Source organism: Culex pipiens, chromosome 1 (genome assembly GCF_016801865.2).
Source record: "Culex pipiens pallens isolate TS chromosome 1, TS_CPP_V2, whole genome shotgun sequence".
NCBI lineage: Eukaryota > Metazoa > Arthropoda > Insecta > Diptera > Culicidae > Culex > Culex pipiens.
The window spans coordinates 127411624-127472571 of record NC_068937.1 but is presented as its reverse complement, the minus strand read 5'-3'; the positions used below and the strand labels follow the sequence as shown (position 1 = coordinate 127472571).

At 39.1% G+C, this 60948-nt stretch overlaps 6 protein-coding genes and 1 long non-coding RNA gene across 11 annotated transcripts in view; 3 read left to right on the top strand and 4 right to left on the bottom strand.

The window, feature by feature from the left end:
* Window positions 1-2338: 2338 nt before the first annotated feature.
* LOC120423360 (uncharacterized) lies at window positions 2339-11521 on the top strand. 4 transcript variants are annotated; one of them, XR_005606228.2, is made up of 5 exons: window positions 2341-2534; window positions 2803-2860; window positions 3959-4013; window positions 9237-11169; window positions 11235-11521. XR_005606228.2 is itself a non-coding variant. In XM_039587137.2 (3 exons), the coding sequence occupies exon 3, from the start codon at window positions 3072-3074 to the stop codon at window positions 3699-3701; it is 630 nt and encodes a 209-aa protein (XP_039443071.1). In that variant the 5' UTR covers window positions 2350-2534; window positions 2803-2860; window positions 3033-3071; the 3' UTR covers window positions 3702-3937. The 4 variants fall into 4 exon arrangements, 1 of the variants encoding a protein (XP_039443071.1); XR_008211782.1 differs by having other exon boundaries at window positions 3959-4026; XR_008211783.1 differs by lacking the exon at window positions 3959-4013 and having other exon boundaries at window positions 2339-2534.
* Window positions 11522-12262: 741 nt separating this feature from the next.
* On the top strand, window positions 12263-13947 carry LOC120423348 (uncharacterized). The gene is made up of 4 exons (XR_005606226.2): window positions 12263-12967; window positions 13020-13088; window positions 13155-13268; window positions 13359-13947. It is a non-coding gene; the product is annotated as an uncharacterized LOC120423348 (long non-coding RNA).
* A 5704-nt stretch (window positions 13948-19651) lies between these two features.
* On the bottom strand, window positions 19652-26331 carry LOC120423358 (uridine diphosphate glucose pyrophosphatase NUDT14-like). Its single transcript, XM_039587135.1, has 3 exons — window positions 26299-26331; window positions 20237-20606; window positions 19652-20171 (listed from the first exon to the last, which is right to left on the bottom strand). The coding sequence occupies exons 1-3, from the start codon at window positions 26329-26331 to the stop codon at window positions 19720-19722; spliced, it is 855 nt and encodes a 284-aa protein (XP_039443069.1). The 3' UTR covers window positions 19652-19719.
* An 8369-nt stretch (window positions 26332-34700) lies between these two features.
* LOC120423336 (uncharacterized) lies at window positions 34701-38101 on the bottom strand. 2 transcript variants are annotated; one of them, XM_039587107.2, is made up of 3 exons: window positions 37791-38101; window positions 37589-37714; window positions 34701-35296 (listed from the first exon to the last, which is right to left on the bottom strand). In XM_039587107.2, the coding sequence occupies exons 2-3, from the start codon at window positions 37670-37672 to the stop codon at window positions 35003-35005; spliced, it is 378 nt and encodes a 125-aa protein (XP_039443041.1). In that variant the 5' UTR covers window positions 37673-37714; window positions 37791-38101; the 3' UTR covers window positions 34701-35002. The 2 variants fall into 2 exon arrangements, with proteins under 2 accessions (XP_039443041.1, XP_039443040.1); XM_039587106.2 differs by having other exon boundaries at window positions 34702-35296; window positions 37589-37699.
* A 2576-nt stretch (window positions 38102-40677) lies between these two features.
* LOC120423334 (synaptic vesicle glycoprotein 2B-like) lies at window positions 40678-42631 on the bottom strand. Its single transcript, XM_039587104.2, has 4 exons — window positions 42232-42631; window positions 41881-42165; window positions 41409-41817; window positions 40678-41351 (listed from the first exon to the last, which is right to left on the bottom strand). The coding sequence occupies exons 1-4, from the start codon at window positions 42476-42478 to the stop codon at window positions 40781-40783; spliced, it is 1512 nt and encodes a 503-aa protein (XP_039443038.1). The 5' UTR covers window positions 42479-42631; the 3' UTR covers window positions 40678-40780.
* Window positions 42632-42839: 208 nt separating this feature from the next.
* On the top strand, window positions 42840-46178 carry LOC120423335 (uncharacterized). The gene is made up of 2 exons (XM_039587105.2): window positions 42840-45757; window positions 45899-46178. Exons 1-2 carry the CDS (start codon window positions 44696-44698, stop codon window positions 46133-46135), a joined length of 1299 nt encoding a protein of 432 aa, XP_039443039.1. The 5' UTR covers window positions 42840-44695; the 3' UTR covers window positions 46136-46178.
* A 13573-nt stretch (window positions 46179-59751) lies between these two features.
* The window catches only part of LOC120423337 (protein serrate), a gene marked incomplete at its 5' end in the record, with an annotated part of 36063 nt that continues 34866 nt past the window's right edge, over window positions 59752-60948 (bottom strand). Inside the window, one exon of the mRNA XM_039587108.2 lies at window positions 59752-60948. This exon is cut by the window's right edge and continues 941 nt beyond it.

Genomic DNA, 60948 nt, shown 5'->3' with positions numbered 1-60948 from the left:
CAAATTAGAAAATTGACGTATGGTTTGAAAAACGGTACGTTGACGGTTCCATTTCAAGGGTAACCAAACAACTGCATGGCAACGTATATCAGCCCAGCAAGATTCTTAAGTTAATTGGGTTTTTTGTTGAATATAATCAACGCCGATTTTGCGTTGAAACAAACCTTGATTTTCTCAAGTCCACAAAAGTCTTTTGTTGTTTCGAAAAAACTGCTTTGACGTTTAGCGTTGATTTAACAAAAATAATGATTTTTAAGAGCGAGTCCACGAACAGGGCATACCCCTTTGTATGGGACGTCGTTTGGACCTCACCAATCTGCCTGAAATTTTAAGGGGTTGTTTGTACATTTAAAACTAGCATCTGTCCAAAATATGAGCACTCTAGGTCAACGGGAAGTGGGGCAAATCGGGACACAATGTTTGAAGGTTCAAAAACGTCAAAAATCTTAAAAAGGCTATAACTTAGGCAAAATTCAATTTATTTTCAAAAAGGGCTTAAAAAATGCAACAAAATGCAGGATAGAACACCCCAATTGGTTAAATCTAAAAGGAGTTATTGGCATTTTAGTGAAAAAATAGCATAATTTTCAAACTCAAATAAAAAAGTGTTCCGTCCAGATATCAACTCGGTTCGACCTGCAGCTTGTAGGGGACATCTGGGAGTACCATTTGAGATTGAGAACGCTTTGGGTAAGGCAGTTTAACATATTAAATAGACACTTTTACTTTTAGTGAATTTTTTGGTTGTAGATTTATGCTCGAGGGACCCCTTAGCTCTCATTTTCTGGTGATAATTTTATCATATTCGTGTTCCTGAGACAATTTCACAATAGAAACATGCATAAAAATGTTTATTTTGATCAATTTTAACCCTTTAAAAAATAAAAGTTAAAAAAAAATTAAAAAGCAGCTTTTTTCTGGTGTCATCTAGTATCCTTGGAAACGAGCTTGATTTTCAATAAATGTGAATCGAAGATTTTTTTAACTTTTATTTTTTAAAGGGTTAAAATTGATCAAAATAAACATTTTTATGCATGTTTCTATTGTGAAATTGTCTCAGAAACACGAATATGATAAAATTATCACCAGAAAATGGAATCTAAGGGGTCCCCGAGCATAAATTTACAACCAAAAAATTCACTAAAAGTAAAAGTGTTTATTTAATTTAAAGCGTTCTCAGTCTCAGATGGTAGTCCCAGAATAACTCCCTTTAGATTAAACCAATTGGGGTGTTCTATCCTGCATTTTGTTGCATTTTTAAGCCCTTTCAGATGCATTTTGAATTTTGAAAATAAATTGAATTTTGCCTAAGTTATAGCCTTTTTAAGATTTTTGACGTTTTTGAACCTTCAAACATTGTGTCCCGATTTGCCCCACTTCCCGTTGACCTAGAGTGCTCATATTTTGGACAGATGCTAGTTTTATATGTACAAACAACCCCTGAAAATTTCAGGCAGATTGATGAGGTCGATGCGATATGGGTATGCTTTGCTCGTGGACTCGCTCTTAAATCAACAAAACGATTTGTTGATTCAAATATGCCTTATTTATATTTTTAATTACTTTTCTAAGTAACTTATATATTTTACTTTACTTAACAATTCTTAGCAAAGTGATTGTAGATAGGCCATTAGTAAGCTGATTGAATTACCAAAACCAAACAAAAAAATGTATTTTCGTGATTTTTTGGTGATGATTTTATCAATATGCCATCAAATTCAAAGTAACTTTTAATGACAAATGTTATTTTCAATGATTTACCGTCAACGGCAAGAAGCAGAAAAAATAACCATCTTGCCTATTTTTTTTGGCCTTTCTTAGAAGATAACAGGAGTTCTTTTTTTTTAAAAAAAAAAGGTCCAATAAACCAAAAACTGAAAATTTGGTTTATTGGACCTTTTCAAAAAAAAAACTCCAGATAATAACTCTGGTTTGGAGTACAGAACAAAGTCAACTGGTTTCAACGCGTTACAACAGGTTGTAATCCATAGCGCTAACATGAATCAACGAGTTGTTCAGTATACTGAATAAAACGTGGTCTCAAAAGCTGTAAATTTGTAATCATATATTTATTATATTTCATATCAAGCTTTAATTTTTTTTATTACTTTTGTAACAAACAATTTTGTTAGAAAAATTTATGACAGCGACCAAACTTTTTCTGCATATTATCGATTTATGCAAAAGCATGAACTAGAAGGCCCCCTAAATCGCGTGCATTTAGATTTTTTTTCAAAAAATGTTGTGGTGGACCACGTGTTTTTTTTTATCAAATGTGTGTAATTGTAATATTATCAGAAAATGACATCACCAAAAACGGCGAACCACACGAAATAAAACTCGAAAAAACGAGTTGATTCGCGACCACAGATTACAGCTGCATGCATGACGTTCTGTTGAAAGTAAAAACCGTAAATAAAACTCGCCACTGGTCGATTTCTTAGTATGGATTTAGAAACAGGGCAGTGAAGACGCAAGTTTTCGTTTGGCAGTTTAACAAAAGGTGAACCTTTTTTTTTCCAAAACTGATTAAGGTGAGTTCGAACAGTACAAAAATTAAACGCCTTGTTCTTTCAAAAAAAATATTTAGCGCAATAAAAATGGGTGAATGTGGAAGGTTTTGAGTTTGAAACTGTAAATTACGCATACAAATGTTATAATTAACTTTTTTATTGAATAAAATTGTATCCTTCTTGTAGACAGTTTTACTTTTACACCTTCCATATTCATAACATTTCAGTGGGTGACTTTTTAGCAGCTAATTTGGTACTTGTGCTTATAATATTTACAAAATTGTTGCAGATAAACTCATTGTGAGTCAACAACGCTGGGAGGAATCACCAAGTTGCAGATTAGAATTGTAAGTAGCATTCTGTGAAAATTATATTTCAAGTTTGAAGAGTATTTTTTTTTTTTTGGTGAAATTCAATTTTTTTTATATTTTTGAGTTTTTGTTATTATGTTTTTCAACATCTTGTATTATGTGTAAAAATCCATATTAATAGTATTTCTTAAACTATTCTGCAAAAAAGAAAAACAAAGCAATCGACCCAAGTTGAAAAAAAATCAACATGAATCAGCCCAGAAGCATGACTTCCAAGTACGATAAAGAGCAAGAAGATGAGCAAATGGCCTCGAACATCAACGTCATCGACAAGGCACTGCACGGAAATCGCGATTACTTACTGAAGGACCCATTCTGGGACCGACAGAACGAGATTAACAAATCACTGTTTGCCAAAGTCAACCAAAACGAGCAGCTGCAAATCAGATCGCTGGTTGATCAGAAATCGTTCAACAAAGCCGTGGTGGAGGATTGCCACAAAATACGTAACGCACTGATTGAAAGTACCGCCGAAGGTGATGCCGCTCTCGGACACCTGCAAAAAGAGCAAAAACTGCTCTCCTCTGAGATTGAAGCTCGCTCAAAGGCACTGAGCCAGGAATTGACAAAAACGGCGACCACGCTGGAGGCAACTGTCCACGCCGTGGACGACCTGAAGAAAGCGCAGCAGGCCATGCGGAGCGAGTTGAGTGACGTTGCAAAAGAAAAAACGTTGGTGGAGATTCGTCTTGACAGCATGGAAGCGCTGCTGAGAGATATCAGTGAGCGGCTCAATGAAACGTTCATCAACATGGAAACCATGACACAGGAAATTCAGGTTCTGCAGCAGGAATCGAGAAAGGCATCGAAGGAGTAGCAAAAAATGAGGACCTTTTTCATAAAAATAGTTTTGAAAATTTTGTTCAAAAATTTAAAACTCGCCGTACACTAGTTTTAATTAGAACTCAGCCTTGAAATAATTTGATTGATTAAAATCCTTCTATAGTCAACTCAGGGATCAAACGAGATATCACAAGTACACCGTTAAAGTTTATTTTTGCAGCATTCTGATAACTATACTTAGTTTTAATAAATGATCTAATGACATTTCAACCTTTTTTGTTTTATTTCTAGCATATCACCGTTCCGAAGGATTCACCTGGAAATTCACTTGTCAAAACACATCCAGGTATACCTTTCTGGTAAATATGAAAAATGTCATTTCGGAAATGTTTTCACCTTAGTTGTAGCATTTTTTTCTCAAGAACTTTCAAAATTTGATTGTGCGAAAAACTATAATTATTAGACTGGCTAGTCCTTTCCGATCATGGGTATTTAACAAGGGAAATGCGTAATAATAGCTTTCTCTGGTATCAATACCAAATTTTGGTATTCCTGGACCCTTTAAAATTTGTCTTAAGAGGCAGTATTTGTAAATATTGCTCGGTTTGTTCTAGAGGTCGTATCGAGGTGCTCTGATTTGGATGAAACTTTCAGCGTTTGTTTGTCTATGCATGAGATGAACTCATGCCAAATATGAGCCCTCTACGACAGAGGGAAGTGGGGTAAAACGGGCTTTGAAGTTTGAGGTCGAAAAAAAATTAAAAATCTTAAAATTGCTCGCATTTCCGTAAAACTTCTTTAATTCCAACTCTCTTAGATGCATTCGAAAGGTCTTTTGAAGCACTTCAAAATGTGCCATAGACATCCAGGATTGGTTTGACTTTTTCTCATAGCTTTTGCAAATTACTGTCAAAAATGGATTTTTTAAAACCTTAATATCTTTTTCCAACAGCCTCCAACACCCATACTCCAATAGGTCAAAAGATAGGTAATTTCATGGACTGTAAGCCTAAGGAAATAACTTTTTGGCCAATCGCAGTTTTTCTCATAGTTTTTTTATTTTTCTATAACAAACATTTTACAACGTTAGTTTTTGCCCTGTAGGACGTCATAGCGGCACTTTTTGATCTCAATTTTGTCATATTCGGAATCCTCGGAAAATTTCACGTAAGTTAGAAGTATTGGAGTTGTAAACAAACAAACAAACGCTGAAAGTTTTATCCAAATCGGAGCACCTCGATACGACCTGTTACACATTGGTGAAAAACTCGCTCTTAAGGATTATGCAAGAGCAAAATGTAGTATCATACCAATTTATTGTTTTGATATTGCAAAATTGCCAATGGTCGAACCCCACATTTTGGTATTTTTTTGGTATTACAGTATTTTATCAACTTTTAACCAATTTTGACAAAATAATTAATTTTGGGCTAAAATGATGCCTCAAAGCGAATGCTTTCATTGAAAACTGGAAATTTTAAACTTAATTTCAAACATTTTTGATATACCCCCTAAAGAAATGACTTGAAATTGTGGAAAAAAAATTAATTGAGGATGGCACATTTTGGTTTTATTTTGGTATTAAAGTGTTTTATCAAATTCCTCTGAAACTATGGGACATTTTTTTAAAAATTTTGACGAGGTAATTAATTTTGCGCTAAAACCCAAAAATGTTAAAGCTGATTTAATTTTTTTATATATACCCGCTAAGATTTTATTTAATCGTTGAAATTTCTCTAAGTCGGGAAAATCAAAAACTTTGAAAATCGAGTCAATCATCAGATTATTGAATTCCGATGAATTTTCCCTTTTTCTCAATCTTGTTATTTTTCAGAAGCTTCCACATGCAAGACTTTGGTATAATTTCATGGTATTTTACCATCGGGCAACCAAGGGCACATTTTGGTCCCTGTTATTTGTCCAAGTAATACCAAAATTTGGTATTCTCGTGTTATTTAATCCTGCTCGGGTTCTACGGAAAATCACATAATCAAATCAAACCAGAACAGAGTTTTTTATGCGCTTTTTATGCGCTACACTTTGCGCATTGCATTTCAATTTTGTATGGGAAAACCCTCTGTTTTAAATTTTAATTTTTATCATTTTATTTTCCACTTAATTTGTCAAACCAAAACAATAGCGTAAAAATTGAGAAAATTCTCTAAAAGTTTCCCAAAGAAAGTATTGTGGGTATTGTGCTAAAGGCAGCCATCTTGGGGGTTGAGATTAATATCACGCGCAAACTGCGCACAGTAACAACAAATTTTTTTTATTTATATTTTTTTTTCATAACATAAATTCTAATTTACTGTAGTAATAGTCAAAATACACAGTACTTCAGTTAAATGTTTCATGTGATAAAAGTACAACTTGAGCAACTCTCTACGAAATCGGTCGATTTCGACCATTTTTTTTTTTTTTTGTATTTTTTTATTTGACTCAAACTTTGTGGGGGCTTTCCCTATGATCAAATAAGCTATTTTGTGTCATTGGTTCACCCATACAAGTCTCCATACAATTTTGGCTGCTGTCCATACAAAAATGGTATGTAAATATTCAAACAGCTGTAACTTTTGAGTGAATTTTCTGATCAATTTGGTGTCTTCGGCAAAGTTGTAGGTATTGTTGAGGACAATTGAGAAAAAAATAGGTACACGGAAAACCAAATTTGCAGATTTTTTTATCAACTTTTTTTTCACTAAAACTCAATTTCTCAAAATACGTATTTTTTGATTTTCGAGATTTTTTGATATGTTTTAGGGGACTAAAATCCGCAACTTTTGAGCTATCGAGAAACATGGTCAAAAAATCTGCCGCCAAGTTATGAATTTTTGAAAAATCGTGATTTTTGGAAAAAAATCCAAATTTCATGCAAAAACAAATTTGAAGTTATTTTTTAATGCAAAATTGAATTTGCAATCGAAAGCTACTCCACAATTTTTTTGATAAAGGGCTTCGTTTTCAAGATATAGCCACCGAAAGTTTGATTTTAGCAAAATATGTGCAGTTTTTCGATTTTTAAAAATAGTGACCATGAGCGACCATTTCTAAAAATATTTTTTTGAAAAGTTCAGAAAATTTGCTATAAAATTGTCTAAGAGACATTGAAGATTGGACCTCGGGTTGCTGAGATACAGCCGCTTTAAGAAAAAGAAACACGAAAATTGAAGTTTTCTTAGTCTCACCAAAACAACCCACCATTTTCTAATGTCGATATCTCAGCAACTAATGGTCCGATTTACAATGTTAAAATATGAAACATTCGTAAAATTATCCGAAAATTTCACGAATGTTTCATGTTTTAACATTGTAAATCGGACCATTAGTTGCTGAGATATCGAACCTACTCCCAAAACTGGACATCGGCATACGAGAGAATAAAGAGCACGATTCGGTAGTAAAATGGTACTGTGTGCGGACTGAGAGGATAAATCCCGAAACTACCGAGAGTACTTTACTCATGGGTTCATCTTCAAAAAAAGTTCATCAATCAAAAAAAAAAAAGTACCGGTACCGAGACTCGAACCCAAGACCTTTGCATATTGTACCGTACCTTTGCCGTATGGACCACCATGGTTCGATGACTAAGTGGCGGTCATTTGTCCATATAAGCCACTCAATAGGATGAACTGTTCCAATGAATGAATGAACACGCGAGAAGACTATACTTTCCTCACGTTTCTTTTCGTGAGGACTATCCCCTCGTTCTTTAACTTTGGGTGTAGGAGTCCAAAGGCTTGAATGGGGAGAGCACCCAAACCTCTTTCTACTCCAAGGAACCTTCCACTTCAGGGTTCGAACTGACGACCTTTGGATTGCGAGTCCAACCGCCGCCAGCAATTCCACCGGTGCGGGCTTGGTTTGTAGCGTGGAGACGACTCCTACACTTGGAATTACTTAATTGATGATTTTCTCTTATACACGCAGAAAAATAAGGCTTATTTGAATCAACAAAACGTTTTGTTGATTCGAAAATTAAGATTTTTGTTGAATCAACGTCAAAGCATCTTTTTCAAAACAACATAAGATTTTTGTGGAACTGAGAAAATCAAGGTTTGTTTCAACGCAAAATCGGCGTTGATTATATTCAACAAAAAATTTGTTGAATCAAACCTCGTACAGGCTGATTCTACAAAATATTTTTCGGCGTGTATATATTTTTTTGAGTTCCATGGAATTCCCTAACTTTTTTGCATTTATCTTTAAAATATTGAATAAGTTCACATCAGCCGAGCTCCTGTGGTCTAATGGTTACAGGTTTCGCTTTACGAGCGGAAGATCGTGGTTTCAAACCCACATGGCTTGGCACATCCTTTCCCCTGTACTCTTCACATGTATAAGGACCAACTGTTCTCTGTATAATTGCCCTACAGAGCTTCACGGCCCGATCGCAAAAAGTGCTTTGAAGGGACGAGTTTTCCAGAAACCAGAACTTAAGGGCTAGCTGGGTATAAGTAAACGTAAAATGTGCACTTCGGTTCTAGCGATACATTTGGACAGTACAGAGTGGAAAAGGCAGAGCCAAAGAGGATTAAAAAAACATTCAAACCTCTTCGGCGGCGAAGTTACGGCAGTGGATCGCTCGACACAGTCGCTCAACAATAGCGTGTGTGCGTGTCCCATCTGCCTAATAACAGAAGAAGCCTTTGTGATTCTATAAATAGAATTGCAAGTCCGCAATAGATCTAATTTCTGGTCGCAGTGGATAGTGGCATCAAAAAAAAAAAAAAAGTTCACATCAAATGTTGTTCAAACAAACAATACTTCGGAAGTCCGACGAGAAAAAACATTTGAAACAACTTATTTTATAATTCGAATAGTTTTATACTACCGTTCTACGCACAATTGTCCCATGTCACTTTTGGACGATTTTGACTTATTATACTATGTATTTGCAAATAAAACATGAAGTCTAGTTCTTTATTCGGAAACTCATTGAAAACAACACCAAGTCTGTTTGTCCCATCGTCATACTTCTACGCATTCTTGTCCCACCAGGTATTTTCTTTCACGAAATCATTAGTTTTACGAGACATAGTGTCTTGTTGACCTGTTATATAGCAAGAGGATCATAAAAAAGAGTAATACATTGCTAACTGGGGCGATTAGGGACACATTGGGTCGTTTTTCTCAGTTGCACTTTTTTGAACATGGGACAGTTATGCGTAGAACGGCAGTATAGTCGTAAGTTATAAAATTTAATTAAAATTACTTCTGGAATTTTCGGATGGGATGGGATGGTGGGTCTCGTGGCGCAGGGGTAGCGGCTTCGGCTGCCGATCCCGATGATGCTGTGAGACGCGGGTTCGATTCCCGCCTTATCCACTGAGCTTCTATCGGATGGTGAAGTAAAACGTCGGTCCCGGTTTCTCCTGTCTCGTCAGAGGCGCTGGAGCAGAAATCCCACGTTAGAGGAAGGCCATGCCCCGGGGGGCGTAGTGCCAATAGTTTCGTTTCGTTTCGGGGTGTAAAACAAAAATTCATAAATCAAAACAAAATCGGTCTATTGGACCTCCAGAACTTCAGTACCCCACAAATGTTAACATTAAAGTTGGCTCCCTCTTTTCAGATAACTCTATTTCCAAAGCAAAATGGCGTATCTTCCGGCTGTGATGGCAGGTACTGCAATTGCCAACTTACTTGGTGGTGCTGGAAAGAATGAGGACGTCGGTCGTCTCGATTCGAAGGTCGATGCGAACCAGCGGGAACAGTCACAATTCAACTACAAGATGGCGGAGATGGTCAGCGGCCAGGGGCAGCAGTTAAAAACTATGAAATTGAACACTGATCGAATCTCGAGTCTCACTGACAAGCTGTCCGATCGTCAGAAGGAAGCGTTCCTTCAGCTGGGCAGGGTTCAAAGCGACACGAGCGGTTTGAGACGGGACCAGGATAGATTTGGTACTCGGTTGGACCAGTTCCAATCGGATCAGAGCAGTTTCAATACGGATATTGCTAGAAAGGAAGCCGGGTTGGCGGTTGGTCTTCGAATGCTTAGTGAGCAACAGCGTTCGTTCAACGATGAATCAAAGTTGGAAACAGCTGGCATGCAGAAAAGACTTGGTGAACATGCCACGGGATTGGAGGTGATGAAGTCACGTGCAGATGGTTTGCAACATGATCAGGACCGGATCGGTTTGGACGTAGCACGTGCCCATGGCAGGGTTGACAAGTTTCAAACTGATCAAAACAGCTGGAACCTTGATTATGCTGAGAGAAGTGCTCGAATGGAAGTGCAACAGAGAATGACAAATGAACAACAAGGGCTGTTCAACACTGAACTTCACTCTCGCACGGTTGCCATGCAGGACAAACTTGGCGACACTGTCATGAGGGTAGAATTGGCTCATGGTCGAGCGGATCACCTGCAACGCGGACATGACGAACTTAGTCTTAGCCTGAGGCAAACCAACCAAAGGGTTGATCAGTTCAACAGTGATCAAAACCAGAGATACCAACTACTTTCCGCGAGTACGGTTCGCAACGAGGAGAGACAGTTGGGCTTCATGAATAGCCAAACATCGCTGAACGAAAAACTGCTCAACCGTACGGATGCCCTCACAGACAAATACTTTGCCACTGAAGGAAAGCTGGACTTGATGAACCATCGTGCTGATAGTCTGCAAGATGGTCAAGCCAAGATCGCTGACGACCTCAAACAGGAAAAACAAATCCACGAGGCTCGTCTTCGAGACCAATTCAAGCACAATGAAACCCTCTCAAACAACTACACTCGCGTGGAAGAGAGGCAAAACTGTTTCATAAGTGATCAAAAGTCACGCAACGAACAAATCACCAATCAAACGGAAAACATCCGTGACAAACTGGGAAAAACTTCACACAACGTCGACTTTGTAAACTTCCGGGTGGACACTCTTCAAGCTGCTCAGCAAAAATTGGATAACGAGCAGAAGGATATGGACAAACGATTGCATGTGGTCGAACACTGCTCGGATGGTTTCCGTGACGAACAAAAGCAAATGAATGAAATGTTGAAAAACCTTTTGGCCGCTGTGACGGAGATTGGGGCTCGAATGAAAACGATGGAAAGTCGGTTGGATTTCTTGCAGGCCGGGTATGAACGCGTTAATGCGATGTGTATCAAGTTTGAGGCGTCGGGCGGATCGTTTGGAAAGGGTCCTGATGAGGTTAGAAATGACCTTAACTGTGGCACTAACGATGTAACGAGTGTCAACAACATGCTGCCAATGTAGTCGTTTTGTTCTTTAAGCGATTGTAATACAAACGATCAAAGTAGCATTATTTGTATTATGAAAGTTGCAAAATCGTTGCAATTACACTTTTAATAAGCCCATAAATATTGTTTATTTTTCATAATAATAAAAAAAAAATACCTGTAATTTACTAAAACTGCATGTTTTTTCAATATTTTAACATTATAAAATACACTACACAGTTTAGCTGATCCGAATAGAGAAAAAAATGTGAAAGGACACGCTGGACAAACCCAACTATTGAACATGAATTTACCAATTAACCATGTAAGACAATATCAATACTGATCAACACTGAGCTGTCAAATAAATTTGATTTTTTTTATTTCCAGTAATCATCACAACGTTGTGCGGCAAAAATTGCGAGTAAAATAAATGATTGAATGAATATTTTAAATTATAAAAACAAAGATTACCCATGGCCGCATTGTAATGTCTAAACGAGTATTTTTTGTCACGTTTGAGTTCAGTTTATTATTCAGTTTTATTTTAAATTGTGTCTACTTTCACTAGAGCCAAACACTAGTGAAAGGTCCAGGTTTGAGACAATCTTGCTGACGACAGTGGGACATAGTTAGTAAATATAATACATTCAACATAATAAAAATATTTCTTTCTACTACAAACGTGTAACTATTTTAATATCACATAGTCGAACCATTCGCCAGCTCAAAATTTCTATAACGAAGAATGCAAAAAAAGGGTTGCCCAGAAAAATATGACCACCTGCTCCAATTTTGGGCGTATTTATTGTAAGGCGTGGTAATCTCATTTATTCAGCACAGCAATTTATCAGTTCCTTTCGGGGTCTTGAACACTTTGCGCAAAGCGATACAATTTGCTATGGGAATTTGTATGGAAAAACTTTTTTTTATTTTGATTCTTAAAAAAATCACATTTCGCGGTATATTAAAACCGGAACTATATTCGGTAGCTCTGAAAAGTGCTTTACAACTTTCCCGAAAAAAAGAATGGTGCTAACTGGCTCCTAAATTAAAAAAAAACTAACTTAATCCACCTATGTGGTTGGAGCCTTCCTCACTTATTACGAACAATGGCTGATATGATGGAATTGTACAAAAATTTAATCTATTTTTAATATCCGGAATAAAAAAGTACATCAATATTACTTAAGTCGGGATATCTCGAGACAGGGTTGCCAGATCTTCAATGTTTTGAACTCGTTGGAAAGGTCATTTGATAACCTAACCAAGGATGGGTTGGATGGTGGATCCGGACATAGTTTAAATACATTTAAGTGAGATCAGGCATCCAAAAAGTACATAAATATCACTTAAGTGGACATATCTCGGGACAGGGTTGCCAGATCTTCAATGTTTTGGATTCGTTGGAAAGGTTGTAACCTGACCACGATCTTCATCTGATCAGGTTTGCCAATCGTCGACCGCTTATCCCAAATACTTGTAATCCGTAGGTATTTGTACTACATTACACTCATACAACAGAACAACACCACAATTATCGTACGCATCCGTACATTGGCCAACACACTACTTCGTGCACGCAACGTCCGCGAGAGTGGACAATCTCTTCGCGGGTCAACCAGGGGATTTGCACCCATATTTGTCCCAAGCAACATTTGTTCTGCGTAACACCAAAAAAAAAACGCCATTTCCCGATGGAACACCAACATGACACGTGTTCAACGTGTCGCACGCGTCAAGGAGTACTTTCCCTCACCCACGCAACTCCAAAGAACACCCACATTTACCGCGAAATCTCAATCAATTCCGCAACGTGGGATGGATCATCAACGAACCGGTTGACTGGTATCAGGAACCCTGAGGGCCGATCCAAATTACGCTCACGGTCCTCTCTCACAACACAACGATCAGTGCGTACGCACATACGCACGCCACACACATGACCCATGACCCAATATAGACCGATGACCGGCTCTGCAGCAGTATCAGTCGATGGTTAATCGTAAAACAGGCCGGATCGCGTGTACACCAGATTCCACACGCAGTGTAACGACACAACGAACCAACAGTGATAGTGTTTTTCGGTGGATTATTTCCTGACTAAGAAGAGCCTGACCATTGTAAGAGGATCTGCGATTAAGTGAATCTTTTCTAATTTTTACTGTCCTACAGGACGCAGCGAAAGGGCTGACAAAGTGTGAACAAGACGTAGGACAAAGTTTGAAACTACGTCCAGTGCAGGTTGTGCGATCGTGTGCTTATAGTTAGTCGGTATTACTAACTAGGAAATTTATTTACCCTGAACAGAGAGTGGTCATCAAGGCTTGGCTGCGGCCACTGCCTTACAAAAAGTGCCAACCTTTTTCTACAAAATGGCCGGCACGGCATCGATGCTGTGAGCGTCGGAATGATGTGAGATCGGTAAGGATCGTGTGGTTAGCGTTGGGGTTGATTTTTGGGACAATTGTTTAGACGAGTCGTTTTCTAAGGCCCTTTTTGGACTTTGTCCAGGCCCTATTTTCTTTTTCCGCATTACTTCAAGATATTCAACAAAATGGCGGCTGGAGGAGTACAACTTCTGCAGCAGTGGATCAAGCAGTGCTGGACGAGCGATGCAGCAGGAGAATCGGCTGGAGAACCGGCTGGAAGCCGGTGCGGTCCGTTCATTTCGGCGGGATGCTGGAATGACGGCGGGTCACGAAGACCGGGCCGTTTGAAGGAGTCTACGGATGCAGTTTGGCCAACAGCAGGGGGGATTACACACTATAACACTGACACATTTACATTAGTTTAATAATTAACTTTAGAATTAAAAATGCATTTTGACTGCTAATCAATGCAGCAAAATTAAGTCGCCCAAGAAGGAGCGCCATTAAATATTGGATCCAAACATGTAAAACTTTCTTTTTCATTTGATTTTTTTTATATTTCCGCCCAAAAGGGCCAATAAATGCATACAACTTAGAACTAATCATTTTTGTGCGTTACAATTCTTTACTCTTCGGTTCTGGGTGGACGAGACGGGGAGAAGAACGAGAGAACTTTTCATCAGCGGACGCGAACCTCATCCAGATCGACTTCGTGGCGCGGGAAGCGACATCTTCTGGTGAGTCGATCTGCTTTTGTCTTTCAGGAACTCATGTATGTCTGGTTACACCCTTACCAAAAATCATGACTTTTTGAGTTCCAAATCCCACTTTTCATACGAATTTTTCAGTTCAACCCATATAACCATTTTTATGGTTGTAGTACCTGAACTCAAAAAATCGTATGAAAAGTGGGATTTGGAACTCAAAAAGTCATGATTTTTGGTAAGGGTGTAGCTGGTGACAAGGTCTTTTGATAACCTAACCAAGGATGGGTTGGATGGTGGATCCGGACATAGTTTACATACATTTAAGTGAGATCCGGCATCCAAAAAGTACATAAATATCACTTAAGTGGACATATCTCGGGACAGGGTGGCCAGATCTTCAATGTTTTGGATTCGTTGGAAAGGTCTTTTGATAACCTAACCAACGATGGGTCGGATGGTGGATCCGGACATAGTTTACATACATTTAAGTGAGATCCGGCATCCAAAAAGTACATAGATATCACTTAAGTGGACATATCTCGGGACAGGGTTGCCAGATCTTCAATGTTTTGAACTCGTTGGAAAGGTCATTTGATAACCTAACCAAGGATGGGTTGGATGGTGGATCCGGACATAGTTTACATACATTTAAGTGAGATCCGGCTTCCAAAAAGTACATAAATATCACTTAAGTGGACATATCTCAGGACAGGGTTGCCAGATCTTCAATGTTTTGGATTCGTTGGAAAGGTCTTTTGATAACCTAACCAAAGATGGGTCGGACGATGGATCCGGACATAGTTTAAATACATTTAAGTGAGATCCGGCATCCAAAAAGTACATAAATATCACTTAAGTGGTCATAACTCGAGACAGGGTTGCCAGATCTTCAATGTTTTGAACTCATTGGAAAGGTCTTTTGATAACCTAACCAACGATGGGTCGGATGATGGACCCGGACATAGTTTACATACATTTAAGTGAGATCCGGATATATGTGAAAACACATTTTTATACATAACTTTTGAACTACTTATCGAAACTTCAATCTGTATAAAACTCGATCCATGGGACCCTAAACCAAGTCGAATGCAACAGGTTCGGGTCAAATCGGTTCAGCCAGTGCCGAGAAACATGAGCTAGTTTGTTGGTCACATACATACATACACACACATACACACACACACATACACACACACACATACACACAGACATTTGTTCAGTTTTCGATTCTGAGTCGATATGTATACATGAAGGTGGGTCTACGACGTTTAGCATAGCATAGCATTGGTGTCTACCCGTAGCTGCTACTTCGTTATTGACCAGGACCCCCAAACATTGCTCCGTGGACCACAGATGAAAAGTAGGAACCAATCATCACCCCTTCGCAATTTTCAAAGGTCCCTATCGTGCTGATCAATACCGACGCCGGCCACGACCAGTGGTAAGACACGGGGAAGTGGATGGGAATGTTAGCCGATACTTGAGTGATGGGACCGCCAAATCGACTGCGTCTCCGACAAAGTATCACATGAGTTTTGAGGGGTTAGTAAGATGGGTATGAGGTCAGGATTCACTGTGGTAGGTGATACGACCATGAGCAATTTGTTTATCGGTTGAAATTTTAAAAATCTTAGGCAGCCGGCTGCGGAAAGATACCTATCTAGGGATTTAAATATAGTATTAATTCGACCGCGATTCTCCAGAAACTCTCCGTCGGCGTGCCTTCCGATCAACGGTGATGTAGGAAGGGCTTCATTCATTAAAATTATTTTATATCATAAGCCTTAAAACATATCCGTCGACGTGCCTTCCGATCCTCGATGATATGGAAAGGACTTAATCCAGCAATACAACTTGCTTGTCTCAAAAAACAAAAATCGGATCGTTTCTATCGAAAACTATATAAAGAGAACAAAAATAAAATTCATCGGCCAACGAACGCGTGAACAAAAAATTAATGAAAAAAGAAGAAGAAGAAATCCAATCACCCCATGTACACAAATAGCGACACAAAAGAGACGGAAAATAAAACGAAAAAAAAAACAGGATTGCGCGTCCACACAGGCACCGCACTACTGATGCCATTATTTAATTATACTGACCAATCACCCCATGCACTCGAACAGCGACATAAAAGAGACGGAAAATAGCTCGAAAAAACAGGACTGCGCGTCCACACAGGCACCGCACTACTGATAAACGAAACTATTGGCACTACGCCCCCCGGGGCATGGCCTTCCTCTAACGTGGGATTTCTGCTCCAGCGCCTCTGACGAGACAGGAGAAACCGGGACCGACGTTTTACTTCACCATCCGATAGAAGCTCAGTGGATAAGGCGGGAATCGAACCCGCGTCTCACAGCATCATTGGGATCGGCAGCCGAAGCCGCTACCCCTGCGCCACGAGACCGCACTACTGATGCCATTATTTAATTATAATGACCAATCACCCCATGCACTCGAACAGCAACATAAAAGAGACGGAAAATAACACGAAAAAACAGGACTGCGCGTCCACACAGGCACCGCACTACTGATCATACATGAAGGTGGGTCTACGACGTTTTTATACAAAGTTCATTTTTAGAGCAGGATTATAGCCTTACCTCAGTGAGGAAGGCAAAATTAACTTGATCCACCTATGTGGTTGATGCCTTCCTCACTTTTTACCAACAATGGGTAATGTGAGTGGTTTGGACACATATTTCAGATATTTTTTTTTCAGATCCAGAAAAATAAGTACACAGATATAACTTAAGTGGTCATAACTCGAGACAGGGTTGCCAGATCTTCAATGTTTTGGACTCGTTGGAAAGGCTTTTCAATCACCTACAGTGAGTCAAATATTTGTCCGTACCCCCCCGTACGGAAAATGTTTGTGATATAAAAGTACATAAAATTCGACTAAAGTGCCATGTTTTGTACATCAATCGACGCGGCAGAATGTCCTCTTTAAGACACTGTCATTGGATTTGCAAAAAACTTTTTCCTAAAAAATACAAAAATAGTTTACTGAAAAAAGTCAAAAAAGAGGTCAAATAATTGTCCGTACCCCTTGTAAAAGTACAAAATCTGATCGATTTAAGTGAATTTATTTATGAAATGTTGTTAATGTGTCAAATACTTGTACCTCTAGCCAGTTTGTGACAACTTTGAACTTCTGATAACTTTGTTTAGTTAGTTTATATTAAGAATTGGTTTAAATTTAGTTTTTTAAAGTAAAACTTATCAAAACATAAGTTTATAAACAACTATTTTTATAAAATTGCTATTTTATGTTGTAAGAGTCTCTATTTAACAAGTTTTAACAATATTTGTTCGAAATATACATTGTTTTCATCTTTTTTATTGACATTTTTCGACCAAAAATACTGTTTCGGAACAATACCGTTAAACAATCCGGATTGTCCCGGAACCGGTTTAACCCCTCGGAGGGAAATTTTGTGGTGGTCAGATAGAGGACAAAAAAAACCCACCTCTTGCAATTTAAAGCATCCAATTTCGTCCACGACAGCCCGATTACGAGTCCCTAGTCTGAAATTTGAAATTTTCACTTTCCGTACTGAGAATTTTTGTACCGTCCTGGGACAGAATGTTTTGCTTGGGGAATTTGAAAATTGACCGGGTTCGGGGAAGTGGCGTTCGGGAAAATGGTCGTTCGGGGATATGGTCATTCGGGAAAATGATTTTCGGGGATGTGGAAAATTAGGGAAAGTGGCCATTCGGGAAAATGGTTTTTAGGGGAAGTCGCCATTCGGGGATGTGGCCATTCGGGGAAATGGATTATTCGGGGAAATGATTTTCGGGTAAATGACATTTCGGGAAAGTGTCTTTTCGGAGATGTGGCATTCGGGGAAATGTCTTTTCGGGAATGTGGGTTTCGGGGAAATGTCATAGATTCGCAGTCTGACTATACTCGTGTCAACGAAATGTGTATCAAGTTTGAGGCAAAGTTCAATTTGCTTGGGAAATTCTCAGAAGAACAGAAAAAGGTTTCCGACTAGGCAACCAAATGAGAATTATGGACTCGGACATGATAAGCAACGAACCAATAAAACTCATTCACTAATTCCCAGATCAATGTTGACGTAACTATCCCAAAATAAGCCCGGACTCGTACTCCACTACCGAATTACTGCCGGTTGGCTGACATGAGTCACACTCACATCTGTTCTAAACGCGGTTCTACGTGAAATTTCGTATGGCATAAGTATAAATTAGCTGCGAGCTTCCGTTAGCCTTTAGTATATATTGTAAATTCGAAGGTGACCAAGCACAGATTCTCAGGTAAGCTTGAGTTAGCAGAATATTCAAGTTCAATTTATCTCACTTTTGTTTACTCTAGTTATGGGTGCCAGCCAATCCGATCAAAACAGAGCCACCAGCAGTCAACTGGCCGTTGTCGACAACAGAGTAGATCAGCACCGACGCGAGCAAAGTACATTCAACACTCTAATCGCGGGAAGAGTGTGTGATACGGAAAGACGGCTGTCGACATACGAAGACCAACAAAGAGTCGTCAACGAAAGAAGCTACAACACGGCAAAGGCCTTAGAGCGGTGCATAGCCCATCAAAGCTCGGTGAACAATTTGTTGGCAAGCCAAACTGCTGAAACGCAGAAAACTCTCTGCGAAACCATAAACCACCAGAGAGATGTCAATCAAAGTCTGTACGATCGTGCTAATAAAACCGACCACGCTCTTTCCTTGTGTATAAGTGAACAAAAGTCAGTCAATGCAAATTTATTGGAACGTACAGGTCGAACTGAGAAATCACTAGAAAGTTGCGTACGCCAGCAACAAAAGATAAACCAGGATTTAAGTGCAACAACTGTTCGAACCGAAGCTGCTCTAGTCGGTTGCATCAACGAGCAAAAGCTGGTGAATCAGCATTTGGCCGACCAAAACGCTCAAACAGAGAGATCTCTCGCGCAAAGGGTCACCGATCAACAGGTCATCAATAACTACCTGACGAACCGCACGGATGGACTAAACGACAAAATCAGCAATACGAGCGTTCAAGTGGGCAAAATGGAAACGCAGGCTCAGGACAACAAGGCTAATGTATACGAACTACAAAGGACGCTTGATACGTTCCAGCAGCAAACCGAAACTCGATTCCGCTCTCTGGATCATGATTTTAAAATGCTCATTTTGATTTTCTTAACAGGAGTTGTTCTGGCGATAGTTTGGCAGAAGTTGTTTCCGTAGTTTGACGACCGAGTTTTTTGGCTCTCTTAATACATAAATTACAAAGTGCGATTCTCCAAAAGTGATGATATGAGTTAAATATTGTTTATTTCAATATTTTTCAAGAGCCCTGTTAAAAATGATTACAAAATGTTCTCTATAAACCATTAATGTGCTGAACTTTTATGTTAATAAGAAAAACGTGTGATGAACATTTTTTGGAACGCAGGAAAAAAAATTATCTCATAATGTAATCACGTTTCACGTTTTAAACACGTACAATCGATATTCTACCAGGTCAATAATGCGTTTAGTCCTGTTTATAAGTCTGAAGCCATTGCGACGCAATGACCAAATGTGCTTACAGATCTTCCCTAAAATGAACTGACCACTGCGTTGAATTTAACGTATTACCGTGTTCCACCCTCAAGAACTTTTGTAGAACTGAGTAACCATAGAATAACTGAATCCTGATCCAAACTTTATTTAATCTTAATATTACCTATCTTAAATAGCCATAGGATAACAAGCAAAATTCAAAACAAATAAATCTCATTTATTTTCCAAAAGGTATTTGTTACCATTTATATCACATCCCACCACCTAAGCCTTCGCTGGCGGTGCCCGGTTCGTCAGGAACCACAACACCCCAAACAGGAACGACGGCGGGCTGGTCAGCACGTTCCCCTTGGCCGTCAGCTTGCGCGCCTCCTCCAGCGAGTACTCCACCACCTCGATCAGCTCGTCATCCACTCCTCCCCCGGCCGCCGGCACCTTATCCTCATCCTTAACCTCCACGTAAAACAGCGTCTGCAACGACCCGGAAGTTCCCACCCCGGACCGGTAGCTCATAATCTCCTCAATCCGCGCAGACGGCACGTCATACCCGCACTCCTCCAGCACTTCCTCCCGCGCAATATCCACCCACGGAATCGGCTTGTCCACGATCCCAGCGCACAGCTCCAAGGTCACCGCCAGACTCGGTGGAAACTTTTTCATATCGATACTGCGACCATCCTCACCCGCTTCCGCACTCACCAACCCGTGGTAGACCGCTGTAAATCATAGTAGGCTACATGTAAACAAAGCAACCCATGATCATCAACACTCGCATCCTCACCTGGTCGAAACTGCTTCACAAAGACCAGCTTCTGGCGCGTGACATTGAAGATGACAATCGACACCGAGTCGTGCACCTTCAGCAGGTCCCAGTTCTTCTGCTTCCCATTCTGCGTGTAGTAGAACCGGAACGGCTTTACGTACGGCGAATCCGCCGGCAGTGGACCGTAGTGGATGTTGGTGATGTCCTCCATGGCGCTGGAACTCGTGGAGAACAACTGGCAGCTGATTAGTCCGAAAATCGATCGCTGCGACACAAACACGGTGGCGTCACGCACGGTAGCAGGCCTTGAACTGCTGGCTACTTGACGACAGACGGGACTAGCCGTTGTCAGGGTTTTTAGAGTTCGCGTTATTGACATAATAAAGTACTATTTTTGAGGGATTGGGTGACATTGTTACGAAACAAACACAGGTTTCGGCTTTTAAAATATCTTTATTTACACTTCAGTATCACAGTATTTTAAACCTAAAAAATTAAGAGCAAAAATGCATTCATTCCACTTTGAGCAAGTCAAGCACTATCCCAGTCTCTAAGCAATGTAAACAAACATGTCTCGAACTCGTCTGTCAATCAGATGTTGCTGTTAGAAACAATATAACAGATGAACTTTATTTGCCATGTTCACCCCAAAGTGCGGTAAAAGAACTGTTCGACTAAGTGGAGACACAAACCGTGGTGACTTGAAACTTGATTTTGCCGAAAATTAACCAGAATGAACTCACCAATACAATTTACCGAACATCATCATTCCTTATTCACCTTAATCTGAGGCTATGGGAAGCAAAGAAATTTTAACTTAAAATATTTGGCTTTGATTTTTTTTCAATTTCAGATTATAATGTTGTGCATGGCTCTTACAAATTTTATTTAAAGCCTTGGTTAAATTTTTATTAAAACCTTAATAACCATAACCATATAATAATTACCCTTGTTTGATTAAACAGCAATTTTATTGAATTTTCAATGTGCAAAACGCACGTAAAATGATTACGTTCGCCATTATTTTTTGGTACACGGAAAAAAACAATAACATTAAAAATGTTTTTAAAAAACGTAATAACTTAAAAATTGCTTTTTTATGTTTTTCATGTTTTACAGAACATTTTTGAAGAATATAAATTAAAAAAAATACGAGTTCTGTGAGCTCATTTAAGTCAAATTGAAATAGGCCTTCTATCGGGTGGGGAAGTAAAACGTCGGTCCATTTGCGTAAAAGAGGTTTTGGGCGACTCACTACACAAATCCTTCGGACGCCTAGAAATGAGCAGAAACTTGCAACAGAGACCACAAAAGACCCGGGGGTCATTAAAGTGGATTGCTTTGCTTTTTTTTTGAAATAGTTAATTGCCTATTGAATAACAAAATGCTTTTATTCTCAATATTTCATCAACGCCATATTGGCCGCCATCTTGGTTTTAAAATTCAAAATCACTTTAGCGTAGTTTAGCGGTTTAGGGGTTATACTTAAGCTCAACAATCAAAAATAAGACAACGTTAGAAAAAATTATTCTGTTATCCGATGTTTTGATGATCCCAATTGAAATTTGTATTCATAAAACAATATTTTTTCAACTAGCGTATTTTTTTTTCAACGTAAGGCCGTTGAAAATATTTTTCAAAGTTTATGTACTTATGTACTTTATGTCGAGGGACAAAAACTAAAAAAATTTTGCAATGGCCTAAATTATTATTTCAAAAATAACTTCAAAATTGAAAAAAAAAATATTTGAAAAATTGAGACCTAGATATCAAAGATTCACTGCATTTTTTCGAAGATTTGGTACGGTATAACAACATGATAAAGATGTTAGAGCGGCTTTGATTCTGAGAAAATAAATTAGCATTCCTGTTACTTATATTCAAAGCATTTTTCTGTAAAGTTTTTAAAACATTAGGGAAACCGCATCTAATTCCATCGTGCCTCTAATGTTGCCATATCAGCACTTTGACGTTCAATTACAGCTCATTAAACGCGTTTTCAACTGAAATCGGGTGATAAATAGTTTAAGGGGAAGTGAGCAAGCAAGTTTCTATAAACAGTTTTCCAAAATAAGTTGTTTAAGTAGTGAAAATCAGCAAATTGGATGGAGTTAGGAGCGAGTGCTTAACTTGCCAAACGTACGAGAATTTCCCCTGTAACGTTTTTTTTTTATTTTCAATTATCAATTGTTCAATTGAGGCATAGTTGGATTGAAGAGGCTTAAAAAGAATTAATCCGTTAAAAAATATCGTGTATATCGATGATGAGTAAACTGATAATTACTAATTAACAAATTAGTACTAACTGTCCTACAGTTTCGCACAACGTCTACTCCACTCATTGCAATGCACACCCATTGATCTTATCCGTCACTTAAGTCAATCAGCAACCAGATAACTCCATCAATTACAATCACGTCCGTCTCCAACGTGTAATTCAACACCTCCCTCAACTCAACTCCCCTCACAGTACCTAATACTTGAAGGAAACGTATCGACAATTGTCACCCCGCACGACTTTATCTTGACAAACGGCACCAGGCCGGCAGCCTGACTAAACCCGATCTAGTAGGTGGTTAGCCCGGTGGTTAGCTACCGGTGTTGAGTCCCCGCAACGGACTACTTCGATCATTTCAACGACACGCGATAGACGAGGAAATAGTTCAAATTTCCCGCTTAATTATCCACCGTTTTGTGGGCGGAACAACTCTCTTCGTGTTGTTTTTTCTTTTATTTTCTCGAAAAGAAAAGGCAAGCAAGAAAATTCCTCATGCTCACAATTAATCCCGGGTAATTTCTTTCTCCGCGCGCTTGTATTCAAATTAGTTTTATTCGCCGACCTCGCCCCCCGAGGACCCCGAAAACCGCAGGCAATCATATTCCGGTAGCGTTTGTTGATTAATTTGAACCTTTTTAGAAACTCCAGTCCGGGCCTGAACCATCACAAAGGAGGCTCCCGGGGCCCCGGGGATCGAACCCAGAGACGCCGAGTGTCATGATAGATGACTGCCTGCTGCTCTGCCAACCCAAGGGTTCGTCGCTTACTATGTTGTTTTTTCTTCTTCTATTTCTCATCGTTTGCGTTCGTAATCATCATAATTTTATGACGGTTTTATTTATTGTATATCTGGAGAATTTTTTTTCTCGTTGTCACGAGGTCGAGAGAGATGGCACCATGCAAAACGGTGAAAACAGGTAATCAGCAATAACTAATATGACTATATAATTAATTTGTCAGAGCTTGTCCTGGGGATCGACTTGTGGCGTTATTTGCTGCGCATGCCTTAGGAATTGTTGGGCTTTTTTTCTCTTCTTGTTAAATCGGGAGGTGGCTGCTGCAGTTCATCGGGGTCGTGACTTGGATGAGTTCTGAGGAGGTGCGGCGCCACGCCGATGCATCACCAGCATAGGTGATTCATCTTTACACATCTTTGCGCTAATTAGACTACTGCTTAGGGTTTTTATTTGCAGCAATATTTACTTCATCGATATTTAAATATTCCATGCCAACTATAAATCAAACAGTCGATTAAAAAAAACTGTAAACTAAAAACTAAAAACTAAAAACTAAAAACTAAAAACTAAAAACTAAAAACTAAAAACTAAAAACTAAAAACTAAAAACTAAAAACTAAAAACTAAAAACTAAAAACTAAAAACTAAAAACTAAAAACTAAAAACTAAAAACTAAAAACTAAAAACTAAAAACTAAAAACTAAAAACTAAAAACTAAAACTAAAAACTAAAAACTAAAAACTAAAAACTAAAAACTAAAACTAAAAACTAAAAACTAAAAACTAAAAACTAAAAACTAAAAACTAAAAACTAAAAACTAAAAACTAAAAACTAAAAACTAAAAACTAAAAACTAAAAACTAAAAACTAAAAACTAAAAACTAAAAACTAAAAACTAAAAACTAAAAACTAAAAACTAAAAACTAAAAACTAAAAACTAAAAACTAAAAACTAAAAACTAAAAACTAAAAACTAAAAACTAAAAACTAAAAACTAAAAACTAAAAACTAAAAACTAAAAACTAAAAACTAAAAACTAAAAACTAAAAACTAAAAACTAAAAACTAAAAATTCGTTCAGTCTTTTTTTTTAACAAGCTAGCTCGGCAAACATTTGTTGCATTTTCTGATATTTCCGAAAAAAAATTCTTTATATTTAGTTTAAACTTTTGAAAACTATTTTAACCTTGATTTTGAAATGACACTCGAAAATATGGTTTTGTACGAGCAATTATAATATTGGAGTGAATTTTGCAAGAACATACATTAAACATATTCGCAAATTCGCACTCCATTTCTGCAGTTTGACAAATCCAAGTCATCGCTGCTCCTGTTCAAAATAATCACATGTCTACTTTGATGAGACCCCTTCCCCTGATTTTCAACAACACCAACTCGCCACCCTACGGAAGCAGCGATGCGCCACACAAAACCCCAATCCAAGCAGTCCAAAGCAGTGCCTTCTTCAGTTTTGCGTACATCCAGCCTACTTTGACCGTCGACAACACAGTAGTCCAAGTAGTGCAACACCAATTACGCTTCGTTGCCCGTGGCGGTTGTAACCCAACAAGAACAAGATTGATTCAATCAGCATAAATAAAAGCATCTTCCTATGGGTTTCTTTGTGCCATCGAGAAAGGCAGAAGTCACCTAGACGGAACATCCCGTCCTCCTCGATTCCGACCCGCACGGGGTGGTCCCGCGGGAGGGCGCGCAACAGTCATTTATTCAAATTAAAAAATATTTACAATTCAATGGGAAATAAATACAGCACGTTTCACGGCACTTTTCCGCGCATCAGACAGTGGTGGCAATCCAAGTAGGCTCCTAGGACTGACTTCAATGAGAGAGACCCTGACGGAGACGACGATTCCAAGCCGCTGCTCGGACTAATTTGAACGGGATGATTCGAAATCCGGACACTTAGTACCATATTATTTTTGTTATAGCTGGCAAAAAATCATGTAATAAGTTGGAAATGTAGAAATATCATCAGGATTTAGTATAAACAGTCAGTTTTAAGAGAATGCATGCAAAATATGTCTTTTCTAACAATTTTTCATCAGAATTTTAAAATTAAAATAACTTGTTGTGCTTCGAATCCCGGACACTGTTAAAAGCTGATTCGAAATCCGGACACTTTTGCTTCGAATTCTGGACACTCGATTTTGCTTATAAATCGCAGAAATTTGGACTGAAATGTTAGTAAATGGCATTCTTTAGGTTTCAAATAAGCTGTTAACACCAAAACAATCGATAGTTGATATAAAAAATGGCTAGAATTTAAGAAGATCAAAAACATAAATTTCTGCTTTGCCTTCCCGGTGCTTCGGACGCTTATGAAATATTTCCGTTGAAATGTTTCGCATTTTTTGTAAACTTATAATTTTATTTTATTTAATTGTTTTGGCATTAACTACAGCATTCAAACAAACTTTAAATGAAAGTTGATGTTAGAATTCATCAAATAACACAGTTTTGACATTCATAATGCGAACTTATATCAAAATAATTGATAAAACAAGTTGAAGTGTCCGGGTTTCGAAGCGTCCGGGAATTCGAATCATGACGTTATTGAAGTGAAAATTCTGGCGGCGCTGCCTGCTTGGATCTACACTGGAATCGGATTTTGTATGCGGGATGTCGGGAGCAGCCGTTTTGCATTGAAATTTAAATTCCGACGCAGATGTCATGGAAAATGGCATGGCAGCGAGAACAGAGAGAGTGTTGCACTATTTGTACCTTCCGTAATTAGTGGGGTTATTTATGGGTGGACCCCGGAAAGGCTGGCGGTTGAACATTTATGAGACTTTCCCATTGCTTGCTTTGAGGAACAAAAATGTTGTTTACAATAGGGATGATTGTAGATGGAGTGCTACTCAGAGACATCAATCAGTACGCTTGACCAGAAATGATTCCTAAGATGGTTAACAAATTAAATAAACGTTGACAAATGGCAAGAACGTGACTCTTCTGAATTGACTTAATCACCACAAATATTAATATGTACTAAAGACTAAACAGAGGTCAAACAAGTGTTCTACAACAGGTGCCCGACCCAAACCGCACCCCAGCAGCCGTCCAAACCCAGCTTGAAGACATCCTGCTGGGTGCAAAATTACACAAGTCTTACTCGCGCAGACCTCGCGGTCGCGACATTCCTGAAACTTTTTTGCACCGTTTTCGAAATGCAATCTAGTCACCTGCGACTAACTGTCCACAAATCACTGCACACAAATTAATCACCCTCTTTCGCTCGATCCCACAGTAGGTCATACTAAATATTCAGCACTTTTTACGACTTTTGAGAAGCGATTTTCACACTGCTCAGGAAAATCGTCCAAGGCCTACTGTACAGGGGACAGTTTCGAGAAGAAGCAAAAAAAAACTACCCGCACTCATTTATTTAATATTCACTCATTTGAGAGGGCCCTGATAAATGGCCCGATATTGACAGAAGGCATTACGTACATGCAGGAAAACGCGCGTCGTCGTTTTACGCACCCTGCTCGCATGCATCGATTTAAGTTAATGGTCAAACATAAAAATAACAACCCATTACGCGATCCCCCCCCTCGTTCGGTAACAGCCACCACAATCATAAACATATGAATTTTTAAAATCTTCACCCGGAGGCGACAACGAATGACCCCGCCGCCGCGGTACGGTCGGTGGCTGGGAAATGTGACATCTGTTTGTCACTGTCACGCCGGCAGCACGACCGCACGATGGTTTCGTCTTTAAAAATTGATGAATTGTGTGAAATGAGTGTGATTTGTATGCAAAGTGGACGATCTGTTTAAAAAAAAAAATTATGGGAAAACGAAACGCTTGACTTATTGAATGTGCGTAAATCAGTGCAGTTTGGCATCGCCTGCTACTGCCTGATGCGTGGGAATGGGTCGGTTTTTCTTGAAATAATTCTGGAGACAAAACGTATATCAAACCGAATTTTAATATTTTTGCTTTTAGTCATTTTTTAAATTATTTTTTCAAAAACACCCAAACAGCAAAAAAATGTTTTATTGGACCTTTTCGAAAAATAACTCCACACTAATTCTAGAACAATGTTACATCTCGACATATTTGAAGTTGATATAAGTAAACGAGTAAGTTTTGTCAAGGTATGATAGATATGGGCTCCATGATTACGCTCCAATCGTCAGAATTGAATTTTGATAAATTCCCTGGTAATGAATAAAATTTTGAATTTCGGGTATAAATGCTATGGAGCAATTCCAGCTCAAATCAGGAATTTTTCTTGTACTTTTGTACACGACTCTCTCCGATTTCAATGCAACTTTTTAGACATGTTATCCTCAGCCATTTTTGTGTATATGGAGCCAACAGTGGTGTCACGGTTCGCTCACTCGAATCGTGGTTCAAACGATACGTCATGACGTTCAAGTGTGGTTCGCTCATGATTGCGAACCAAGCATGAGCGAACCACGATCCGAACGCCTGCCGTGGTTCGCATGAACCCTTACTCTCTCATCGCGAATGAGAGTGAGAGGGACCATCAATGAGCGGTTCGCAAGAAGAGCTAAAAAACAGCACTCAGAGAAAAACATTTCATGATTTTGACAACAGAAGGCTACGGCAGACGGCTTAAGTGACTATGGAGGGCTACAGAGCATGGCTGCAACAACTCATTGGGATGTCCTGGGTCTTCCAATGACTCCCTGAATTTATTATCGGTGGGTCCACCGCCGTAACAAGCAAGAGGTCTGCGGTTCATACCCGCATAGCTCCAGTGAGTATGGTAGACTTTTTTATATTATGTTGTTATGTCCTGGGTCAACAGAGGACTCCCTGGTTCCTTGGGGACCATCCACAAACGTGGACACTTTTTTGGAAATCTCACCCCCCCCCCCCTCCCCATCGTGGATAATTTCCATTCAAATTAAATCTTTTTTCTATGGAACGTGGTTAAGCCCCCCCCCTCCCCTCACCCTAAGGTGTCCACGTAGTTTATGGATGGTCCCTTGATAACTTTATCGTTAACAAATTTGAACAATTTTGTGGGAGTGAAGAATAAAAACAAATATGTTTTTCTATCAGTGCCTACATTCTCCGTTGGCGAACCGTTCGCTGAACGCTCTCTTTACTCCGTTCAGAGCGAAGCGGGAAGCGAGCAGAGAAATGATGATCGAAATTTTGGTTCGCGAACCGTTCAAACCCGTCGCTCTGAGCGTTCGATAAGCGCTCACCCGATATGTTCGTCGATTGAGTGGTTATGATACGCTCGTAAGCGAACCGTGACACCACTGGGAGCCAATTGTACTCGAAAATGACCTTTAAGAAGGGCGTAGGTAATTTAAATATTTTTGTATTTTGTTATTTAAAAAATACTGTCACTCAAAGCCGTTGCATTGTACCAAAACGTGGTCAAAGACAAACTTGTAGGAAATTGGACGGGCTTTCTGAAAAAAAATACACTGAAAGAAAAATACACGCCACTTCCATGAGATTTTTCAATTTTAAGTTAAATTTCAAGGTGATGTCACGTTCATTTTTGAGGAAATAGCCAAAAATGTTTCAAAAAGACTCAAGAAGTATGTGTCTCCAAAAAAATACAAAAATCATTTACTAAAACTGTGTTTTTTTTTTAAGTGGTCTAAACGTCAATTTTTTTAAAACCGGTAGTGAGAATCGATTTGCCAGACAATTTTACATAAAAGTCTTCATATTGACCATTGACCTACGTCCCATTCTTGTGAAGATACAGCGGTTTTAGGATTAAAACTGTTGAAAAAATAGGTTTTTGATGTTTTTTTTTGCAATTTCTTAATGACAGAATTAATTTTTCAGTCTCGAAAATATTTTACCGCAAATCTCGACCAATTTCCTATAAGTTTGCCTTTGGCAGCTTTTTAATTTGACTCGTTTTAATATTTACGTATGCTTTTTTTACTATCCAGGTTTCTACCACACTGAAAAAATATACTATTCTCAGTTATGAGCAATGTAATTAAGGTCGTATCTGTAAGCCCAAACTACCAACTTATAGGAAATTGGAAGAGTTTTTGAAAATTTTGACGTTTAGACCACTTTTCAAAAAAACAGTTTTAGTAAAAGATTTTTGTATTTTTTAGGAGAGACATACCATCCTGCATTTTTCTTGAGTCTTTTTGTAACATTCTAGGCTATTTCCTCAAAAAATTTGAACGAAAAAAATCGTGACATCACTTTCAAATTCAACTTTTAAACTTAAAAATTGAAAAATCTCATGGAAGTGGCGTGAATTTTTCTTTCAGTGTATTTTTTTTTCAGAAAGCCCGTTGAATTTCCTACAATTTTGTCTTTGGTCAATTTTTGGTACGATGCAACGGCTTTGAGTTACAGTAATTTTTAAATTACAAAATACAAAACTATTTAAATTACTTACGCCCTTCTCAAAGGTCATTTTTGAGTACAATTGGCTCCATATACACAAAAATGGTTCATAAAGGCCTAGGATGACATGCTTAAAAAAGTTTCATTGAAATCGGAGAGGGTCGGGTACAAATATACCAGGAAAATTCCTGATTTGAGCTGGAATTGCTCTATGGGAGCATCTTAAGCAACCATGTGAAAGTAGCAAAAATGCGCATTGATCCAAAATTTCGACTATTATTGGTTGGCAGGGAATTCACAAAAAATCAATTCTGAAAACAGGTTTGAAATGATAAAGATATTCCAACGCAAATTTTATGAAATAATTTCACATAAATCGAAAAAAACAACTTTCGATTTGTTTATTTTTTCAAGTTTAAAAACTACCATTTTGATGTGATTGTATGCAAATTTTTAATCTAATGGTGCACACAAGCAATGGAATGGAATTCAATATTTATTCACAATACATGATTTTCAGTCCATAATTGTATATTTCACGGGGACATTAGTTTCAAATCACCGGATTTCAAAGAATGTGTAACAAGTTAAAATGCCTTTGAAAAACTTATGTTTATTATGCAATAAGAGCATTTCATGTTTATTTTTTATATTTTCAAGCAAGGGTCCTGATAGCTAAAAACTCATTTACTTGCAATTACAAACCACACGCAACGAAAAACTGCTCTGACTGTTTCCTACACCCAAAGTTAAAGAACGTGGGGATAGTCCTCTCGAAAAGAAACGTGAGGAAAGTGCTATATTGCGAGAGTATATTCCTCTCGCGTGTTCATTCGTTCATTGGAACAGTTCATCCTATGAGTGGCTTATATGGACAAACGACCGCCACTTAGTCACCGAACCATAGTGACCAGGGATGGAATAATCGCAAAAAAATCAATTTCGCTTGCGAACTTTCTTCACTTGCGAAAGAGAGAGGAGGCAAATCACGGAAAAGAAAATCGCTCCCGAACTTCTCCAAGAAAATCAATCTGCTGATGATTTTTTGTGAATTTCCTTGACAGCACCACATAAAAATATTTATTTCACTTTGTTTACACACATTGCCCATCTACAAAATGTGACAGATCATATTTCGACGTGTGACGTTACACTTGCTAGTGTAGTAGTGAAAAAGATATTCCACCGAATAATCAAGATGATGATTTTTTTAGATTCCTTTTACCGATCTTTCGTGCGCGAGAGAGAAGAGCCATGCTCCCTTCGGATTTTTTCTCTTGATGAACGTCCAATGATTTTCTTTTGATGATGATTATTCCATCGCTGATAGTGACCCATACGGCAAAGGCACGGTTCAATATGCCGAAGGTCTTGGGTTCGAGTCCGAGACTTTTTTTTTGATAGATGAAAATGAACCATGAGTAAAGTACTCTCGGTAATTTCGGGATTTATCCTCTCCGTCCGCACACAGTACCATTTTACTACCGAATCTTGCTCTTTATCCTCTCGTATGCCGATTCCCAGTTCTGGGTGTACCGTTCATCACTTCCGCACCAATCGCTACTGAATACTCTCGCTCTCTCTCTCTCTCTCTCTCTCTCTCTCTCTCTCTCTCTCTCTCTCTCTCTCTCTCTCTCTCTCTCTCTCTCTCTCTCTCTGTCTCTCTCTCTCTGTCTCTCTCTCTCTCTCTTACTTCAATCGTGTAGTACAACGAATGACTCAAAGCTGACTCGAAATAGTCTGCGATTGGCTTAGTTGGATTCTCTCTTCTCTGAACATATCCGTTAGAGACTCGGCAAAGAAATTCCCGAAATATTTGTTACACTTTGAGAAGCGACTGACCAAGGCGTTGGCAGCTAGCGGTTCGCTCGCTCGCGGATGGTTACGCCTTCCAGTCGGCAAAGATTCGTTCAGCGATGAGTGAGTAATGTTTGATCTTTGAGCCGAAAATCAAGACCCTTGTTTTCAATAAACTATGAGATTTATTTGACAATTTTGAACGTGACACTGCAAGAAAATCTTTTCTTAGTTACTTGCTATTTTTGGTCACGTTAGATTATTTTCTAATGCCCAATTTTTTTCGTTTTTTTTTAATTTTTCCCGTATTCAGGAGGTTAATTTGAGCCACTTTTTTTTCTAGGTAAACTTTACTTCTCTTGTTTTATGTGTTTCTTGTTTCATTTTTAGTATTTTAATTTGAATCAATCTTATTTAGTTTATGTTTTTATTCACATTTTCTACTATAGGATGATACTATGACAGTTTATACTGAAAAGAAATGCGAGGCATAGTCTGAGACATCAATAAAATTTTCTGCATAATTTTTTTGCTTAAAAAAGGGTAATGCTAGTAAGAAGCACAGCCTAAGTTGACCCGAGAAAATATAATATTTTTAAAATCATTAGCAAAGTGGGTGGCAAAAATAATAAAGTTCAAAAATTTTAATTACATGCCAGGTTGTCAACATTTGAATGAAAAAAGTGTTTTAAAATGCATTACACACCTGTCCATTTAATTTGCAAGCATTCTAATTATAGGCGAAAATTTAATTTTTTTTATGATTATCAAAGCAGAAAAAGGAATTTCAGATTGTTCTCAGTTGATTAGACTTCTATTTCCATTGAAATTGTGATGATTTCAATAAAAATATTTTATTTTGCCTCCTGATTTTTTCGACCTTGGAGACATAAACTTTGAAAAATATTTACAACGGCCTGATTGTAAAAAAACTATATTAGTTGAAAATGCATTCAATACACTTTTTCATCCCAATGTTCAAACTTCAAAAAAATATTTTCAATAGTCTTTCTGGATTTAATTCTTTTTCACACCATTTTCCCTACCCAAGTAATATTTCAGGGGTTAAGTACACATAAAAAATCCGATGGTAAACCGCATCCAAAAGCATGCACATCACCATTGCTTAAAAAAAGACAATTAATATGACAAACTGTATTGTATTACTACACACAAAAAAATGTCGGGACGGCGCGCGCCTTTCGTCCGCGGAATTTTTGGTGATTTTTTGAGACGTGCAAAAAAGTTGGAACGATGTTTTTGATTGCAAAAGATTGCAGATTTGATTAAATCGAGGTCTGAAAAGTTCTAGGATCATCTAGACATCCTTACAATTCACTGGAAAAAAAGAATCGTCCTGATTGGTTGAGAAATGCCCGAGAACCAGCGAGTTGAAATTACTGTTCCAACTTTTTTGAGTGGTTGGGAGTTGGAATGTAAGGAGTTATTACTCTAATTTTCAAAAATCACACCCAAAATTCAGAGTCGAGATAATCGTTCTTTCAAAATTTATTGAGGGCTCAGTGCCAAAATCGATAGAATAATGGTACCAACTCACACCATCATAACAAATGAGTTCATTCGTTAGTTGAATCAATAAATCTCCAACAAGTGTCATACATCGACTTCTGACTTCTCCTTGGTCACCAAGCTGTGGTGGCCGAGGCAGCTAAGTCATTGGATTGATTTGTCAAAGGTCTCTGGTTCGATTCCCGTTGTCGACACTTTTGGTTTTTTGTTTGACGGATGAACTTTTTTTGCAAATGAACCTCGAGAGAATAGTTCTATCGCCCATCTCGAGCTGTGTTCTCTGCGTCCGTGAATGGTACCACTATTCTCTCGACTCGAGACCATCATTCTCTCGGACTAGCGCTGCCAGTTTTGGGTGCAGTTGCTTCTTGCCCCCATACAAGAGCGGCTATTTTTCCTGGCGCATTAGAGAACGCCCATGTAATGTCATTGAGCGAACAATTAAATTTGATTTATTGAAAAATATCAATATAAAAGTTGTCCGGAAGATAAAACCAAAATACAAAGTACAAACACAAAGTTTAAGACAACAAAATCTCACACGCAAAAATCACCAAGAGTGCGCTAATCTGTCACGGTCCCCTCAGGCCGTTCCGATCTGTCACAACAAAACACCAAGCAGGCTGCGCAAACGGTCTCAAATTTCTCTCCCCCTTTGAACCGATCGCAGAAGGCTCCGATTTTGCCGGCCCGCGTCCCCTTAAACGGTAATGACTCGTCAAATATTGACCCACACGCGGCGCGATCGTGACGGCGGCGGCACCTTGGCTCTCTGATATCCGATTACCGGTACGGGGGGACCGTCTGCGGAACCAGACTGGGGCGTTGAAGCGCTTTGTTTAATTTGATTTTGATCTGCGCTAAACACAATTGACGAATTTTTGGGGGTGCACTCTTTTTTGTCCCTTGAAGAAATAAAGCACGAGAATTGACCCCCTTGGATCGGTTAAAGGGGTATTGTTCTACCGCGTTGTGTAACATCGTAGCAACCGAACTCTTGGACGACACGGCATGGCAAACTATGATTTATGCGCTTCGCTAGAGCGGCTGCTGACTCTCTTTTGGACAGACCCGCCGCCGCCGAACAACAATGCTCGCTGGGTTGTGATCTGATTTGGCGGCTCATTTGGGTCCCCTGAACCCCTCCGCCGGGGTGAAGAAGTATCGAAGGAATGTGAAACTTGATACGTTCAACCAGGGTTACCAGGTCTGAACAGAAAAAATCTGGCAAAAAATCTGGAAAAAATCTGGCAAGCCACTTTTCTCAAAGTAATAAGCAATTTTGTGTTCAAAAACAGTGTATTTTCACTCTTTATACATTATAGATTCACAAAATAAACAAAATACATCAACAAAACAATGTGTGGAAGAAAAAGAAAATTATTTTTTTTCAAATTGGTACTCAAAAAATCTGGCTATGCCAGATTTATCTGGCAACCTGGCAACCCTGCGTTCAACGGCGGTGGCTGTGGGCAGGGTTGCCAGAATGTTGAATTTCCCGTAAGAAAGTGGCATTAATGGTTTCTTGAAGCTTATTGATCGAAAAGGAGATCTGGCATTCCTGTCCGGGCCTTATTCCGATAATATGCCGCCGAGGGACTCCGTGCAGGCCAACTCAAGTGGAAACAATCTTTCCCGCGGGACGCAAGGAACGCCGCCGCCGAGGTGCGACCGCAAACATGAGCAAAGCAGGCCGTTTAGTGTGAGAACTTTTCGCGCACACAGGTCGCGCGAACCGCATGGCCTCCCTGACTGAAAAGTCCGTCGGACGTCCGTCGTTTGTCGTCCGTGCATCCGTACGACGTCGCACGACAATGTCGTGCGACTGTCGCGCAAATGTCATACGTTTTTGCACCAAAATGTCGTATTTGTCGTGCGATCGATAATCGAAATTGTACGACATTGTCGTACGACATTCGACCGACGTCGCACGGTTTTGTTATTTAGGATGTCGTGCCATTGTCGTGTGCTGTCAATTCTAATTTTTAGGTTATGTTGCAGTTAAAAACATGTGGTTTTGTTTTTATTTATTTTTTTTATTCAGACGCACAAAATTTCACAATAATATTAGCTTTTTCACTCAATTAAACTTTCGGATCGCAGATTCTTCTCAAAATTCCTTGATTTTCCTTGACCGCAGCTTCGGGCTTGGATTGGTGTTCTCCTGGCAGCATTTTGGTGCTGGACTTTTGATCCCCGACGAGCTGATCAAAGTTGTACAGGGATGCGAAGACAATCTTGGATCTCCGACGAATTGATCGTCGAATTGATGGCCACCGGAGTACGAGACAATGTGGGTTTGTGGAGTATGCGTACGAAACAACGTGGCTGCTTCCGTGGGTTCTACGGATGCAACGCGGGACCACACGTGGACGGCAGGATCTGATTGGAATACGTTTGTTGCCTGAAAAAAAGATGCGTCAATCATAAATTGGCAAGCATTTATAAATAAAATTCAGATTTGAATAATAATAAAAAATTCATGTTTCAAGATACTAAATTTCAAAAAAAATCCTCAAAAAATAAAAATTGCATGACTTTTTAAAAATTTAAACATCTATAAAAAAAATAATAATGAATGTATCTTAAAATTTTAAAATGCATAAAACGTGTTTGAAAATTTTAAGAAATTTAAAAATGCTAAAAAAATTAATGTTCTTATGCTTGAATTTCAAGATTTCAATTTTTTTGAAATTCAAAATTCTTTGAAATATTTTATGAACCGTCATCAGAGGTGACATTCTGTCATCAGGGGTGAGATTGGGTCAAACAAAAATGCTGAAATTTGTATGACCCAATCTCACACCCCACACCCAATGGAACTATATAACTTTAATTTTTAAGGATTACAGAATGTTAAAATTTTAGAAAATATCAAATGTTACGAATTTTCAAAATATTCAAAAATTCTTAAAGTTAACAAATATCAAAACATAAAAAATGTAATAAAAATAATCTAATCAAAAATTTCAAAATTCTAAAATTCTAAAATTTCAAAAATCTAAAATTCTAAAATTCTAAAATTCTAAAATTCTAAAATTCTAAAATTCTAAAATTCTAAAATTCTAAAATTCTAAAATTCTAAAATTCTAAAATTCTAAAATTCTAAAATTCTAAAATTCTAAAATTCTAAAATTCTAAAATTCTAAAATTCTAAAATTGTAAAATTGTAAAATTGTAAAATTGTAAAATTGTAAAATTGTAAAATTGTAAAATTGTAAAATTGTAAAATTGTAAAATTGTAAAATTGTAAAATTGTAAAATTGTAAAATTGTAAAATTGTAAAATTGTAAAATTGTAAAATTGTAAAATTGTAAAATTGTAAAATTGTAAAATTGTAAAATTGTAAAATTGTAAAATTGTAAAATTGTAAAATTGTAAAATTGTAAAATTGTAAAATTGTAAAATTGTAAAATTGTAAAATTGTAAAATTCTAAAATTCTAAAATTCTAAAATTCTAAAATTCTAAAATTCTAAAATTCTAAAATTCTAAAATTCTAAAATTCTAAAATTCTAAAATTCTAAAATTCTAAAATTCTAAAATTCTAAAATTCTAAAATTCTAAAATTCTAAAATTCTAAAATTCTAAAATTCTAAAATTCTAAAATTCTAAAATTCTAAAATTCTAAAATTCTTAAATTCTTAAATTCTTAAATTCTTAAATTCTAAAATTCTAAAATTCTTAAGTTCTAAAATTCTTAAACCTTAAAATTCTGAAATCCATAAATCATCCAATGCAGTTCACGTAATTTAAAATTCTTAATATTTGACAGACCAAATTTCAAAAAAATTAACATTGTGTAAACCTTAAAATACTGCAAAAGTTAATAGTTCTTAGAGTTATTCAAAGATTTCTGGAGTTTTAAGAAGTCTTACAATTTTTAGGATTCTAGAATGTTTAGACTTTTGAAATTGCTAATTTTAAAATTAATAGAGTTTTTCGAATTTTTAAAATTTTAGAAATTCAAAATATAAAGCTATAAAAAAATTTGATTGTTATTTTATTTTTGAATTTTTTGAATTTCAAACTCATTTTTAGAATTTTTGGATTTTGTTTTTATTTCAAGTATTTTGGGAATATAAGAATTTTAATAATGTTAAAATTTAACAATTAAAGTATTTTAGAATTAAAGAATTTCAGTATTTGAGGGTTTTTTTTTCAATTGCAAAATTTAAATATTTTAGATTTTCAGATTTTTAAAGGGAAATGTTTTGAGAACTTTAAGATTTCGAAAATTTTATGAATTATTAGATTTTATAATTTAAGAATATTAAAAATTTACACAATTCCATGAAGTAATAATTTTTCGATCGAATTACGATGTAAAACACAGCTGAAAGGAACACCAAAACTCTGTTGTGAACCTAAATGATCTCACTGTAACTTGATTATTTACAAATAAAACAGAATTGAATTAAATTGAACACTATTCCATGAATTTAAAGAAATTTTTACTCTTCGAATTCTTGCATTCTATAATTCTGAAATACTAGAGTTTTAAAATTGAGAATGAAAAACTTTAGAATTTTACAGTTTTAGTGTTTAAGATTTTTTAAATTCTGGTAATTTAGATTTTTCTGTGGTTTGGAATTATTGGGTAAAAACGTGGATTAGATAACAATTTTGATGTTTTGAGGTTTTGAATTTAATACAATTTCACACAAACACACACTTCGTTTCTAAAACATGACTCACCAGTTTCATCAGGTATGTGCCCCAACCTCCCGCGGAAAGTAAAACACCAACCGCTACCTCGATCGCAAACCGGTTCCTTCCCATCTCGTCTTCCGCCACGAAGACCGAAATCTGGAATAGAAGACACTTTGATTCGGTCACTCGCGCACCCCGGCCGGAACATTTCGGCAGCAAAAATATCACAATCTAGAACTAAACTTACCTATTATCCGTCGAAAATCGTCCAAAATCTTCGAAGCTCGTAAACCAAATCCCAAAAGGAACGACAGCTGGTTCGATTCGGTTGCAATCAAGTCCGAACAAGACACGGAACAAGATCAACTGAAGAGAACTGTCAAACTGTTTGCGTCGACGAAAATCGTGACGTCGAATTGAAAGAAAATCGATGGAAAAAACAATGTCGGGCATGTCGAGTGTTTGGCGTACGTTTGTCGTCCTTTCGACCAATCGATATCGAAACGGTAAAATCAAAACCGTGCGACAACTCGTACGACGTGCGACATTTTTCAAACAGGGCTACTACAACTGCCGGTATGCTCCTGGACTCCACGGCAGGGTTTGGGCGGAGCATGCCAACCGAAGGGGTAGAGATTTATTGCAAAATTGAAATTTTTGAACAATGTTTGTGCTTGTTCAATTATGTATGATTAAGTGTTTATTTATTTGATATTAATTCTAGCGTTCGGCTAGGGAGAAAGCACATAAGCAGGAGCTTGTCAACGTGGGGTTGAGCATGAAACCGATTCCGATTGGATCTTCTCTCGGGGTACGAGTAGCGAGTTCCATATTTGGTGCGGTCTAATTCTCCGACGGTTTGGCCTGTTCCACTCGTCGTCGAGGAAGCAATAGAGCAATACTAGAACTAGATTTGATGACAGGTCGATAAATATAGATTTATTTTCCAATTGTCTTCGCTCGGAGCAGAAAGAAGTTCGTTTGTCTTGCTGGAAGAGAAAACAAACCGAAGGAATTGGTCATCGTAGCAGGCTGCATGATACAGTCACCCCTCATATTCGGAACAGTTTACAGATCGGCCAATGTTCAAAAAATCATAGGAAACCGATAATTGAACATAATGATTTGCTCTTACCTTCATCTGAAAGCTTTTCTTGTGATCTTTCGGTTTATGTATTGACCGACAGTATTTTTTTACGTTTTATATAAAATTTTCAAAGAAAAACTTTGACCCTTGACCTCCACAAATTCGGAACAGTTTTTTCTTACGGATGTAAACAAACTTTGGTTCTCTCCATGAGTACATAATTTTTTACAAAGTAATGACTTCACTAACTGAAACCATTAAAACTCATGCTTAGTAATGTTTTATGAATGGTTTGATAACTTTTTTTTGAAAATGTCATTTAAATTCAGTTGTTCCACAATTGTGGAAGCACAATAACAAACCACAATTATGGAACAGGCAATTTGGAGGCAGTGTTTTGCCGCTCTGACTAAAATCGTCTTGAAATGCAGTTTTTATTTAAAAAGTACTACTTTTACCACTGAAATAGCAAGAGAATGTCCAAATAAAGGTCCTAAAAATAGGAGGTTCAACAGAAAAGATGCATTTGGCATGCTATTGACAAATTATCACAAAAGTGTTCCGAATTTGTGGGTGTTCCGAATATGTGGGATGACTGTACCTCAGATATTGAAAGGTTTTGACCTTATTTGCAGTTCTGCGAGTTACAAAAGAGTGTCAAGCATGTGATTTATGGTCAACCACTTAAGATTTCAATGTTTGCTACTTTTTAGTATTTTGAAATAAAGAATTGAACAATATGAATCACTAAATCACACCCCTAAACCTTACAAATGTCCCAGCATACGCATCGCTATAGCGGGGCACGTCCTAACGGAACAACGGGACGCGGAAATGTCACTTTCCCCTCCCTTCAGAAACCTGCTGTATTGAGGATTTTTATGCAAATCATGTACCACTGATCATTCCCCATTGATCGGCGCAACCTGGCAGGCCGGTCGTCGGTGTTAGCGGCGCTTCTTCTAAACACCTTCGCGCTCATGAATATGCATGAGCCTGCACATGACTTCTCTTCGCCACAGAAATGTTGAGGCAGGACGGAAGGAACCGCAGGCGACACTTGCCGCGCGCATGTTCCTTTGTTGAGCGGCCGAGGATCATCCGGGATCTCCCCCGCGGCACACACACACACGTGGTCGTGTGAGGAGAAAGACACGTTCAGTTGAAGACAACAACAAAAAACGGTACACAAATCCAAGTTCAAAGGTAGCCCACGTCCCGAACGAACGTGACTTCTGGCCGAACATCTTCTCCGGGACTCCCGCGAGAGAGAAAGAACAAAGCTGTGTTCCCCACTTTAAATCTGATGGGAAAATGGGGACCTAACCCTGGCCCGGAACGCAATGCTACCGAAATGAGCGTTCCAACGTCCAGGGAACCGTCGAAAATCGCGAGGGTTAACCCCGTTCAAGAACACAAAAAACTCGCTCGAAAAAAAAAGTCAAACAATTGAATGTAACAGAACGGCAAACTGCACCGCACAACTCAACGAAAAACAACCAAAACATCCCATAAAATATAATAACACGGTTGATTGTACCTCTTTAATTTCCTCCAACCGAAGCATGCGGCGGATCGCCCAAAAACCGCAAAGTGGAAACCACACGACTACTTGGATTGTCCAATCTAGTACTCCGCAGCCCGTTCCCATCCCCATCCCATGAAGAGTCGACTCAAAATAAAAACATTTGTTACACATTTATTGTTTATAACCTCATCGCGCTTTGTTTTGTTTTTGTTCTGTTTGCCTGTTCCCCGTGTTCTTTGTTTTGTTCTGCCGCCCGTTCCTATTATTGTGTGGTTTCGATATTTATTTACTGCGGCGGCGGTGAACTGAATTGGAGACGCGATCCTCGTGATCGGTAATCACGAAAAACCGGTGCGGTTCAAAGGAAACTCCCCTTGTTCCAGCGGGGAGGTTGCGGTTACGGTTTGAGGGGGACTCCAGAAATGGTTCACAATTTGTACGCGATGACGAAAATGGAAAGGAACGATCTCTCTCTGTTGCGAGGGAGTTTCGGAAAGGTCAATAATTCTTTCGACACTATGCGTGGTGACAGTTGGGCGTTTGTTTTGATCAATCTCTGAGATTCTAACCTCCAAAATGCGAATATCACAGCTTACTGGGATGACGGGGGCGCGCGCGCGCTTTACCATGGCAACAGAAGCGCCGCCACGGAGCTGACAAACAGCAGTCCGGACAGGGCGTAAAACGTCAGCGGGCAGTTTTGCGCCATGAGCAGCCCGATGACGGCGCTGCCCACGAAGCAGCTGAACCGGCCAGCCATGTTGACCAACGAGACGGCCATTCCGCGGACGTGGGTCGGAAAGAGGGAAACGGCCAGGGCGTTGACCAGCATGACGCACATCCCGGCAAACATGATCTCCACGCAGAAGAGCACTGCCACTACGTAACTGTTGGAGACGAACTGGAGTGCGATCCCGGCCACGCCTGCTACGGCCATGTTGATGATCATCATCGTTTTTCCGCTGATCCGGCCGAGGATCAGTGACAGAATGAAGCAGTAGGACATTCCCATCAGTCCGAGCATTATGGTGTACATAAAAGTCTCCGATTTGACGGTTTCGGTGCACTGATAGACCTGGGAAAGATTGTCAGTGCTGGGTTTGGTCTCCAGAATTGAGCAAACGGCAGCGGACGAACCGTCCGAGAAGACTTGGTTCATGATTTGAGGGAACCACAGACCGAGACCTCCGTAACTGGAAGAAACCATCAAAATTAGAATATCTTTCAAACCGAAGATCGCAAAGACTTACATCGCAAACGCGCTAATACTGTTGATACCGCAAACCAAGAAGTAGACCAAGTACGGAGCCTTCAGCAGAGGCACCGTCTGATCCTTCATCGACTGCAGAATCTCCCGGAACCCACCCTTAACCTGCTTATCATTCTGAACCGTCTCCGGAATCAGCGCAGTCACCTCGTAGCCCTCATCACTGGAAAGCCCTTTATTCACGCGGTACAGCCTCCTCAAAACGTCAAGCGCTTCACCGGTCCGACCCTGGGTCAGCAAAAATTTCGGACTCTCCGGACAGAAGCAGTACGCGATCGCCGCCACAAAGCCCGGCACGGTGTACACGATAAACAGCAGTCGCCACGGCTTAAAACTGATCGTATCGGTGATCGCGAAGCTCCAGCTGTACGACAAGACCCACCAACCGATCACTGCAAGTTCGAAAAACAATGTCAAAGGAGGTCAGCATTGACACTTTTCAATGCAACACTCACATGCGACGTAAACAATGCCTAAGGAGGCCATGACGGACGCGTACGACAGCATCTGCACTCGCTTGCTGTTGGTGCAGAATTCCCCCAGGTAGGTGTACACGATCGCGGAAGGCGCCGAAATGCAAATCCCCGTGATGAACCTTAGCGCCATCAGCGATCCAAAGTCGTTCACGAAGCTGGACGCCACGGAACATACCGAGGTAGCGAACAATGCGTATTTCAGCACCAGCTGACGCCCTCGGGTGTCCGCTTGATAACCCCAAAAATATGAGGAGGCCATGATTCCTGCAAGTCAAAACAAAAACAAAGCGGTAAAGTTTCACTCACAGCCTACCGCGATCAACAAACAACCTAAGAAAATCGCTCCACCGATCAACCCCTTTTCGCCGGGATCGAGCAGCAGATCGCAATCGCTCGCCGGCAGAATGATGCTCAGCCCCATGGCCTCGTTGATCGAGGCCATCATCGAACTGCCCGCCAGAATCACCAGGATCAGCTGGGCCCGACCAAATCCAGCCAGTTCCAGCGCTTCCTCGAAGCTGTGCGCACGTTTCGCCTCCTTCTCCGGAAACACCAAGCTGATCGTAATTGGGGCCATCTTCCTTGCGCGGCACACACACTTGCTGAATCACTCCGAAAAGCAGAACTGAACCGTCGCACGTCTTGCGACAACCTGCGGCGATAAGCCGCACTCGATCGCGACGAAAGGTGCCCGTAAAACGTGAGCGCGCGCTTATCGCCTGCCAGCGCTTATCAGCACTGTGTTATTCAGTTGCAAAATAAGCATGATATTGCAGTTCGAGACCGGCCAACGGTGACGTCGCCGGAAGTCGGCGCTGATCCTCACCAGATTTGAACAAGACTTTACTACAAATTACGCTGCCGCCCGGCATTCCTCGCAGCCACAGAATGGCAAATTAAACTCCATTTGCAGCTCCTTTCTCCCTCGATCTTTCGATCGAGGAGTCCGGGGAGGAACTCGAACCGCAGCAGGCGTTGCGTTAGCTGTCTTGTTCCGTACTTGCCACGCTTAATTTTCATATAAATATTCCCCCACCCGAGCGGGCAGCAGTAGGCTATGGGGACAGATAAATTGCTGCCCATTTATAAACTGCCTTTTTATTGCAGCAGCAGCAGCATCCAAGCAGGCTTGCTGGACTGGCTCGATTGGTTGGGAAATTTGCTTGCCGAGACTCTTCGCGAGAAGAGAAAGAGGTGATGAGGTCTTCCGACGGCGACTTCTTGGTGGGTACCGTCAAGAGGGGAAGCTTTGAACTGTTTTTTTTTACGTTGAACAAGTTTATTTTTCATTTATTATTCAATATTTGGACAAATGTTTTCACGCCCTACAATGGATGAAAAATCAATTTTCTATTTAATTAAAAATATTAATCAATTTAATTTAATTCTATATCTGTCTTCGTAGGATAATAATAGCATGCGATTCCTTTCTCCTGTCCCTTAAATAACGTCATGATTTGAAATCCGGACACATAGAAGCAAACCATTTTTGTTATAGCTGGCAAAAAATCATGTAATAAGTTGGAAATGTAGAAATATCATCAGGATGTAGTATGAACAGTCAGTTTTACGTTGTCTTTTCTAACAGTTAATTATGTCTTTTCTAACAATTTTTCATCAGAATTTGCAAATTAAAATGACTTGTTGTGCTTCGAATCCCGCACACTGATAAAGGCTGATTCGGAACCCGGACACCTTTGCTTCGAATTCCGGACACTCGATTTTGCTAGTGAATTGCACAAATTTGGACTGAAATGTTAGTGAATGGCATTCTTTAGGTCTGAAATAAGCGGTTAACATCAAAACAATCGAAATTTTGTATAAAAAAAACTTGCTAGAATCTAAGGAAATCGAAACCATAAATTTCTGCTTTGCTTTTCCGATGCTTCGGATGCCTACGAAATATTTCAGTGAAATGTTTCGCATATTTGATAATCTTATAATTTTAATATGCTTAATTGTTTTGACATTAACTACAGCGTTCAAACAAATTTTAAATGAATATTGACGTTAAAATTCATCAGATAACACAGTTTGGACATTCACAATGCGAACTTATATCCAAATAATTGATAAAACAAGATGAGGTGTCCGGGTTTCGAAGCGTCGGGGAATTCGAATCATGACGTTAAGTAGTTTTCAAACTTTCACGTATGTTTCAATTGTTTTCTTGACCGTTCCAAATAATACCGATAGCTTCCCAGGGCCATAAAATATTCATATTATTTGTACGTTTACCAGCGAAGCGAAGAAAAAACTTTTTTTAAACTGTCACACGTGTAACCTGTTGATCCTTTCCCGCGAAAGGTTAGCCTCAATCAACTTTAAATAGAAAATAGTCAAGGGGACAAGTTACGAAGAACGCACAAGTGCGTGCTGCCTTGTTTTTGTTTTCACTTGAGGACTGCGTATCGGGAATAACATTTGTTAATTGAGTTTGATGTTTTGGTTGAAGTTTCACGCAAGTGTTACAGTTCACGTGAAAATGTCCACCTTAACCAGGGTTGTGACGTAGCAGATTCTAGGGACAAAGAAATTTGACGTAACATTCATGAGAAACAGTCGGAAACTTTTTGAAATAAGTAGATAGATGACATACACTTCAGTACCATTTGTGAAACCGGTCGAAATACAATCAAAGTCCAATCAATAGTTTCCCAGGGCTATTAAATATGGATGCCCCTTAATTAAATAGTGTCGCGAAAAGAAAGTTTTCGTACGAGGGACCTCCTGACCTCATCGCGTGGTGCCACCAGCCTACTTAGATTTGTCCTAGCCAGTGTACTTCGGGACAATGGACTGCACACAGTTCGCCAGAAGGCTGTGGATGCGGTGCGTGTCGCGAATTGCGGTTTACCGTCGGGCCCTAACGAGGACCTTTGACCTCCAGACGGATTTTTTCTTCGGAATTGACCTTCTGATGGCCGCCGGCGGTGTGCGGTTGAACTCCGCGAGCAAGCCGCTTCGCCGATGCTGGAACGTTTACCGGTGGGCCATCTGCCTACCGGCCCTCGCCGTTTACTGGAACACTGTCCTAAACGCCGTCCGCGGTGAGCAGTTGGAAATTGTCCTCAGCAGCTTGCAGGCTTCGGTGGCCAACGTTGTTACGATGGTGCGCGTGGTACTCCTGCTTTGGTACTACGATTCGCTGGCGAAGGTTCGCCATTTTGTGAACCGACGCCATTACGGACGGGATCTTCAGGCGTCAGCGGATGCTCGGAGTGGAGCGTTCTACCACGTTCGCAAACTTGTGACACGTGTCAACGGATTGATGCTTGTCTTTGGGGCAAGCATTCACGCGATCGACACCAGCAATCATCACTTTCTGAAGATGCCATTCGACGTGAAATATCCGAAGGTCGAATTTATTTGTTCTGAGTTCACGAAACTAGCGATCATCGGGTGGGCAATGACAGTCTCGTTGGTGTTCCTCGTTCTTTACATGATTCTCAAAGGGCTGACCACCGAATTTGAGGTGATTGCGCAGACATTTTCAACGGTTTTGGACAACACCGAGCAGCGAGTTCAAAGAAAGCTCGAGTCGGAAACAGACAATTATCGACGATTGCGCTACAAGAAAAAGTACTACTTCTGGAAGTACATTCAGGAAGAGTTTGGCGAATGCATCAAACTAAACATTGAGATCTTGACAATGAAGAACAAAATAAGACCACTGCTGAACGCCAACTTTCTGCTGATCTACTACTCAACCGCTGTGATTTTGGCCAACGGCGCCATCTACCTGTCCCAGATGAAAACCGCCACATTGTTCTCGCTGCAAACGTTATCCTACTGCATTTGGATATGCTTCGATTGCGCCCTGTTGACGCGAATGGTCAACCTGCTGACTGAAGCGGTAAGTTTCGTCGACGTTACCTCCTTGTTGATAGATCTTGAAACTGTCAACGCGTCCAAGGTCAATCAACCGGTAGGTAACAATCTGTCAATCTTCTCAACCGTAAACATTTTTTTTTTCGCTCAATTTCACTAATCACAGAACGAATCCATCGGCTGGCAGGTGTACGACCTGGACTGGCCCTCGAAGCTGCGGTGCGACAAGCGCTTCGCGAAGCAGTACCGCTCGGTCCGCGAAACGATGGCCACCGTGATTGCAGTTTCGCAACAACCGCTGCGGCTCAACTGCTACGGGCTGTTCGAGTTCACCCAGGAGCGCTTCTGGGAGCTGCTGAACATGGCGTACAGTTTGTACACGTTCATCAGAGATTTTTTGTAAATTGGGAACCGGAACTTGAAAGTTAAAAAAACATTCTGGAGTATTTTTTGAAAAAGTCCAATAAACCAAATTTTTCAGTTTTTGCAAAAACTGGAAAATTGGTTTATTGGACCTTTTCAAAAAAAAACTCCAGGAATGTTGAGTCCATATCAGCTAATTTTGAGGAGTTTGAGTCAAAGTCTGAGTCAGCAATTTTTGAGAAGTCGGAGTCTGGATTCGGAGTCGGAGTTGAAGTCAGCTAATTTTAAGAAACTTTTTATGGAAGCTGTTGCTGATGACTTGGACGCAAAATCTTGGAAGCCGGAATTGGAGTCGCTGAAAAGCTATCTGACATTTCTGGAGCAACACGAGAAAAGGGCGGATAAACATTTTGACAGCTGGGACAATTTTGCAAATTCCAAGCCAACAGGTAACTTTTTCATAAAACTCGAAATGTAAATCAATAGCTGGCCTTCCCAGCTACTTTTTAACATTGCGGGTTTTGTTAAATAGTTACCTGTTAGCTCAGAATTTGCAAAACAGTTTTGACTGTCAAAATGCTTATGCGCCCTTTTCAAATGTTGCTCCTGATTTGAAAATAGTTGCTTCGAAAGATTCATAAAAACGTTGCCATATTTGTTTTTAATTGGATGTTAATGTAGTTTATGTAACGTAAATAAAAGCAAAAATAAAATAAGCATGTCCAAATTATAGATTCACACCCCGCAACGGTCAACCCGGCAACGTTTTTGTTTACGCCTGATTGGATTTTACGAGTGTACTTGCGCCCTTTTTGCACTCCGATCGGCCACCATCCATGGTTCGAACAATGATGACCGCGCGGCGGTTCCACGGTCGGGTGAACTCAACTCCGCGTTTTTTTTTTTCTCCAACTCCTTGAATGATGTTGAATTGGTTTTCTGCCAGGGCAAATATTAGCTCACGTGTGTGAAATATTCCGCGCCGCAAGAAGTTTTTCCGATCTGCGGTCAGTCAATTTTACAAGAATAGTAGGCCCTGTGTGTTCATTCGCTGATTGACGGTTGAAAGGTTTGAAATATGTGCGCCTGCTTTGATTGGAAATGAGTAATCTGCCCAAGGGGGGAAACACTTACTTTGTTGTTCGATACTCGCGCCTACTTTGTTTTGGCCGTGAAAATCGCGTTCTTTTGGGCCGCCCACTGCCCATCGAAATGACCCAAATCCGCGTCGAACTGAAAGTAAAAGCGCACTCTTCAAATCACCCAAAATCGACCGGTACTTGACATTTTGGCTGCGTCCGTCGCGCCAAATTTGGAAGTCCCCCGCCAGAAAAAAAGAAGGCGAAGCTATTTATGCAAAATCACGAACTGACACATGGTCCAACTGGGATGTCGTCGCCACCGGAGGTGTCCTAACGAGCGAGGATCCTCGAGATCAAATCAGCTGGAACTGCTGTTGGCTCAACACTCGAGTCGAGAGGTGCGCGCGAGTGGGCGGAACGCAGCCAATTACCGCCGTAGCCGAAAATAAAAAGACAAAGTGAGGTTAGGGTCAGCTGGCCAAAACAAAGGAGGAGGAAAAAACGCTTTTATTTGCTCTCGCACTGTGGTCAATGGTCTCGTTTCTAGCAGCCACTTGTAATGTTTGGGTGGCGCGGTTCTGTTTGTCGTTTTGTTTTTGTTTTGTGCGCGCTGTAAACAAGGCGGAAGATACGGGCCTTTGATCAGTGCGGGATTCGTGTTGACGCAGCGCACGCAGTTGTTACAACAGCGTTTGAGTAACTGTTTCACCCTGAGGAGGCACGCAGAAACGTCAATGCCGCGCGGGTAAACAACGGCGTCGGAAAGTAAACAAAACGTCAACGGAGAAATTGGTTGCGAGCGAGATTCCGTAGCAGCGGCCACCGGACAGCTGAACCGAGCGGTCATGGTGCGAACCTGCGTCGGAAAACAGGGCTTTGGTCAGCAGGACACACATTCCGGTGTAGAGGCACTCCACACTGAACAGTGCTGCCAGCCGTGACAGAATGAGAACTAGGTTATATTTAAACTGAGATTTTTAAATCGTTGAGAATCTTTTAAAAAAATCATAAGAAATTTAAAAAAAATCGGCGGTTGACAGCCAACCAAGGTAATACAGAAAAAAAGGTAATGAAACCATTAAAGATAAACACCGCGCGATAGCGACACATCGTGCTTGCAGGTTAGGTTTTGCGCGGAGAAGAAACAAGCAAAAGCCCCGAGTGCTTTACATTCATTTAATAAATACTTTTGCCAGCGATCGCGTAGCAGGCCGCGCTGCGACAACTCCGCGGTCGTCCTGGCAACCCAAACGGTAGCGCGCGGGCTCGTAATGGGCCCAGTAATAGAAACATTGCGGAAAAGTTATGCTTTCGCGTGACACCAGCCTAGCTGTGATGTTTTGTGGGTTGTTTTTGCGCCGCACGGAATGGCTAATGAAGCTGAATTGTGAATAAAGATGTTGTTTTAAGCAGTGGAAAAGAAAGAAGGAATATTTGCGTGTCTTTAATTAGATGTGCCTTTCTTTCGCCGGGAAGCTTTCACTCACGAAAGCTGGCAACACTTTCTGAAAGTTCAACCCGTTTTAATTGCTTTTTATAGACTTTGCGCGGCGCTGCAAGGATCGTGCCGGAAAGGTCAAGCCTCGTGGCCGAGACCAACCAATCTCCGCTCCAAACAATCATAAATCTCTAATTAGTGATAGATATCGCCCGAGGGGACGCCGAAGGGGTCAGCCATTGATGGCGAAACAATTTCACAGCGCAATAAAAACCGAACGCGAAGGAAATTCGATATACTTTTCGAACATCTCCACACACTGTGGCGTTCTTTGGCGGCTACAAATCTCGGTACCTTTACGACAAGAAATCCGCGACGGCGCAGGGCAGCGTTGCCAAGAACTTTTGCGTTTCTTCACGGGAATAAAATTAGCAAAGGTGGCGGCGGCGTCTTCACCTTAAAGCGAAAACGCACCGTGCGGAAAAACCCAAGAAAATCTAAGTGTGCGGTGAAACGCCACGGAGAAAGAAGCAATTTAACGCTTGCTTAAGTTTACTGTCACTTTGTGAACTCTCGGCAAAGGCGGTGCCAGTTGGGAATTACAGGTCGTTTTTTTTTAGAAAAGAAGATGCACTGCGTTCCGTTATGCAGTTTTCTTTTCAAACAAAGTGTCACAAGAGGTGAAGAGTGTCGAACGTGTCGCAGAAAACATGGCAGCTGGGAAAGTAAGGTGCACGTGGCTTGGCCTACTAGTCTTGATTTTTTTCGGTTGGGTCAAGAGAGAAAATGTCAGTCTACTTGTTGTTAGACAAGATAAGGGAAAACTGCTGAGCAATGCTGTCGTGTTCACAATTTGACTATACATGAGCAATAGCGTGGTTCACGTTTCTATGAAAAAGACAAAAGTTGTTATTTTTTCTTGCATCAACCGGAATTTCGTTCTTTTATGTCCCCAGAAGCACTCCTGAAAATTTGAGCCCATTTGGTAGGGTCTAGGAGCTCCAGTTTTAATTTGAAATTTATATGGAATTTTGATTTATTTTCCATGGGAAACTATCTTTTTTTACATTGTATTAGGATATTTTTTTTATAAATCGATGAAATGACTTGATTCTTATAGTAGGAGATAGGTTTTGAACTGGGGAACAACTTTGTAGAACATACCAACATGCTAGGAAGTGACCCTTTAAAGATACAGATACTTTTAGATGGTGGCTTTTGAAGGGGCTTTACTGTGTGGGGTGAAACGGGCTAGCTGGCGTAAGTTCAAGATATCTTTAGTTTTTAATCGATGGTGCTTTGACTTTTTCTAGTCATATTTACAAAGTTATTTTTAGAACATTTATTTATAGACAAGCATGGGCTACGGTTTTGGCCAGCAGTGTTTTGTGAGTTTTCAACGATAGCAAAATCTTTTCCTTGGACAATCTGGCCACCGGTGTTGTTCCAGGTTATCAAATGGATGATGAGACAGTTCGGACACCGGCACTGTTCCGGGTTGGCGGATTGCTGTTTGTCAAATATGTTTTACAAGAATTGGTGGACAGTTTCGACACCGGCATTGTTCCGGGTTGGCGGTTGGCGGGTTATCAAAGACTGTTCTTGTTAGGGGATCGGTAAGAGTTAGTTCCACTATAGCTGCCAAAGTGTATATCCATCACATTACCCGCAGATATCACAGCTCTCTGAGCCGGACCGACCATTAGCGCTCTGTAGAGGTGGACCAGGTGAAGAGCACGAGGCCATACAGAAAAAAATCAGCACGTCGCAAATCCCGACAACATCCAACGAGTACTTCGGGAAGGTCAAAGCGGAGAACAACGAGAACCTCGCCCTGTATGAAGCGCCGAGAACGACGTTTCTGAACACCGCCAGCTGGATCGGACGCACGACGTAGGTATTTAGGAACAAGCTGGCAGACAATAATTAAGACCCTGTCTCAGGTGAGCAAGAGCGTTCAGACGCACACGGAGACACACCGGCTATGCACCCTAGGACGACTCCGATCTAGATCGGACGCGCGAGAGTGGAGACGGCAGGAGAGACGAATCGCACGCCAAAAATCAACCGTAAGCGAGTCAGCAGCAAATGACGCCTATCTCTGACCAAGTTTTCCTCATTCTCAAAAGTTAAAGGTCACCACCGCAAACACGGGTACAAGTGAAGCACGGCCCATTATCAAGGTCAAGCAGACATGGTAACAAGATGTATGTTCGCTGAACCACGCGGAGTCTCACCGATACCAATAAATTGCCCAAATCAGACAACAAGAGCGGTACTCGAAGCACACGGATAACTACAGGAGTAACTGAAGCTAGAAAAAACGCCCCATGGACCGAACGGGGTAAGATCAAACTAAGTTCGAGTGAGAACATTGAGAGCTAACTACATCTGTTTCCGTAGGTTTGGTGTTCCTGTCCCTGAGCGCGAGGATGGATCAATCGTGCACAGGTTGAGCTGATTGGCTGGTGGAGCGCTTCATTCGCTCCAAGCATCTGGTAGAGCAGGGCCATGCGCGCTGATGGAGTGCTCGAAAATCGGGCGCATCACGTAGACGCAGAGCGGAGTGCGTGCCAACACCGTACGCGCAACAATATCCTACGCGTCGGGCGGACGCAAAGCTTCGTGCGCGGCAACACCGTACATCAGAGACATGCGAGGTTGAAGTAGGAGTTTTGAATCTATTTTCAACCTTATCAACAGCTGTTTAAATGAGTTATTGCGTTGATTGTTTTAATTATTTGTTATAAAAAACTGAAATACACAAACAATCGAAACAGTGTTGTTTACTTTAGGTTCTGTCCCGAAATGCAATTCCCAATCTGAAACTAACCCCTGATTAAACCGACTCCCAAACTATATCCTTCAATCCCGACCAATTTCGTAAGCGTGACCAGCCCCTCCCCGTCCTCCCATCTTTTCAAACTTCTTGACTGATCGACAGACAACTGTGTCGATCCCCTAACAAGAACAGTCTTTGATAACCCGCCAACCGCCAACCCGGAACAATGCCGGTGTCGAAACTGTCCACCAATTCTTGTAAAACATATTTGACAAACAGCAATCCGCCAACCCGGAACAGTGCCGGTGTCCGAACTGTCTCATCATCCATTTGATAACCTGGAACAACACCGGTGGCCAGATTGTCCAAGGAAAAGATTTTGCTATCGTTGAAAACTCACAAAACACTGCTGGCCAAAACCGTAGCCCATGCTTGTCTATAAATAAATGTTCTAAAAATAACTTTGTAAATATGACTAGAAAAAGTCAAAGCACCATCGATTAAAAACTAAAGATATCTTGAACTTACGCCAGCTAGCCCGTTTCACCCCACACAGTAAAGCCCCTTCAAAAGCCACCATCTAAAAGTATCTGTATCTTTAAAGGGTCACTTCCTAGCATGTTGGTATGTTCTACAAAGTTGTTCCCCAGTTCAAAACCTATCTCCTACTATAAGAATCAAGTCATTTCATCGATTTATAAAAAAAATATCCTAATACAATGTAAAAAAAGATAGTTTCCCATGGAAAATAAATCAAAATTCCATATAAATTTCAAATTAAAACTGGAGCTCCTAGACCTTACCAAATGGACTCAAATTTTCAGGAGTGCTTCTGGGGACATAAAAGAACGAAATTCCGGTTGATGCAAGAAAAAATAACAACTTTTGTCTTTTTCATAGAAACGTGAACCACGCTAATGAGCAACTCTCTACGAAATCGGCCGATTTCGACCATTTTTATTTTTTGTATTTTTTTATTTGGCTCAAACTTTGTGGGGGCCTTCCCTATGACCAAATAAGCTATTTTGTGTCATTGGTTCACCCATACAAGTCTCCATACAATTTTGGCAGCTGTCCATACAAAAATGGTATGTAAATATTCAAACAACTGTAACTTTTGAGTGAATTTTCTGATCAATTTGGTGTCTTCGGCAAAGTTGTAGGTATTGTTGAGGACTTTTGAGAAAAAATAGGTACACGGAAAAAAAATTGCAGATTTTTTAATCAACTTTTTTTCACTAAAACTCAATTTCCCAAAATACGTATTTTTTTGATTTTCGAGATTTTTTGATATGTTTTAGGGGACAAAAATCCGCAACTTTTGAGCTATAGAGAAACATGGTCAAAAAATCTGCCGCCGAGTTATGAATTTTTGAAAAATAAGGGATTTTTGGAAAAAAATCAAAGTTTCATGCAAAAACAAGTTTGACATTATTTTTTAATGCAAAATTGAATTTGCAATCGAAAAGTACTTTACAGATTTTTTGATAAAGGGCTCCGTTTTCAAGATATAGCCACCAAAAGTTTGATTTTAGCAAAATTTTTGCAGTTTTTCAATTTTTAAAAATAGTGACCATGAGTGACCATTTCTAAAAAAAAAAGTTCAGAAAATTTTCTATAAAATTGTCTAAGAGACATTGAAGATTGGACCTCGGGTTGCTGAGATAGAGCCGCTTTAAGAAAAAGAAACACGAAAATTGAAGTTTTCTAAGTCTCACCAAAACAACCCACCATTTTCTAATGACGATATCTCAGCAACCAATGGTTCGATTTTCAATGTTAATACATGAAACATTCGTGAAATTTTTCGATCAAGTCAAGACTAACATTTTGAAAGGGCCAAACATTGAATATTACGCTCATTTAAAATGCTAGTCTTGATTTCAAAAATCTGCAAAAAAAAATTCCGTGTACCTATTTTTTTCTCAAAAGTCCTCAACAATACCTACAACTTTGCCCAAGATTGATCAGAAAATTCACTCTAAAGTTACATCTGTTTGAGTATTTACATACCATTTTTGTATGGACAGCTGCCAAAATTGTATGGAGACTTGTATGGGTGAACCAATGACACAAAATAGCTTATTTGGTCATAAGGAAGGCCCCCACAAAGTTTGAGCCAAATCAAAAAATACAAATAAAATCCATTTCTGGTTTTGGTAGAGAATTGCTCACACTGTGTGTGAGAACGTATATTTTAAATCCAATATCCGAAGGCCGGCAGCGAAATTATGGAAAAGTATATTTTGAATCAAGCGGTTCGTGCATACAAGTCTCATACAATTTTGACAGCTATCCATACAAATATGCTATAGCAATTTTCCAAAATTTTTGTCTTTGGAGTGAATTTTCTGATCGATTTGGTTCCAAGTAACATTTAAGGCTATATCAACGCTGTCGCTATAAAACCTTTCAGCTAAAACTTATATTAAAACCACTTAGTTGTAACAAACTCCCCAGAACCTTGATAAACCCCACTAGTTGTTACGGTCTATTCATAAAACCTACAAAGGAGTTCAAGGCTTTAAAACTGAATTCTAACAACATCCTCAAAGCCTTGATAAAACCTTTGTTAAAACCTAGTCAGGAGTTAAGGAAAAATGTCATTTCATACGTCTTCAAACGTCTTATGCCAAATAGGTTTTATTTTGGCAAAAATAAGTCTTCGTGTTGCCAAATGAAATAATGTTGATGGTTGTAAAAAATGGCGATTATAAATAATACATATTAGAGGTAATCAAAATAATTTGAAAGCTTATTTTTCGCAATGGTGGCTCATATTCAGCTGTGATTCAAATTTTATTCAGGATAGATAGAGCCAAAAAATCAGTTCGCTTCATCAAAAATCATTATTTTGTGATCATAGTGTTAAATGTTCAAAAATATTTTATTGCAATTCTTTGAAAAAAAAATGTTCAAAATATTTTTAAACATTTATCGCTATATTAATCATACCAGAAATTCAGCATAAATGTGTGTTTAGGTCAAATTTAAACCAAATTTTTCAGTTTTCTATTTTTTCAACCAAAATGGCGGCCAATCTTATTCAGAACACGCGTTTAGCGCCACATTTATGTACCGTTAATTGGCCGCGTTAAAAGCTTTTTCAGGAGCTAACGTAACATTTTAAGTAAGCTTTTTGCATGCCTAATGGCACTTGACAGCTAAAACACCCTTGGTTTAAAAAAAAAGCATGAGATGAAACCGTTTGGCATGACATTGCCATTGGGGTTTCAAGACTTTCATAAAACCTTATTGAAATCTATTTAGCTTTATTTGTCACAAGGTTTTATGTCCGAGGTATAAAACCTTGTTAGAACCTATTAATTAGCTCTTGCTTATTGGTTGCGGTGAATGCCCAAATAAAACTATAAAACAATCAAGATGCTACCATAAAACCACAATAAAACTAGGTGGCTAGTTGGTTTAAAAATGTTACTTGGGGTGTCTTCAGCAAAGTTGCAGGAATTCAAAAAAATCTTTCTTTTTTTTAGTTTTATTTAAGGAACCATAACGGGCAATTTTTGAGCCCTGAGAAATAATTGATTTTCTAGAAGTAACCATTTAAAGACCTTTTAGATATAGTCAACTAACTTTTAACAATGCTGTCAAATATTAAACTAACTTTCCCCTGGAACAAGTTAATCCCACAAAAATCACCATCGAAAAAGGTAGCAGCATCGACTCTACCTTTCCCAATTGTATACCTTTTTACACGCCAGTTAAATTTGTATTTAAATTTCGCTTTCCGGTGCGCTTTATTTGGGGTGCTGCTGCTCTCGCGGTCGATTGATTGATTGGCTTTATTCCGGCTGAGCCCGCGGTTTTTGTGCCTCGCTCGTCCAGACGCGGCCCAGACGGACTCGGATCTGCTCGAGCCGAGGGATGATGATTTTCCAGAAAATAGTGTTTAGGCAGAACTTAACGAGGGCAGTCTCGGGAGGAGGGATCGAATTAATTTCCGATATGTGCCGAAACTAGGTTAGGAGGATGAACCCCGCGCGCTCGCGAAAGCGGATTTATTTCGGATTTTGAACGGTAGTTGGAGTATTGGTACGAGTATCGAATGGTTTGTAATCCAATTAGCGATGGAATGACCTTAATTTTGCAGGTTTTAAAACATGTAGATCACGTGGCAGCCAATGAACCATTTCGAAAATGATTTACTCGTTTAAAAGTTGTCACTTTTCCCACCCCTACCACTCGACATTAATCCCTTCCTTAATGTACTTTCAAGCAGAAAACAATTATTACTTCCTTTCATAACAAAAAAAACCACACTCGTTGACATTAATCCGGTGTCTATTTCGAACAGAAGGGTGCAAAAAATAGTGTCTTTCCCCTTGCTTGCAAGATCGCATCGCACCCCTACTTTGACAGCTACCCGGCACCAACAACAACAACAGGGGTGTGACGCACTTGCGCGAACATCTGTCCGACCCCTTGCGCAAATAAAATAACAAGAAAAGTGTGCTGCGGTTTGCGACTTCCTTCCGCAATGTGACAAATCCTGTAGGCAGTAGGCCATGTGTGAGGATGATTTTTTAGCTGCATCTTTTCTTTTTTCGAGTGGCCTCTCGATCTAATTGTCAGAACATCTGGGCTAGATCTCTGGACGTGATTGCGCGCTAATGTTGGGTCAAAACTGTCAGATTCGTACGTAAAATTACAAATCGCAGTAAGCGGACTTTGAAACAAGCAAAACTAAGCACCCGATAAGCATCGCCGTGCCTGCTTGGATCAAAACTAACTTGAGGTGGCATTCCCTTGCTTTTTTCGCATCTTCACAAACTGACAGCTAAACACGCCGTAGTAGGCCACGACGCGCCGCGCTTATCATCATCTATCTTGGCCCGTGTGATGTGATGATGGTTGGAATAAAATATAATCAAGCGTCAGTGCCGCGCAGCCGTCGTCGTCGTCGTCGCCAGGTATGATATATTAACGTGGCGGTTATTGTGAGTTATATTGTGGCGATAAATTTAGATAATTATGTGGATGGAGGGGGTGTGTGCGTTTAGTAGGTTAGAATAGTTTTGGAGAGCTTCGAGGAAGTTGGATGTGCTGGGAAGACGGGATTTTATATTGAAGTTTTCTTTTAATTTAGAAACGGTAATGAAGCCCAAAATATCTGTCAAAACATAGCAAAATTACCTTTGATTTGCTTTTTTTTTAAAGATTTATGTTAGAATAGAAATGTGTGGCTTTATTTTTGTTCCAGGAATTTGTTTCATAAACTTTTTTTATAAGGTCTTTCTCAGATGCTGAGATTCAAGTTAGCTTACGAAATTACTGGTTGCTTATAGAGCAATTCTCCAAAAAACTTGGTGAGAATATTACCTCTAGCCAAAACAGATGTCAGAAATATATAGTTTTTCAACTTGTTTCAACCATTCTACATACAAAATAAAGTAGAGGAGTTTAATACTAAAAATTGTGAAATTATCACTTATGCTAGTACAAATTCTATTAAACGTATTTGTCCCTCGGCTCTGGTCAAGGTGAGAGTAGGGAAGAGGTGGGGCAAAAATAAATTCAAATTCAAACCTGATTTTCAAAAAATTAGGCTGGCATGAAAATACAATGCTCAGTAGGGGAGCTGGGGGTAAGACGGCCAGGCGGGGTAAGACGGCCACCCCACTGTTTTACTAAGTATACAAATGAATATTACTAAAATGTTTAGCAATACTGTTCCTCATGCTAAATAATGCATATGGATTCACCTTTGCCAAAAATATTGTTTGAAATAGTATAAAAATAGCTCAAAATAAACAAATAATTTTTGAACTTGAAACTGGATGTAATTTTCATGAATTACAACTTAGGCATTTTTGTTAGATAACAATATGTTTTCCTGTCTTCAAATACTTTTTCATGTTAAATTGAAGTTTTCCCTAGATTATGTCCCTCGAAAAAGTTTAGAAAATGCGATGAGCTATTTACAAAAATTGTTTAAAAAAATAATTTATTTGGGGGCAAGACGGCCACCTCCTCCGGGGGTAAGACGGCCACCCGTAATTTGTAGATTTTAATTGATATAGGTTATATTTTTGACGGTTTTTGACTATTATGGCATATTTGTAGATAAGGAAAAGCATTTTCAATAAAACTATCCATTTTTAATCAAAATGCTGTTAACTACCGTTTCGACAACATTCTTTACTGTGCTATAGCAAAACTCATTGAATAGTATGAAATCCTATCAAACTTTTCATAAAAATCGCTAATTTAATATTGTTTACATAATTTTGACTTACTTATTCTAATCAAAATACACAAACTAATTATTTTGCATCAAATTGTGTTTGTTTTGTAGTAAAAATTCACAGTTTTTCATAAAATGTGGTCGCAATAATATGAAATTCACTGAGCCAAAATATGAAAATTTTTAAACAGCATTTTTCTTCACATTTGAAACCTGATTTTTTCAACCAAAATAGTTATGATGTTCAGAGAAGTCTGTTCAACCAACCTTGTAGGAATTTGGGTGGATTTAGCAAAGTTATTAAGTTAATTTATAGCACTGGCCGTCTTACCCCACATGGGTGGCCGTCTTACCCCGCGTATTTTATATATATACGATTTCAATTATTTTTTTAAAATTCCTGAAAAGTATTGAAAATTGGTTTTTAGACTAACTTATTTATGTCATTTCTATAATGGACTAGTATTAGAACAATATGTACGTAATTTGAGATCAAAATAATCTGTTGTGTAAATTTTATTAGACTTCTCCCTTAGGGTGGCCGTTTTACCCCCATCTCCCCTATATAAACACATTGAAATACAAAAAAAAATATTTATCGATCTGTGGTCCCAAAGTTCAAAATTCATAAAATAAGAAAATGTTTTGAGGCGGTTGCAAATATTTTTCTAAGTTTAAGTCGCTTCCCCCTTCAAAAATGATCCGATAAATCAGGGGGCTAAAAAATGTTTTTCCAAAAAACTAGAACTTTTTATAAATGTAAAAGTCTAATCAACTGGAAACAATCTAAAATTCCTTTTTCTGTATTGTTAATCATATTCGGCATGTTTGGGCTTCTTTAAAAATATTTTAAACTTTTATGAAGTTTCAATGTAAATTACCGCAAAAATAAAATTTTCGTCAATTCTTGGAAATTTTGGAAACTTGTCTGCAAAATAACTGCTGATTGTACAATAAACTAAGTTAGCAGAAACTGTAACAAAAATTAAAAAAAAAACAAAATTTTCAAACAAAAATTATTTTATTTTGAGAAAATTTGAGTATATTTCTTTAATAATAAGTAAAATGTATGCTTCTTAAAAAGGTTGTATTTCGAAAAAAGGCCTGATTTTTTTTATTTACATTGAAACGAGTCCGGTTCTATGTAATTTTTGCCACAGAGGAGAAAAAAACACAAAATGTTAGTTTAAAAAGATTTTTTAAATGCTTGTCAAAATTTGTATTAATTCTAACAAATTTAATTGAAAACATTTTAAAAAAATTATGTAATGAAGAAATGTAATTTTTACTTAAAATTGAGGTTATATCGGTTACATGAACCACCAAATTATATTCTAGATTCACACAAATTTTTACTGTCTAAACAAATTTCAATTTTAACACCAAATTCTAGTTTTTTATTCGCTTTTTTGAAATTGACAATATGGATGTCAACACAAAAAAAAGAACATTGCAAGATTTTCACAACGTTAAAAAAATCGTTTCAGAAAGTGCTAAATTTTCACTTCTTCTAAACAAATATGCAATAACTCATTAGCTTTCTATGATTATTTTGAGAACTTTTGATAAGCAAAAAAAATCCAAAAATAGTCTATAAATTTAAATGAAAGAGAGGGTTTTGTTTAAGTAAGTTCGTTTAAATGTTTTAATTTTTTTAGTAATCGTAAATCATCGTCGCTGAATCGGCGTTATCGACACTCGAGATTATTTAAGATGGCAACCCGGATATTTTTTATTTTGTAAAAAAAATTCCACGAATCGATTGGTTTTTTAGATTGCAATAAGACGTTTTGTAAAAAAAAATAAGCCATTAAAAGAATTTCACACTTTCAATAACAAAAAAGAGACTTGAATAAAACTTCATTTTAAAAAAAAAAAACGATCAAAATCGCAAAAAAAATTACCGTTTTTCTTCACGCTCACGTGACAGCAAACCAAAACGAAACAACTCGACACACAAAGGGAAAGAAACAACCACGAAACAAGTTGCTGCAACAAATTCCAGGAAAACCCTTCCCGTTCTCGCGAACAACTGTTGCACTGCGCAACCAGAGGGACTCTTTCTCTCTTGGGCGCGCTCGCCCTTCCCAGCGAATGCAAAACAACTTGTCGTTTTTTTTTTTCAAGAAATATAAAAATCTTTTATTGCTCTCTTTTTTCTTTCGCGGGGATTTTTACTTTATTTTATTTACTGGAGTTGCGACACAGCTCGCGGTTTTTTAAGTACCATGTACTAAGAAGTTGGGGAGTGTTGAGTGGTTCGATTTAGTCGTGTACTTTTTGCTCTAAAATTGCCTGCCTGCTGCTTATAACAAAAATAATAAAAATAGCCTAGTCTCCTAATAAAATGCAACTTTTTACAGAACATATTTACACACATTGGAAAAATATCGTTTTCGAGCTATTTTTGACACTTACACGATCAGTTTATTTAAAAGTAGTGGGGGGAGATTGCATCATCACAGACAAACGAATCATCCGTGCGTTTTGTTTTTTGTTTGTTAACTGAGATATCTACATTTCGCTTCGTTCTGCTTGCTCGCTGCTAAAATACTAAATCTGAGTATGCTTTCGTTACCGAATTGGAATGTACAAAAGTTGGCGCGTTCTCACTAGTGGAGGGGAGGTTAACAATTAAAAAAACTTTTTTTTCTGTACACAATATTTGCTTTAACTATAGTTACACAACTCTTTCTCTCTCACTCTTTCTCGAACATAGCTAAACAAGGAACTATTTATTTAGTGTCTTTTTTTCTCGCACGCGTCAATTTGTGGCCTCCTGTTTTCCTAACTTATCGTTTTTCCGTCAACTATTATCGTTTTATTTTTATTCACAGAGATGGCGTGGCGCGCGCACTTTGTCCTCTTCGTTTTTTTTGTTCTTTCTTTAAATGTAAAGAATTTTAATTTCCCTAGAAAAAAAACACGCTACGTTCATAAATAAATTTTCCGCGCAATTTTCACCGCATCACTTTGTCGCCTTAATACAAGCAAAATATAAAAAAAATTACTGCTCCTTACTTAATATCACATTACATTTAACTGTACACTTGTGCACGACAGCACACCGACCGCGCGCGCTTGTGAGTTAAATCGAGTTTCCGTCCCGCCGACGTCGTCGGCCACCCAATCAGAGCAGGCGGGCGGGCGCGCGGGGGACGGCAATAAAAGTACGCTTGAACATTTGTAAGGTTTTTTTTTCGCGTCGCCTACTTTGTTTTTGCACTATATTTACACAAAAGGCGCTTTGTTTACGTTTTGTTTTGTTTGTTGTGAGAAATTCGAACGGAAGAGAGGGCAAATAAATACTTTAAAATGAAACGAACAATTCCTAGCTGAATAAAAC

Coding starts and splice junctions, on each gene's coding strand:
- LOC120423334 (XM_039587104.2), bottom strand. CDS start 42,478: ATGGCCCCAATTACGATCAGCTTGGTGTTTCCGGAGAAGGAGGCGAAA. Junction 41,818..41,880: donor AGGCATTGTTTACGTCGCAT/GTGAGTGTTGCA, acceptor TCGAACTTGCAG/TGATCGGTTGGTGGGTCTTG. Junction 41,352..41,408: donor AGTATTAGCGCGTTTGCGAT/GTAAGTCTTTGC, acceptor GGTTTCTTCCAG/TTACGGAGGTCTCGGTCTGT.
- LOC120423360 (XM_039587137.2), top strand. CDS start 3,072: ATGAATCAGCCCAGAAGCATGACTTCCAAGTACGATAAAGAGCAAGAA.
- LOC120423336 (XM_039587107.2), bottom strand. CDS start 37,672: ATGGGAAGGAACCGGTTTGCGATCGAGGTAGCGGTTGGTGTTTTACTT. Junction 35,297..37,588: donor GCACATACCTGATGAAACTG/GTGAGTCATGTT, acceptor TCTTTTTTTCAG/GCAACAAACGTATTCCAATC.
- LOC120423358 (XM_039587135.1), bottom strand. CDS start 26,331: ATGTCTTCAAGCTGGGTTTGGACGGCTGCTGGG. Junction 20,607..26,298: donor GGGTTTGGACGGCTGCTGGG/GTGCGGTTTGGG, acceptor CCTCAAAAATAG/TACTTTATTATGTCAATAAC. Junction 20,172..20,236: donor TGTGAAGCAGTTTCGACCAG/GTGAGGATGCGA, acceptor TATGATTTACAG/CGGTCTACCACGGGTTGGTG.
- LOC120423335 (XM_039587105.2), top strand. CDS start 44,696: ATGGACTGCACACAGTTCGCCAGAAGGCTGTGGATGCGGTGCGTGTCG. Junction 45,758..45,898: donor TCAACCTGCTGACTGAAGCG/GTAAGTTTCGTC, acceptor CACTAATCACAG/AACGAATCCATCGGCTGGCA.